Raw genomic sequence first — 71,503 nt, 5'->3', positions numbered from 1 at the left:
TAATTTTGCAGGGACAACCAGGATACAACATTCCTTTAATGTATTTGTTTCCACTTTCAAATAACTTGTTCTCAACAGTTTTGAATTTTTTTTCCTCAGCAAGATACATTCTGAGAGTTTATTCAATATCTCTGTACTTCTCTTTTGTTCCTTGGTGAAACTTCTTTTCGCTGATATTTTTAAGGATTCCTTCAAGCTACCTGAAGTGACCTGACATTCAGGTATTATGAAATCATTTATGCATAGCGGTCTATCTTTATGATTTTTGCAAGAGAATTTTTTTCAGTTCTCCTTCCATATATTATCTGCATTGCTGTCCCTTGCATATTTTTACTGTAATTATGATTTATCATTTAGCTACTTATTTCCCCTTCATTGAATTTAGTTTCTACATATTTTACTAGTAATTGAGATTTGTAAGATTTTAGTTGTACAACTAACATCTATCGTACCTATCTTTATCTTCAGTAGCTTAGTTCCAGATGATGGAGATACAATATCTAGATAGATACTACCCAGTTTTCTTCGTTGAAATTTGGAGGTATTTCTCATGCTCCGCTGTTTCAGTTGAGCTTTTACCTGCTTGGTTATATATCTGTTTGTCGCAGGGTAACCAGGGACCGAACATCTTCGGTATCACTTGTTGCTTCCATGTTGACTATTGTTTGTACTGGGATCGTGAAGCATTACTGAAAATCAAGGTATCATCTATCTCATTTATGAGAATCATCAATTTATCATTGTGACATCACTAGGATTAAAATTGTACGTTCTGAGGAGCAGTCACATTACTTTGACAAGCCTCATTCAATAACTATTCCTGACGTGATGAACCTTCTTCCTCGCATTTTATATCTCCTTTGATACTTGCTTATTTTCATTAGTTCATGGCTGCATTAAAATGATTTTTATTTAACCATCATTGTGTGGTTAATGGTTTCTTGTAATACTGCTAGTTGTTGTTGATCAAGTTGATATAAAGGACTAAATCTTGACGTGCGCAATTGGCCATGTTCTTGACATGCGCTATTGCACTGTTCCTTTCATTTTCCGTTCCTTCCATACGTGTCTCTCTTCTTTGTCATGCATGCCACATTGTCCATGTTCCTGTGGGTGCTGGTTGCAACCCGCTGCATTGTTGGTTTTTTGTTAAGTAGGGACTTTCTAGAAGCATAAAAGGCAAAGAAACGTCATTTGTTTTATTCAGATTTGAGTACTTGTGATATAAATCTGTTGGCTGCTTGTGACGCCCGGACCCTTCTTTCATCATTCTTTTCCCCTTTCGTGCTGGTTCGGTCCTGTGATTGTATCAAAGTTTTAAATCTTTCGGTGGGTCTTCATCATTATTAACCTTATCTATACTTTTCCAGATTCTCATATCTCAGTGAAATAACAGAAATACTAAATTATTAAATAGTCCATGCTTGGTGAAGTAATGATCCATCTTTACCTCTCTACCACGTTTTCTATTATTTGATTTGTTGGGAGGTCGGCTGGTTCGATTTCGAACTGGTTACAAATTGAACCAATATTCTACGCCAAACTCATCTGTTCTCAGCAGTTCCCTTTCCTTTTCTTGTTTACCTACTAAATTATTAATTCTTATCTTAGTTCTTAGTTATTCAGATGGGTATTATTTGTGCTTGATTGTATTTGTAATTTAAAAAGTTTATTTTATTTTCTTCCGTTTTGGCATTATTAGTCATGAAAAAGGAATTTAAAAATGGATTGACAGGTTTCACCCAGGGAATAAATTAATTCCATTTATAATAGAAAGAAAGAAAGGTGGAGCAAGAAATCCCAGAATTAAAAAAAAAAGGAAAAAAAAAAGAAAAAAAGAAAAGAAATGAAAAAAACCGAAACTCGCTTAGTCAATTGTTGAATACCATCAAGTAGCTCTACCAGTTTAACACGTGGTTGATTTCAGGGGAAATCAAAAACTGCCATAAAATAAATTCCAATATATTTTTTGGGTAAACTACTCAAATAGTCCCAGTATATCTATATTTTTATATTGGTCACTCATTTAAAAAAAATTGTTATTTTAGTCACTCTTGTTAGTTAAATTTCCTGTTTTGTTCATTTTTGTTAGTTAAATTTCTTGTTTTAGCTACTCCCCGGCGACATGATTTTATCTTGATTGATATAATAATAGTGTTAGCATTATAAAATTTTACACAATATGTAAATTTGATTTTAATCCTAAAATCCAAAAATATATTTATAAAATTTTCAAAATAAAAAGTAAATAAAATTTTAAAAAATGATTAATTTTCATCAATTTTTTTGGTTTTAGATTTTTGTCTGAAAAATATATTTTATATAATATTTTAAATATCAAATATTTATTTTATATTATAAAATTTAAAATTCATTTCAATTCACACCATTGTACTTTTTATTGTGAGATTAAAATTAAACCAAACAAATTTAAGTACAAACTAAATTATAACTGAATCAAATTTAATAAATCTCAAATTCTTAATCGGAATCAAATCAAACAAATTTAAGTAGGAACTGAACTATAATGAAATCAAATTTGATTTATGTTAACTTTTCAATCGGGATCAAATAAAAAATTATTATTTGAATTGGATTTTTTTTTTTTTGTTCAACCTTAGGAGTGAGTTGGTCTTGCGATTTAGAGTTGAAATCAACCTACCTATCTATCTATCTATCTATCTATCTATCTATCTATCTATCTATATATATATATATATATATATATTAATTTTGGATTTTTAACCAAAAAAAAGGACTTTGGTTTTATTAATGTCGGATTAAGTGTTGAAAACACATACAGAGAACATGATTTAGCTATAAGTAACAAAATACTAGATAAGTATAGGGGGTCTAGTTGAAGTAATCTCATGCCATTAAATTTGCTTAGGATTGAATCTCCCTGTTACTCTTGTCATTCCCTTGATTACATACTTAAAATTCACAACTTGGCAGAAGAGCACTTTTTATTTTTTTTAATTTTGAATTTTATGTACTTTTTATTTGAAATCTTTATAATTACAATTTTTTTTTTGATTTTTTAGGCTTAGGACCAAATTGATACAAAATGTAAACATTGAGAGAGAAATTGTTAATTTTTTTAGAATAAGAATCGAATTGACATAGTATATTAATATCAAGGGTTAAAATTATTATTATACCAATCAAAATAAAGCCACATCAACATTCTATTTGTATTTTAACGGAAAGTGACTAAAATAACAAATTTTTAAAATAAGTAACCAAAATAAGAACACGAGTAAACTCGAGTGACTATTTATTATAGTTTACTTTTTTTACTTTATTATTATTATTATTATTGATGAACCCTATGTGATTTTTTTAGTATACATTCAGTGCACGTTATGTAGTAAAACATCTCCATCCATCCCTTTTAGTTTCCCACTCTTTCATTGAACGCTCCGTTTCCCTATATTATAAAATCATAATCCTCTTCATTTGGGTTAACCTCTTCTCTAAGTTTATTCGTCTATAATTTTTTTAATGGTATTTAAGCTTGTTAAAGTTTGATTTTTATTATTGTTTTTTTTTTCCTAAAAAGGACAAGTGTTTTGACAAAAAGGGAAGAAAATTGTTGGATGAGTGTTTGGGTAATGGGAAAAACACTTCCTTGTTTGCAGAGGGTCAAATATAGCAGTAACCAGTAGTTTGCTCTTTTTTATTTTTTTTTATTTTTCTTTTGTGATCAAAATAGACCCCAAACATTGGTCATTCTTGGATTGATTTTTTTTTGTTTGAATTAAAAATTAAAATTTGCTTTTTATATTTGGAATTTAGTTTTTTATTTCGGATTTAAAATTTTAAGTTCAGTTGTTACCACCAATAAATTTCTTTTATTAAATTTTCTAGGGTGATGTTTTGAAATTAAAAAAAAATTATACTTGAAAGTCATATAATAATAAAATAACGTTGAAAATATTAATAAAAACTTTTTTCTTAAAATGCCTATTCAAACTCATGATAAAATAAAGTTGTTCTCTTGAATAGTATTCTTAAAAAAATTGCTGTCAACATTTTAATTGAAATAGTTAGAATTATTAACTATTTAGACTAACTAATGTCATTATAAAAGTAGGAGATCAAATCATGTTAAAAATTAAAAAATAGATTTAATCTTACATTTTAGCATCGCCTAGGGACCAAATTAAAATTTGACCATTGTCTTATAATATCAATTAAAGCAACGAAAACCTAATAGAAATGAGAAGCTACATACATGCCAACTTCTAAGACTCGAAGAACTAAATAATAACATTATAAAAATATATGAGACTAAATTATATTAAAATTAAAGTAGAAAGATTGAATCTTATCTTTAAGCGTAATAGAGGAACCAAAGCTAAAGATTAATCATTCTTCTAAAATGTGGGGGGCCCTCGTGTCAATTAAGGAAGGACCTTTCAATTAATTTTTCAAAAAGGAGAGAAAATCTCTCCCATTGTATTTTTTTTTTCCATAAAATTCAAAATTTAAACTTTTCACATGAGAGGTGGTAAAATAATTCAGGCTCGATCCTCATAATTTTTTTTTATCACACAAGGGATGATAAACTTTTCACAAATATAAAATCTGAGTTTGTGTCAGGGCTAGATTTTGATCAAATCCTCATCACTTTGCCCTAAAAATTATCAAAAATACCCTTATATTGATTTTGTAACTAATTATATATATTAGAACATTTACAATATTTTAATTATTTTTATGTCTTTAATTAAATATTTTATAATTTTATAATATGTATTTTATTTAATTTTTCGAAATTAATATAATATAAAAATTAATTAATATTTCAAAATGGCTAAGCATGAGAAGGAATTTTATTTTTTAGGGGTTGGAATTGGATATTTAAATTTTAAATAAAATCGATTTAAAGGCAACATTGAGTTGGATTTGGAAGGAGTAAAAAATCACCTTACCTAATTTCACTCTGATACCATCTCTAAGACTTTACTTGGTAGAATAAAAAAATTAAAAAAATAAAAAATTAAAAAATTAAAAGAGTAGAAAAGTAGAAGGATAGAAAATATCATTTTTTCAGTGGTGTACTTGATAGGATAGTTTAGAAAATAGCTTGTTAGTTGAAATAAAAAAATTGAGTTATCAAAATCGATAATATTTTAAGTTTGAATCTCATCATGTACAAATATATATTTTTTAGATTTTATATATAGACACAAAATTGCCAGGATAATATCTATTACTTTGTAGAAGTAAGTGATTTTTAGTAAATTTTCCACTAAGTTGGGACCCAATTAAAACGTGACATTAACTCCGTAAAAATTTTAAATATTAATATAGATACATCTCTCTCTCATATTTTTTCTTCTCATGATTTGTTTTTATACAATAAGAGAAAAAAAAAATTTAAGGGTACAACTGGTCACCTAACTATGCTCGCATCACTAATGTTTGAATTCATTTCTGTTTTAGTCACTCACCGTTAAATTGATAACAGAAAGACTTTTTGTAATTGGTATAATAACACATTAGTCCTCAATACTTACATATCTATCAATTTGATCATAATTCTAAATAATTCAATAAATTTAACCTTTCACATTTACAAATTCTTTCAATTACAACTTTTAAAACAAAGGCGTTGTAACAAATTTATAGATGTGAAATGCCTCTGTTTTAAAAGCTGAAAGTTTCAGTTAAGAAGTTTGAGGATCAAATTGATAGAATTTGTAAATGTGCATGGTTGAATTTATTAAATTATTTAGAATTAGAATCAAAGTGATAGAATTTGTAAGTATTGAGGACTAAATATGTTATTATACAAGTCTTAAAAAAAACTTTATGTTATTAATTTAACGGCTAGTGACTAAAATAAGAATGAATTGAAACGTTAGTGTCTAAATTGAAAATTTTTAAAATTGAATGACTAAAACAGGAATGCGAGCAAAATTAGATGACCATTAGTACAATTTACCCAAAAATAAATCATCCCTCCTATACCATTTTCTGTCATTTTCCTTCTATACAAAGCTTTCCATTTTTTTATTCAACCAAACACAAACTGTTTCTATAGGCTAATTGTATTTCATATTACCTTGTTTTACCTTAAAAACAGGTACAAGTAAAATGTGGGGCGTCGCCACTTTGCTTCTGGAAGATTTGGTTTACTTTTTTTTTTATTTAACACATTTTCTTCCTTCTAGAAAAGTAAAAGGCAGGCAGATTGGTTCTGAATTTAATAAGGGTTCAAATTCAGCATGCCAACAATGCCCACAGCCACACTCTCTTTTTCTTCTTTAATTTAATATTTTATTTTAATCTATCTATCCATCAGCTATAGTATACAAAAGTCCTTTCATGTTATAAAAAGAGAGACTTGAAAACAAAACAAAAGTCAGTCTTGTGCTTTTTTGTTCATGTTTGTTCTTTAGTGCTGTTATTATATTATATAATGAGTAAAGTTATTGATATCTCTTCTTACTTGCTGTTTGAAGCTACTGGTGATTCGGAATCTGGGTGTTGTTTCGATCCTGCCATGTCTGTTATTAACCGTGATGATGATGATGATGGTGGTGGTGGTGGTGGTGGTGGTGATGATGATGATGATGCAGAGTCATGTAGCTGTGATACTACTACATCTGATGTTGTTCATGGTGTTAGAGAGGTTAATAGGTTTGAACAGAAAGCAAATGATGATGACGACGACGACGACGACGACGATGATGATGATGGGGAGGTGGTGGAGATGCGAAAGGAGGTTCGTTTGCATAAAAAATGCAGGGATGATAGGCGGTTCAATGGAGGAGCGGCCAAAGACAAGAAATCATCTACTGTTGATTCAACCAAAACCCCGAAAGAAAGGAACAGGTTATTTTGGGAAGCTTGCCTAGCATCTTAAGCTGTTAAATATTTATTATATCTGCAATTACCATTAAGTGTGATATAATTGAAAATACATAAATAACTATTCTTTAACTCACTCTCTACTTCCAACTATACAAATTATCTGGGTATCTGGGTTTGAGTGTACTTAAATAGGTTTTTATTGATTAATATTTTAGATAAATTTTTTGATTTATGAATAATTTAAGTAAGTCATCCGATAATAAGATTTGTGTTTACATATCTCTAACTTGTTTGATAATCATTGTAATTAATACGTCAGTATAAAATCTGGTGTAATTGGACTCCAATTCTTAGAGAAAATTGAGAAGAATAATTGCATTGGTAATTACAAATAATTATACTCAAATTCAATTACCCAATTTTTTTATATTAATAATAATAGATTTTAATTTTAATATATATATCTATTATATTTTTAAAATATAATTATATGTTATTTTATTAATTTCATTTAAATAATTTAAAATTTTATTGATGATAAATAATTGACTAAATTAAATTGTATTTATTATTAATTATTTATATTGTGTCAATGATCAATCGATGATAACAATGTGTATATGTTTAATGTTACGAGAGATTAACTTAATAAATATGGTAAGCTAAAGTAATTAGATAACATTGTTTGGGATGTTTATTTTCTTATTAATTTTATCAAGAATCGTATTTTTAAATATTTTTAGATTGACGTATTATATATGATAGACTGATTTTAAGTTTTGTTACTTGTTTAAAGAATTTTTCTAAAACGCTATCAATAATTTTTATAATAATTATTATCTTTTCAGAATTTAAATTTATATAGCATAATTATAATATATTATTAAATATGATATAAGAAATTACAATATAATTACGTTCTATTAATTAAAATGTCTAGAAAACTAGAAATTTTCATAATTATAAGAGAGTGTGTATTTATTACCTTATCTATGATGTTTAAACACCGTTAATAATCTTTGAGTGCTGGTTTTTTAAGTATATGGACGATTTTTCATATTTGTCCCTAAAACTTTTTAGAGACAGTTTTAAAAGATAATTGTTGGAGATGACTTAAGTTGTCTTTGAATCTATTGAGGACGATTCTTAAATTTTTAGGGATAGTTTAAATTTTCCGAAAGCCACTAAATTTTGTAGTGATATTTAAACTTTTGGTATGTAATCTAAACTTTATATTATGAGTACCGGTAAAAGTACTATAGAGATTTCTGCACTAAGAGTTAGATTACAATTTGCACCTTTTACTAAAAAATGGGTAAATTAGTCTATATACATTAGTTCAAACAACAAGTTGATCCTTTTGTCAAAATTTTCATTTATTTCTACTGTTAAGTGGTTACATATTACTGTCTGGTTGCTTAAATTAGTCCATCCACGTAAAATTTCATTCATTTTGCTTGAATTAATCCCTCCATATTAGCATGAGGTATACGTGGCACATTAAGTGTTATTGTTTGGTTTCTCCATCAAACATGTTAGCACTTAACAGTAAAAATGAATGAAATTTTTAACAGAAAAACTAATTTGATCAGTAAAAATGGATGAAATTTTTAACAGAAAAACTAATTTGATTTTTAATTTAATGTAGAAGGGCTAATTTGTCCATTTTTTTTTTGCGTAGAATGACAAAATGAAATCTAATTTCTAGCACAAAAACTTCCATGGTACTTTACCAAATTTTAAATAAAACAAAAATGTTCTAACCATTTATGTGATTGTAGCTTGTTAGCAATCATATTCATCGTCGTATCATTAGCCGATTCAAGTATAATATTGATATTGATATAATTATTTAGGTTTGATTCGATAAGAAATAAAGTCTTAAATTTCAAATTTTAAATAGTTAAATGAACTCGTTTAGATCTTACTCATATTATTATTATTAAATAATATTTTTATTTAATATTACTATCTTTATATACTTTTTAATTAAAATTTGAAATATAAACAACTTAAATATTTTTAATATTTACATTATATTAGTTTTATAATTATATAAAAATAAATAAATGACGTACATAATATAAAATTAAGAAATGAATTAGGCTGAACTCAAGTTTTGAATATTAAAACTAATTGATTCGTATTTTAAATAAATTTAATTTTTATTTAAATTTATTTTTCATATTTAATGTTTTTATCTAAAACCCTTTTAAATACCAAACTATTCTTCAAACTTAAATGCTTAACCTAACTTTAGAATAAAAATCTTTTCAAGCTGAGCCAAAGTTTAATCAAATTATTTCATATTATTAATTTTTAAGAAGAGATACCCAATAAATTTAATGCTTAAATATCAAATCAACCTCTTTTAATGATTATTACCCAGCAAGAAGAATGCACCAAACTACAGTTTGATGAACCCAAGGATCAGATAGTTGAGCTATGTTATGTTCATCCCTCAAATTCGACTGCGTTGGATTAAGTTTAAGTATGATATTACTATCATATATAATTGTTTAAGTTCAGTTTGATTTGAAATATAAACTTTAAATTTTATTTAACCACGTTTATATTTGTAAATGATTAACTTAAATTTATTTAAGTATGTTTATATTAAAATTTTTAAATCAAATTATTTTTATTTAATATTTCATAATTATATATATAGTGGTGGATCTTGGAACAAAATTTTGAAGGCTTAGAAAATTTTCAAAATTTTAAGAGTTTACCGAGATTTTTAAAAAAATTGAGGTCTAATTAAATTTTTTAATTTTTGTGAGATTAATGATAATTTTAAAAACTTTTAGGAGAGATTAAATAAAATTTTCAAAAAAAAAGTTGTATTGAGAATTTTTGAGAGTCTAATTAAAATTTCCAAAATTTTAAAGGAAAAATCAAAATTTTTCAAAATTTAGGGAGAAGAACCACTGTAATGGTCTGTCTTTATATATATATATATATATATTAATATCATTTTATATTTTTCTTTTATTAAATTTTTAATAAAATAATTTATTATATTTTTAACGTTTAGATTATAGTAATCTATTTAATTTATCTTACGAATTATATAACACATGAAATAAATGAAAATTTATGTGTGTAACAAAATATTTTATTTTCCTAAAATAACCTCAGCTCATTATTAACTCTTGCACATAATTATCTAAATACTAAGAGTAAGTTTAAGGGTTTGACATTTACATTATACTTATCTTTTATCTTTGCTTAGAAAAAAACAAATATTTGATTTTTTAAAAATAAATGGTGTCACATCTTAAAAATAGGGTTAGAAGAATTGAATTTGTAAAAACCGAGAGTAGTCACGCTTCGATTTATAAGGTTATTTTTGTGCGTTTGTAAATAAGTCGAGGGTTTGAAGCGAATACCAAAATTAGGGGCATAAATAATTAATTAAACTATTAAAATGATATAATCATGTTTTATTTTATTAATTAATCTAAAACGAAACTTGATTACGGTGTTTAATTTGAAAATAGTGTGTTTTAATTGAGTTAGGACCTAATTAGAAAAGGGGAGAAACAAGGAGTGACCAAAAAGGCAAATTGTCCAATTTTTAGGAAATTAGTCTTCCACTAGGAATTTCCAATATCTTATTCTTCCCTCTCCTAACCTATACCCCCATCCTAAGTTCTGAGATTAAGTACTTTAAGAATTTAATTATGTTTAAGTTATGTTAATTAAAAATTATGTCAATTAAGTAGCTTATTTACTACTTTAATAATGCTATGTATAGTATTATAAGAGGAAACTAGTGTTAATGATACAAATTTTAGTTTATGAAATTATCGTAATTTTCAATAATAATGGAAAAAAGACTAAATTGTAAAGTTAAAAAAGTATGTCATGACATTGTATAAAGTGGAAAGAAGGCTTAAGTGAAGAACTGTTAAAAGTTATGGTGTTATATTTGTAACCTAGTAAAGAATATGTAAGTTGAATCCTTTCCTCCTATTTTATTATTTTCAACAAGCTAGAGAAAAGTCACACCTTGAAATAAATAGATACAATTAAGAAATAAGATTAAGTAAGAAATAGACTTCAAACTTAATGGTTTAAAGTTAGCTTCCCTTGTTTGCGATCCCAAGTTTGAACCCCTTCTTCTCATTTTATTTTGGAAATTCGGCAAGACTCCAAAAAGAAAGTAATATATACAATTAAGTGTCTAAATTAGGTAAGAAATGAGTTGTAGGCTCCATGCTTAAAATGCTAAAATCTCTCTAGATCCAAGGTCAAGCCCCCTCATTCCCTTTTTATTTCATAATTTTGCCAAAAACACCCTAAGACACAACTATATGATTAAGCGTAAAAAATAAATAAGGATTGAGCAATAGGCTCAATGGTTAGGGTGTTACGCTTCTTTGAAGCCAAGGTTTGAGATGTTGCCTCCTCCTTTTCATTTTAAATTCAATTTTGGCAAATCTTGAGAAAATTGCAGGTGACGCCTTTAGGGTTTACAAACTCTAAGAATTTAACCAATTATTTCCTAATTAGAATTCACAACTTACTTATTCCTAAAATTTCTAATAGAACTAGAATTCTACCATCTTTTTATATTATTTTCCTAATTAGATTTTCATATTTCCCATTTTCAAATCCTAATAGAATTTGCTCTCCATCTTTCTATTCATTCTCTTTTTATTTTCTTCCATTTTCTTTACACCATATTTTCATCCTAAATGCTGTTGATTATTTTGCTATCTTGAATCAAATCATCCCCTATTCAATCCTTTTCTATCGGAGTTTAGATTTGTCATTAATAAACATCCATTATCCTGGCCAATAATCGGTAAGTACCTTTCGTTTTTTATGTTTAGATCTCAAATTTTTGTAGAATTTCTATCCGACTTTAATCTTTCAATTCAACTACTCAATCTTTTTTGGTTCTTGTCGAATCTTTCGATAATCTTGAAACCAATTATTAATTCGTGTATAAATGTCGTTTGAAGGACCTGTTTTAGGTGCATCGGATCAGATTTAATCATGAGGAACATCGATACTGCTTCCAAAGAAAAGTGTGTGTTCTTTTACAAGTGAATCGAGGCAAACTGACTCTATGATTAGGGCCACATGGTCTACCACACAGGCGTGTGGCCTACACGGGTAGACCACATGGCCCCCACACAACCGTGTGCCTTGCAAACCTTAGGTTAGTTCGTGAACCATTTGACTAAGACCTTGCCACATAGCCGTATCTCCCTTGTAGATTAGTTTTTGCATTTGCCACAAGGACACAACCTATTACACAGTTTGGCCACATGGCCGTGTAACCCTTCTACACAGTCGTGTGTCCTCTATTTTACAGTTTTGTCCAAAATTTTATGAATTGTTCAGTTTAGTCCATGAATAGACCCCAAACTATTTTTAATGCTTTATTTCATTCAATTAAGTCATTGATAATATGAATAATGTTGGAATCCATGATCTAATTGACAAAATTATTACTGTATATGTATGGTATGAAAATATTACATGTTTACTATCACTGTAATTCTGATGATATAATAATATTTTCTATACCATTGTGTTACTGATTGCATGATACACATTATTTATCCATAACGTATTTTAGTCGACAGTTTATCTGCTGGACCAATGGTTCATCCAAAATGTATTTTAGTCGGGAGTTTATCTGCACGACTAGTTGTTCATCCAAAACGTATCTTAGTCGATAGTTAATCTGCACGACCAATGGTTCGTCCAAAACATATCTTAGTTGGAATTTTATCTACACGACCAGTGGTTCATCCACAACGTACTAGCAGCTTTTATTTGCACTTATGGATAGTTTATCCATCAATATTCTTATCGTTAGCAGTTAATTTACAACGATCAATGGTTAATCCACAACGTGGTGTAAAAGTAGATGAGTTCTGGGGGATTCCTACTATGGTATGTAGTGGTAGGGTAGGACCTTTTTTTATAAGTTGAAATTGCATTGCATTCATAAACATTTGCATAGATGTGAATATTAAGATATTATATTGACGAGTGGATCTGAAATACCGATATTTTGAATTGCTATCCAGTTGTGATACCACTAAATGTAACACCTCTAACCCATCTTCAATGCCATGTTAGGGTTACAGAGGGTTATCTACAAATCAGAACATTCAACATCAAAACAGAAATAATTATGCAATTCATGAACTATCATTAAAAACTCAATTTAATTTAAGCAATAATACACTTACGAGCCTTAATCTGAGCATACGGGGCCCTAAAAATAGTTTAGGAACATTCCGGGATCAATTTGAAACAAAATAGAAAATTTTGGAAAAAAATTAAAAACAAGGGTCAAATGTTCGTGTGGCCATAATGTGTGACATAGCCCAGACTGTGTGAACATTCGAAGTCTGGACACATGGCCGTGTCCCAGCCCATGTATCCATTCGCATGAGTATTTGAAATAAGGCCACACGGCCGTGTCGTAGGTCGTGTGTCCACCTGTGTGAGTATTCGAAATAGGGCCACACTGCCGCGTCATAGGTCATGTGTCAAACCGTGTGTGCATTCAATGTTGGGTTACATGGTCGTGTCGTAAGTCATGTGCTAGACCGTGTTACAAATAGACTTGTGGCACAAGGCTGTGTCTCAGACTGTGTGAAACTTGCACCTAACACAGTAATAACACAAAGACCGTGTGACAGCTCGCGTCCCAGGCCGTGTGCTACATAAGTTACCCCAAAACAAGCCATATCATGAACCAAATCTTGCACGCCAAGACATACCGATCCCATATGCATTCATATGTCTAAAACACTATTAACAAAACTTCAATTCATACCAAATCAACTTAACCAATATGCCATCAAAAGACACCACAATTCATACATTAAAATCAACCCAACAATATCTCAAGTTCATTAATTAATCACATATCTAACATACCAAAACCATTTCAAACATATATGTCATTCAACCATGGTTTACCTATTATCACAAGGCATGCATAAATATTCAACAACCTATCAATGTACACCATTAACTATAATCATTGATGCATACATAAGCTTGGTACCACTCAAACATACCAAATTGTCAAACCAAAATCAAGCCCTATTATATTTAAACCTTATACATGTCATTTATAACCATTAGCCAAAATAACTAGAACTACCAAAATGATGATGGGATAGTGTGATCGTATTTCGACGCGATTCCAACTGATCGAGCTTCTGATGATCTACAAAACAGATAAAAACAACTATGTAAGCAATTAATGCTTAGTAAGTTCATATAAAGGAAACTTAACCTACTGAACATTTAAGTTAAACAACTTTATTATGCCATAAACTAATTTTCCTTTTCTATGCACACCACCTCACTAGGTTAGTTGGTGTAACATTGCATATACAATTCCAATCAAAACATGACATAAAACATATATAACATTTCACTTTTATAATTCACCACTCATACATATACACTAAACCATCTTTTCCTTTCAATTACACATTTTGTCATAATCCATATCATTACTCAAAAATCGTAGTTCATTTCACATAATCACATACTCTTTAAGGCTTTATTTACCCGTTGAACCAAATGAAACATCATCAAATACTCGAAAAATACTCATATAACCATTTAATTCTCTAAACACACCACAAACATAACTAAATAACATATTTATAGACATATATTTACACCAAGGAATTAATATTCATTATCAAACTATAATAATCAAAACATTCATTTCATATTCATACTTATGTTACATATCTCACTTGAAACATGTTACTTGAATAGTGAACGGTTGAAGGATGAGATACCAACCTTTTCATTGTTATCCTTTTCAACCTTTTCATTTGATATCCTTTTTCAGATAACATCCTTTTCAATGTCTTCATTTGTTATTCTTTTCAGATAACATCCTTTTCAACCTTTTCATTGATTCAAAAATACTGAATGTAGTGCCATGGTATCTTTCAACCAGGTCTTTTCCTTTTCGAGTATAATACCATGATATATTTCAATCACGGTCCTTTCCTTTTCTCAAATCAAGACAATATTAAACATCAATACATAGATACATATATAAAGATATCAACTAATCTTATAAATTCAAATGTAAATACGATCTGACCTTGATTACTATGGTTGTTTCAGCAAAGTCAAGAACTAATCCAAAACTTTTGTTTTCCCTTGATTCAAGTCCTATTGATTCTTTTATTGATCTAAATAATAATTTCATTCAATTTCAAATAGTTTAATATCATTAATTCAGCTCAAAACAGATAAAAACAACTATGTAAGCAATTAATGCTTAATAAGTTCATATAAATGAAACTTAACTTACTGAACATTTAAGTTAAACAACTTCATTATGCCATAAACTAATTTTCCTTTCCTATGCACACCACCTCACTAGGTTAGTTGGTGTAACATTGCATATACAATTCCAATCAAAACATGAAATAAAACATATCTAACATTTCACTTTTATAATTCACCACTCATACATATACACTAAACCATCTTTTCCTTTCAATTACACATTTCGTCATAATCCATATCATTACTCAAAAATCGTAGTTCATTTCACATAATCACATACCCTTTAAGGCTTTATTTACTCGTTGAACCAAATGAAACATCATCAAATACTTGAAAAATACTCATATAACCATTTAATTCTCTAAACACACCACAAACATAACTAAATAACATATTTATAGACATATATTTACACCAAGGAATTAATATTCATTATCAAACTATAATAATCAAAACATTCATTTCATATTTATACTCATGTTTCATATCTCGCCTGAAACATGTTACCTGAATAGTGAACGGTTAAAGGATGAGAAACCAACCTTTTCATTGCTATACTTTTTAACCTTTTCATTGATATCCTTTTCGACCTTTTCATTTGATACCCTTTTCAGATAACATCATTTTCAACCTTTTCATTTGTTATTCTTTTCGGATAACATCCTTTCAACCTTTTCATTGATTCGAAAATACCAAATGTAGTGCCATGATATCTTTCAACCATGGTCTTTTCCTTTTCGAGTATAATACCATGATATATTTCAATCACGGTCCTTTCCTTTTCTCAAATCAAGACAATCTTAAACATAGATACATATATAAAGATATCAATTAATCTTATAAATTCAAATGTAATATTCTAAAATGAAATACGAACTGACCTTGATTACAACGGTTGTTTCAGCAAAGTCGAGAACTAATTCAAAACTTTGTTTTCCCTTGATTCAAGTCCGGTTGATTGTTTTATTGATCTAAATAATAATTTCTTTCAATGAAATATTGATCTAAATAATAATTTCTTTCAATGGAATAATTCAAATACCTTAATATCATTAATTCTAACTTATAACCCACTTTAATGTAAAATTACAAAGTTACCCCTAACATTTTTTCTTTTGTACAATTTAGTCCATAAACCTAAAACTTGCAATTTAACCATTTTAATTAGTATTCATGCTAACTGTTTCTTAATAAATTCACAAACAACCTATATTTTCCACCATTTCCCATTATTAACATTGAATTTTACTATCTTCCCAAATAAGTCTTTAAACACAAAATCAACAAAAATCACTTAACAAAATACTTATATCTAACTACTAACTTTAATATTATATCAACTACTTCAAAAATACTTCAAACTCATTCATAATAAATCCCTAAACCTTTAACAGTTTTACAAATTGCCCCTCGAGCTAGCTAGATTAAGCTAATACAAGCTCAAAAACATAAAAATTACTTAAAACGGGACAAAATATCATGCATACCAAGATAGCTTGGCCGAAACTTGCTTCCCCCTTGGCAATGGCTATTCGACTTTAAGGTGAAGAAAAAAAATAAAGAAGATGTTATTCTTTCATCTTTTATTTACTTAATTTTTATATTACCTTTAATAACTTAATTAATCATCAACAATTTAATGTCCATGGCTGTCCACTACTTTTTTATATGGTATATTTGTCATTTAAGTCCATTAGTTTAAGATTTCATATCCGTTTCACCTTTTAGTTAATAGAATTCAGCTTTTACATATTTTACAATTTAATCTTTTTACCAAATTAATTATTTAAACATTAAAATTTCTTAACCAAATTTTAGTATGACCCTAATAACACTTCATAAATATTTAATAGAATATTTACGGGCTCAGTTTATAGAAACGAGGTCCCAATATCTTCTTTTCTAAAACCACTTGACTTTAGAGATATACCACTTGAACCTAATTATTTGTTCAAATAATATAAAATATCAAATCAAAATTTATTATAACACTATATTTGACTCGTAAATATTAAATAATATTTACGTACACACTCGTCAGATTTGTGGTCTCGAAATCACTGTTTCCGACACTACTAAAAAATAGACTGTTACACTAGGAATTAATATTCTGTATGATTTGTCTATTGTTTGCACTGGTTTTCTTGTGATTGGACTCACACTAAACTTCATAGCTCACTCTCTCTCTTATTTCCATCTTTACAAACAATTCACCATGTTAGGACACAAACTTGACATACGGAGAGCTTAGTTCGAATTGATCTTTTTATTAAAAAGTATTTTAAATTTATTATTTTAAATTTTGGTTATTTTGGGAACTTTATTATTTTATTCAAATTGTGGCATAAGAATTTGGTTTTGGGTTTGCTTAGCATGCATGCATGGTAGTTATTTTGAATTTAGAATATTGAAACCTAAATTTAGAATTTATTATGCATAAAATTATCCTGATTTTATTTAATTAAAATTAAGTTGAATTTCACCTTTTGCTACTAGATTATAAGCAAATTTTGAATAATAAATAATTTGGAAATTAACTAAGTTTTGAAAGTTGTCACCAGTACAAGGAAAAATTAAACTAAATTAATTTTGTTAATTCATTAGTTTTTTCGTAAATGGGCTAAGTTTTCTTTCAAGATAAACAAATATTTTAATATAACTATTTTTAAAAAGAAAATTCGATGACTTACTAGACCATTTCAATGACCAATACAATCTTCTGAATTCGAGTCTAATGTTTAAACTGAGTTAAAGAAGTTACAAATGGATATTATTGATTAAAAAAAAAAAAAGTCTCCAAAGGGCTTTTAAAATATTTATTAATGAAAGCATTTTCTCAACTTACATTTAATGCAAGTGTATTTATTTTGACTTAAAAAGTAAGAAGTTTAATATTTTTATTTAATTTGTAAACAGTGTATTTTCTCTTTTAAATTGCTGCATTAAAGAAATCTTTTAATTTTTTAAAAAAGTTAATTAATTAGAGAAAAAAGTGTAAATTTTTTTTGGAGCTTCTACCTTCTGATCTGTCTAAGTTAATAAGATGTATAGTGGGCAACTGGACTTAATTTTATCTGAGGAGATGGTGTACCATACAACCTTTTTGCACCCGTCCTTATAACGAAGAGGGTGTATATTATCGATTTAGTTTCGATTAAATTTGTTCATAGGATAGATTTCCGACTTAAGTTTGAAGATTTATTCAACATTTGAAAGGGTTTGGGCAGAAATATTAAATTTGAAAACTGAGCTTAGGCAAAAAAAAAAAAAGGTACGTTTAAGATATAAGTTGAGTTCAGACTCGAACATTCAAGGTTCAAGCTCAACTTGTTTTCAATGTTTATAATATAATGTATTATGCTGAGTGAGTATTTGGTACATTGATGGTGTACTTTTTTTTATTTGATAAACAATCTTCAAATTTTGATATGTATTTTTTTTTAAATATTTTATTATATTCCTATAGTATAATTGTCAACTATCTTACCATGTGAGATTGTATTTTTGGACAAAGTCTATTATTTGCAATGTCATTAGATTACCATATAAGCTCATACGAACTGCGTCTTTCTCCGGTAAAAGAAAGCTCCCCATACCAACCACAATACAATTGAAATCAAAGCTTTTGCTCTTAACTTCAGTGCCCTCCATTGTACTATTCAAGGAATTTTTATTATGAGCAAAGACTTAACACCTCTTTCCAAACAGTGTTGGAATAATTGCATTAAAAAAGAAAAAACAAATGGTTTCTAGTCTTCATCTCCATCTCAGTTTGACAAAATTAACAGCTAACATTTTAAAATCTTTCATAAGTTGTTGGGTTGCTGAAAATATTTAAACTGGATTGGCGAAGGAGAAAAACCTAACAAACAAATAAGAAATGATCAATGTCCAGTTTGAAGCCCTACATTTTCGGGTCAACTGCAAGTATAATATGTGGGATTATTCAAGTATCCGAGTTCAAAATGGCCTTTCTTGGGAGGATAAACTACCCATTAACTTTACTTTGATTTGTTTATAAGCTTATGTAGTTATGTTCATCCAAGGAAACAGCAAGACAAAGCTTATAAATCGTTTGTTTATAAATTAAATGTTTGACTTTGGAAAAAAATAATTGTACCAGAACATAAATAATATGATAATGATTTGACATTAAACATTGCCTAACTGGATTACAAAGATTCCAAATGAACAAGTATAAAATGGCAGAGCTGGTTTTGCCAATGTCATTCCACACTTTCAATTAGCAAGATATCAAAGATGAGAAACCAGGCTCTCATTTTGCTTTGCATTGTAGTTTTTGGTGTTATTGGGACCTGCCATGGAGGAAGCCTTAGGAAGAAATACTACAAGAAAACATGTCCTAATGCAGAAGAGATAATCAAGAAAGCTACTGAGAAACATGTTGCCAATGATCCCACATTGCCTGCAAGGTTCCTCAGAATGCATTTTCATGACTGTTTTGTTAGGGTAAGGCTTTCTAAATATTGTACACCACATTTATAATGTGTTGAATCATGTATGCTTATTGGGAAATCATTTCAGGGTTGTGATGGTTCGGTCCTATTGAACTCGACAACTAATAACTCAGCCGAGAAAGATGCGATTCCGAACCTAACCCTTGCTGGTTTCGATGTCATTGACGATATAAAAGCAGAAGTCGAGAAGAAATGTCCCAATGTGGTATCGTGTGCTGATGTTCTAGCCTTGGCTGCTAGGGATGCTGTTTCTTTCAAAGTAAGCTAAACCAAAACTCTTTACAAGATTTTAATTTTGGTATTGAAAGCATTTGATTTAACTATGTAATTATTTGCAGTTCCAAAGACCCTTGTGGGAAGTTCTTACCGGACGAAGAGACGGCAGGGTGTCACGAGTTTCCGAGGCATTGGCTAATCTTCCTTCCCCTTTCTCTAACTTCACCACCCTTGTTCGGAATTTCGCTAACCAAGGCCTCAATGTACATGACCTGGTGGTCTTATCAGGTACAATATCAATGCAGAACATAACTAAAGAGAGTTTGATCATTCGATGTCGATAAAGATTTCCGAAAAAGTGCTAACATAAAAGTTGAATGCAGGCGGGCATACGATCGGAGTAGGCCATTGCAATGCCTTCAGCAACAGACTATACAACTTTACTGGAAGAGGTGATCAAGATCCTTCCTTGAACCCAACCTACGCGGCTTTCTTGAAGACGCAATGCCGAAACCTTACTGACAACACGACATTCGTGCCGATGGATCCTGGTAGTGGGTTCACATTCGATAATAACTATTACGTCACCGTTAAGCAAAACAAGGGCCTGTTTCAGTCGGATGCAGCCCTCTTAACAAACAAAGGCTCCCGCAACATCGTCAACGAGTTGGTCGACCCGAAGAAATTCTTGACAGAGTTTGCACAGTCAATGAAAAGGATGGGAGCCATTGGAGTTCTCACAGGGAATGACGGAGAGATTAGGAAGAAATGTTTCGTGGTTAACTAATTCTCGAAAGAAATTGCTCATTCATTTCATTTTTAAATTGTTTATTAAAATTTGGGGAAGAGAGCACTTGTTGAGCTACCATTTATGTTTGATTTCGAAATGCTCTGCTTATGCATTAATGTTTGTAAGCTACTCTGTATAATAAAGTCGTTTTTATTTTTTTGGGTGTTATAAGGGTAATTACGTCATTTTGTCAAAATGGATGATATATTAATTTTTGTGGATAAACTAAGTTGTGGATAATCCACTAGTAATAAAAAAGGTGGATGAATCACCAAGTTTTTTTTTATAAAAAGTTTTTGCAAATAAGCTGTCAGTAAGTTGTGGATGCACAACATATTTACAGATTAAAGTTGCTAGTATGGTGTGGATAGACCACTCATTGTTGCAAATAAAAGTTGCTAATACGGTGTGGATAAACCACTTATTATTGCAAATAAAAGTTGCTAACACAGTGTGGATAAACCACTCAGTGGTTTAGATAAACTGCTCACACTTTCTCCGTTCATAGTGCCAGATAGAAAAATTACAGAAATTCTGGATCTAAACTCTAAAACGAGATGCTTTTACCATTTCTTGGCAAGTATTGTAATGCGATTGTCGTCAAATACAAAATCAGTAGAAGAATAATTAAACGAGAATGATTTAATTCAAGAAAGTAAAAATGTTCAGTAGCAAAAAGATGTAAAAATTGATGCAAAAAAGAAGGAAAGGAAAGAAAGATGAGAAAAACTAGGGAGAGAGAAGAAAAAATTCTTATTGGGGTTAGAAGAGAAAACAAAACCCATGTTTAAATGGGAAAAATTGGAGTAAATAGTTACGATTCGAGTGGCTCAAACTCATGACATTATTTGTTTTAGTGTGCTTTTCATCCTAGTGCTTTTCATCCTAGTTAGCTGAAAATAAAAGGAAAAGAAATGAAAAAAGAGTAATTTAAACCTAAGACCACTAGGAAATGCATTAACTATTTAACCATCAAGCATAATTCATTTCTTAGTTAATTATTTCAATTATTCCCCTATATTTTGGGGCGTGACAAATGTACCGATGGATCACATCACCTAATCCGAGCTGGCCATACTTTTTCCATCTTCAGCAGAATACTTTCCCATCCTTTGCAATAAGGAAAAATAATATAATTGACAACAGAAACATGCGACAATTAAAATGAGTTGAGTTATAGAAATATAAATCGAAAGCTCGCGTCACTCGTTGTCAGCTTTTACATTTCCTTTCTCTTTCGATGATTATGCGTTGTTTTTAGCTACAAATAATAATTCAGTAATGGTATAACATAAAATTCCATACAAATCAAATTAAATTATAGGGTCCTACATATTTTACGAATTATTCGATTTAATCCTATATCTTGATAATCAAACAAATTCATACCAATACTATTTGATCAGTCATAATTAATTATCAATTCATTAAATATCTCAAATTTTAATTCATCATATTCAATTTATTATATCATCTCTTTACGTTTTGGTCTCTAACACACCTTATTGTACCAAATTGTTGTAAAACAATTCAAATTACAATCACACAAAAACGAATTCAAAATTCAAGAATATATTGCAAGTAAATATAACCATACCTTATAAACATACCTGGTTAAATCAACAGACAAATTGAAACTTTAAGGACTATCCAACAATTTTGGCTTTTCCCCAATTATTTCCGATCTGGTCCAATTTCTGATTTGTACAAGTATTCAATTCAATTTATCAATTTCAACTCTCTTATTTCATCCAATTATAAACATGTATCAACTCAATTTCATTATTTAGATACCCCTAAAGTTTTATATTTTATTCAATTTAGTCTCTAAAACCGAAATAGTTATAACTTTCAAATTTGAGCCTTGATTTTGAAACGATCTCTATTTCATTAATATTCAATTTCAATTTAGTCCCAATGCATATAAATTCCTCACCAATTATGGATATAAGCAACATGAGGTTGTGAAATTGGTACATGATCAGATGAATTAGCCACGTAAGGAAACTCTGGATAGTTTTATCAAGATTCATCAAGACTGCTAAAAGAAACTAGATCACATCAGAACTTCTAAAGCAGAAATTGAATTTTTTTATGAGTAAATATTTGTTACATATTTCAGGCCTTAATTCGCTCACATTTATATTGTTCATGAATGATTTTTAGTTAGTTTTGAGCCATTATATCCATTTTACAACTAGTTTTAAAATGAGTTTTAGATTTACTTTAAGATTTTGTGTAGCCATTAGATTAAGTTCAAGGAAGGACAAATGGATTCGAAAGAAAGAAGTGGAATGAGAAAATGCTAGAAAAAAAAATGAAGAAACTCGAATTTGTCTTCCAAGGCCACGGTGTGGATCTTGGATACCGTGAACTTGGCTCAATAAGTTCCATTTTAGTTTTATTTCATTTTATTAAGTTTTTTGGTTTCTTTTCACCGGTTCTCGATTCAATCGATTAAACCGTCAAATCAATAATGATAATTTTTTAAATAATTCAAAAAAAAAGAAATTCATAAAATAAAAAAATAAATATATATATATATTAAAAATGCAAATAAATAATAAAAGCTACAAAATTAAATATTTAAATCAGGTTATATACAATTAAAATGATACAAAGGTCAAGGGTGTTCACCGCTCCAGATGTGGCTTGGATTCGAGTTGCGCTAGTTGTGTTTGTTGTTTGTGCTTTGAACTAATTGTTAATGATGCTGTAAAACTTCATGAGCTGTGTTGTTGGGGAAAAGATAAAATGACAATGACTGGTAAACGAGAAACCCCCGAACATGAAAGAAATGATTACATTTGGTTGTAAGATGACGCCCTCACCAGTCAATTTCCAGTTTCAAGCCTTGCATCTTCGGGTCAATTTATGAAATAAATTAATATAAACACATAGTTATTTGTTGATGATAGTTACATATGTAAGAACATTAGGAACTTTGAAGTAACATCTTTCCACGTCCTAGCCAGCTGAAACAAATTAAGAAAAAACCTAATCAGGTTGATGAACTAGTGGAGAGCCAATTATTGGCTGAAAGACTAGTCAATTATCATTAGGAACTTTGAAGTAACATCTTTCCACGTCCTAGCAGCTGAAACAAATTAAGAAAAACACTAATCAGGTTGATGAACTCGTGGAGAGCCAATCATTGGCTGAAAGACTAGTCAATTATGCTTTACTCTCAATTCTAGCTTCCTATTTTTGTTTATACAGCTGAATTCTGCTCTAATATTAATTAAAAGAACATATTGTTTACATACGACATTGTAATCACTTTTAATCTCACCACTGGCATAGTATTTCATCGTGCTCGCAAACATACTATTGTTTGACTTGGAAAATTCAAAAACAAAAAACATTTGGATTATTGTACCGGAAACATAAAAACATGGTACTTGAAAGAATCTATTAAATATATACACTGCTTAACTGGGTCTTAGGAAATACACCGAGCTACAAGTATAAAAAGGTAGACCTGGTTTTGCCTATGGCATTGCCACATTCAACTAGATTTACATTGACTTGCTTATAGCAGAGGAAACAGTTCAAAGATGAGGAAGCAGGCTCTCATTTTGGTTTGCATAGTAGTATTTGGAGTCGCTGGGAGCTGCCATGGAGGTAGCCTTAAGAAGGGTTACTACGATAATACGTGTCCTGATGCGGAAGCAATAATCAAGAATGCTACGGAGAAACGTGTTGCCAATGATCCCACGTTGCCTGCAAGGTTCCTTAGAATGCATTTTCATGACTGTTTTGTCAGGGTAAGGCTTTCTAAATATTGTAGCCTATTTACAAAAACCTGCAAAATGTCCCTAATCATAAATGCTTAAATTACATGTTATTGGAAAATTTTCAGGGTTGTGATGGTTCGGTCCTATTGAACTCGACAACTAACAACACAGCCGAGAAAGATGCGATTCCGAACCTAACCCTTGCTGGTTTCGATGTCATTGATGATATAAAAGCGGAAGTCGAGAAAGAATGTCCGAATGTAGTATCATGTGCTGATGTTCTGGCCTTGGCTGCTAGGGATGCTGTTTCTTTCAAAGTAGGCTAAACCAAAACCCTTACAAGATGGCGTTGATAACTAAATGCATTTAACTATTTAATTACTTGCAGTTCCAAAAAGCATTGTGGAATGTTCTTACCGGTAGAAGAGACGGTACGGTTTCACAAGCTTCCGAGGCATTGGCTAATCTTCCTTCCCCTTTCTCTAACTTCTCCACCCTCGTCCAGAAATTCGCTAACAAAGGCCTTAATGTGCAAGACTTGGTGGTCTTATCAGGTACAATATCAATACACAACATTTAGATGATAAAAGATGAAACTTTTCAACTTAATTCATAATAAGAAAACATAACTAGAAGAAGTTGATCATGCAATTTTCCAAAAGTTCTTACAGAAAGTTGAATGCAGGGGGGCATACCATCGGAGTAGGCCACTGCAATACCTTCAGCAACAGGCTATACAACTTTACTGGAAATGGAGATCAGGACCCTTCCTTGAATGCAACCTATGCAACTTTCTTGAAGACACAATGCAAAAGCCTCAGTGACAACACGACCTTTGTGGCGATGGATCCTAGTAGTGGGCTAACATTTGATAATAACTACTATGTCACACTTAAGCAAAACAAGGGTCTGTTTCAGTCTGATGCCGCCCTTATAACGAATGAAATCTCGCGCATCATTGTTGATGAGTTGCTTGTCTCAGAAGTATTCTTCAGAGAGTTTGCACTGTCAATGGTGAAGATGGGAGCCATTGGAGTTCTCACAGGGAATGAAGGAGAGATTAGGAAGAAATGTTCCGTTGTTAACTAATTCCTGAAAGATTTTGCTCATGTACCTCAGTGGACCACATATGGTTTATTTCGTTGCAATAATGTGTTAAATTGTTACTAAAATTTGGAGAGAAAGAAATGGAATCTACTCGTTGAGCAACTATCATCGTTGATTTTACTTTTCAAATCCACGTTAAGTTGCAACTAGACTTACCAACTACTCCTTCAAATTTTCACTGGTAGTTTCACCTTTTGTTGTAACGTCAAGTTCTATATTCTTCTCACTCTTTCTTATCAACATTTATCTCAAAGGTCTGCAATCAACCAATGAGCTCATCAATCTTCATATTATAAATGTCGTCTTCTTTATGAAAATTACTCTGATAGCAAAATATTCAAGTAAAAATCTCGGGATCCTTTTTATTAGCTTAGAATTGGAACTCTTCACCAGAAGCAAATACCTAATTTGTCATATCACACAGCTTTACATATAATTCAGACAAGGTCTCATTGTCAAAATCTGAAGCTTGGACTGCTTGAGTATTGGTTCTTCTATCAGCATTCTTGAAGATGGTCTAAGCTTCTATGGCAATAGTACACTTTGAGATATGTTTGAACCCTTGAGTGTAAACTCTATTGAAATTACATTAAGGACTTTGGAGTTCGAATTCGTTGACGTTTAATTGTAACTGAACTTATTAAATAATAGTATAACAATATGAGATGGACATAGAAGTTTAGTTACGGAATTCGAAAACTTCTCACATCTATAAGGCTTTAACTCTTTATACAAGACATTATTTAAGTTTAACCCACTCATAAAATTGTAACTTCACTCCTATATATAATCTCTTATATAATGGTATGATCGCTAAAACAATACAAAAAAAATGTAAATTTTTAACTCCTTGAATTCAGCTCAATAAAGTCTTTAATATAGAATGAATCAACAAAAATCTTTTCGGTGTAATTAATTGGTAGCAAACAACATATAAAAATTCAATTAAAAAATGATAATAGTTAAAGCCCGGAAAATATTTCCTATTGCTCGCCCAATAACAGCAAGTACATAGTATCGTTCTCAAGTAATAATTACAATGAAATAAATCCATTAGCAAATATTACAAGAATTGAACCCAAAAAAATATATAAATGACTTCAATCAATTTACTCAACTCTCTCAACTAACTAATATAAGTCAAACGTTAATAAAGTAAATAAATATAAAGAGTACACGAAATTAATTATTCAACCTAAATTCATAAATAGTGGTTAGCAATCAATAAATTGTGTCGAATTAACCTAAATTTAGAATCAATGACATAGATGCATCTCTAGAGCTAAGTTAAGTGTTTGGAAAGCACAAGTGTCATTGTTGCACCTTTTCCAACACCTTCAAATGATATACTAAAATTACTAGCTTTGCCCTTGGCTATCGGAATCTTCAACTAGAAGTTGTTACCAGTAATCATACTTAAGCAAAGGGTTCTTGACTTAATTCTCATTAGAATTCACGTTTGCTGGATTATATAAATTTGAATATGCAAATTTGGGTAAAAATCTAAATTCTTTTATTATTTACAAATTATTCGGGTATTACTATCCAAATATGAATCTGAGTTAAATACTATTATCTGTCTGGTATGTGAATCCACAAGAAAATCAATTTCAACTTTTCAATCATTTTTCGAATATTCAAATTTATAAAAATTTGAATTTGAATCCACTAAAATTCTTTTATTTATGTATAACCAAAATTACAAGGATTCTATAACCAATGGATTCGGTTATCCAAATTCGCATATGTTATTTGAATAAGCAATTCAGATTTGAATAATGGATATTCGAGTATCTGTTTACATGATTTCAATCTAGATAGCAGTTTTAAAATTTAAATTTGAATATTATCTGAATTCGCAATATCCAAATCCACAAAAAGTAAATCAAATATCTATGAATATCCAAATTCACAATCTAAATTGTCATCTCTAATTAACATATACAGTCAACTCTCTCTATAATAGTCACTTGCAACAATGTTTCGCTATTACAACCAAATTTATAGAAGAATTGATTTTTTTAATGTTTTATTTTAACCCTTTATAACAGCTTTTTTGCTTATAACAACAACATCCATAGTTATGAAGTATGTTCTTTATTAAATTAGTTCTCTATAGCAAAATCTAAAATTTTAAGTAAATTTGTAGCTATTTCATATAAGCAAGCCTATTAATTATAATTTATTAAATAAAATGATATTATTTAAAATATTATTTCATTAAAACGATTATATTTCACGTAAAAAATCTATTAATCATATTTTATTAAATAATCTTCAATGAGTAGAATTAAAGATAGGCATAATGACTTATTTGGCCATCCAACTTTACAAAAAAAAATCATTATAGCCCTCCATTTAGTTTTTTGCCTCTTTTAACTCTTGAACTTGCGTTGTTTGTCTAATCTAGGGATGAGCAAAATCCGATTCAATTAAAAAATTCGATTAAAAAATTCAAATTTTGAATTAAATAATTCAAGTTAATCGAGTTATTCGGGTCAACTCGAATAAAAAATCAAAATTTTCGGTTTAACTCGAATATGAATTGCACAATTTGAGTTATCTGAAAATCCAAATAAAAAAAGGCAAAACTATGTCATTTTGATAAATGTTACATTTTCTAAAGCTAAAAGTCAACCATTAAGTTAAAAAGTAAACTACGTCATTTTGATGAATATTTAGCCATTAAGTTAAAAGGCAAAATCAATATATTGTTTATGTAATTAAATAATATTGTACTTCATCTATTAGTTAAATAATCGGTCCATGTAAACGCAACATTGAGTATAAATAATAGGATTCGTTAACTCGACTTAACTTGACTCAAAATTTTTTGACTCGATTTGATTTGATTTGGAAAAAAATTCAAATTAAGTTCGGTTGCTAAAATAGGATTCATCAACTCAACTAACTCGGAATTTTTTGACTCAATTCGACTTAACTCAATTGAATACTCACCCCTAGTTTAATCACCTTAAAATGGAGAGAAGTTAATGTTTGTTAACTTTACTGATGTGACATATACGTGCATGTCATGTCAGCAATTAATTAATTTTTTAAAACTTTAAAAATCTTAAAAAATTGATAAAAAATAATTTTAAAAAATTAAAATCATTAAAAGTTATAAAAAAATATTTTTTTTAATTTTAAAAAAATTAATTATTTATTTATGTGGCATATATGTGGACTACCACATGGATACCACATAAGCAAAGTTAACAATCATTAACTTTTTCATCAATTTTGAGGTGATTTGACAAATAACACAAGTTTAAAGGCTAAAAGAGGCAAAAAAATAAAATGAATGTCTAAAATGACAATCTTGTAAAGTTGGAGGACCAAATAAATCATTATGCCTTAAAGATATCAATTCAATAAACTTTCAAATTGATTACTCGAATTTACTAACTTATGATAAATTAAATAATTTAATTTGACAACTCATTAATCAATTGAACTTGTTAGATTTATAAACTTTATAATTAATCATGTGAAAGAATGTAAAATAAAATATACATAAAAGGAATAATATATGCACATATTATACATCTTTTAATTTTGTTGATTCGATTCTCATTTTCTTTCATTTTGAACATAATTCTCACTTTTTTATTTATTAGAAATTTACGATATAAATTATATGGTGAATTTACAACGATTCTCTCTCTATAACATGTTATTATAGATGTATAATACTCACCTCTCTATAACAGGCAAAACTTGACCAAACAAATAGGACTATTATAGAGATAGTTGTCTATATATCGAAAGGATCCACTTACCTTACAGTACTAATATAAAATTTAGTTTTACACATTTTCATATCTTTACATACAATTTATCAAGATATTTGTATTTTTATGCATGTAAATTTTAATCAAATTGATAGCTTTATCATATTGATCTAAATACTATCTATATCAATATATATTTAATATTCAATTTTTTTATATAAAATGAATAGTTAAAAATTTTAATTTATGTCAAACTTGATTTGCATGAACTATATGAATGGAGCATGAAATATGGCTGATATATTGTTAAAATATTAATGGTATAAAATATTATCGAATGGTGTAAAACCACTTTAAATTTACACTAGTGTTAGTGGATATATCCTTATTAATTTATTGAGTTAATTACATCAAACATCTTAAACTATGACCCTCATTTTAAATTGGTCCCTAAATTTTAAATCATTCTATTAGATCCTTAAACTATCAAGTTTATATAAATTAGAACATTTGTTACTAAAATCATTAATTTAACTGTTAAATAAAACATTAGATCTTATGTGATATAACTTAAAATGAAAATTTTATATGAATATTGTAAAATAGATGTTTTAAATATCTTTGTTTTGAGGTTTTGAAACTTTTATAAAGTTTTATCGATCACTCTTTTTTTTAATTTTTTTATAAAAGTTATGCTAAATTATTCAATTGGACGCATTTTCCATTCTCTCTCCAAAATAGTTTATTTCTCTAAATTTAAAAAAAACATAAGCCTAATTAAAAAAATGGCATAATTGGCTAATTTAACTAAGTTATGCGATAACATTATATTTCCTTTAAATTTAGCTATAAAAATTTTGACGTGTAATTTAACAATTAAATTAATTATTTTAATAACGAAAAAATTAATTAATATAACATCAATATTTAAAAATATAAGAAAACGTTTTGAAGTTGGAACCAATTTATTACGAGGGCTCTGCGGCAACTAAGACTAGTTTATTTATTTGTTAGAACATCTTCCCACCTCCTACCACCCGAAGAGAATGAAAAAACTAATCAGGTTGATGAGCATGTGAAGTGTCGGTCATTGGCTGAAAAGAGGAGTCAATTATGTTTTTTACTCCCATATCTAACTTCTCATATATGTTTATAAAGCTAACTTCTTCTATATATACATATTTTTAAGTTCGTGCTTGTCATGAAAAACATATTATTTGTTTATATACGTAATTGTCATTAATCAGGTTGATGGCTTAGTCTTTCACTTTTGTCTTAGTTTTGAACATCAACGCTAACGATGTTATGTTTTTGGATTATTGTACCAGAAATATTAAAACGTAGTATTTTGAAGGAATCTCTTTAAATTATACATTGCTTAAATGCAACTTGTTTAGGAATATATTCCCCAACCACAAGTATAAAATGGCACACCTGGTTTTGCCAATGCCATTCCCACATTCAACTAGCAAGATATCAAGATGAGGAGCCAAGCTTTCATTTTGGTTTGCATGGTAGTATTTGGAGTTGTTGGGACCTGCCATGGAGGTAGCCTTAAGAAGGGTTTCTACAATAATACATGTCCTAATGCAGAAGCCATAATCAAGAATGCTACTGAGAAACGTGTTGCCAGTGATCCCACATTGCCTGCAAGGTTCCTTAGAATGCATTTTCATGATTGTTTTGTCAGGGTAAGGCTTCTAAATATTTGTACCACATTTACAAGAACCTGCAAGTTGTCTCAAATCGTTACGTGATATTGGAATGTTTTCACTTTTCAGGGTTGTGATGCTTCGGTCCTATTGAACTCGACAACTAACAAGACTGCCGAGAAAGATGCGATTCCGAACCTAACCCTTGCTGGTTTCGATGTCATAGACGATATAAAAGCAGAAGTCGAGAAGAAATGTCCGAACGTAGTATCGTGTGCTGATGTTCTGGCCTTGGCTGCTAGGGATGCTGTTTCTTTCAAAGTAAGTCAAACCCCATTGTGGGAAGTTCTTACCGGTAGAAGAGACAGTAGGGTGTCGCGAATTTCCGAGGCATTGGCTAATCTTCCTTCCCCTTTCTCTAACTTCACCACCCTTGTCCAAAACTTTGCTAACAAAGGCCTTAATGTGCAAGACTTGGTGGTCTTATCAGGTACAGTATCAATGCACTTATGCACAACCATTTTAGATGATAAAAGATGAAACTTTTCAACTTAAATCATTCAAACGCAGGGGGGCATACCATCGGAGTAGGCCACTGCAATGCCTTCAGCAATAGGCTATACAACTTTACTGGGAATGGAGATCAGGATCCTTCCTTGAATGCAACGTATGCCACTTTCTTGAAGACACAATGTCAAAGCCTCAGTGACAATACGACCTTCGTGGTGATGGATCCTGGTAGCGGGATAACATTCGATAATAACTATTATGTCACGCTTAAGCAAAATAAGGGTCTGTTTCAGTCCGATGCCGCCCTCCTGACGAACAAAAGCTCGCGCGATGTTGTTGACAAGTTGCTTGACTCGAAGGAATTCTTCAAAGAGTTTGCAAAGTCAATGGAGAAGATGGGAGCCATTGGAGTTCTCACGGGGAATGCAGGAGAGATTAGGAAGAAATGTTACGTTGTTAACTAATTCTTGAAAGACTTTGCTTATGTACCTCAATGGGTACACCATTAATGTTTGATTTCCAAATGCTTTGCTACGTTTTTCAAATTAATTATATTTGATTTGATTTTTATCATTTCTAAAGTTAGTTTGGATTTACTTGCTATTTTCTTCTCTATATTGTAGGTCTCTGATGAAGAATGGAAGATTTGGAGCATAAAGTAAAAAGTAGTTAAAAGAAGTCATTTGCTCCACTGGATTTCAATGTGGTGGAGCACAATCTTCAATTCAAAATTTTAAACAACAATCAATCTTATCCACCTCAATTCTATGTTTAATAGAATAAAACGATTAAAACCTTAAAAATAATAGGTGACATGATTTAAGGAAAAAAAATGGTAAAAGAGTGAAAAAAATCAACTTAGAGGTTAAGAAACAAGTCTCTCGCACCAAGGGAAACTTTGAGCTTGCAAAGACGAGAAGAAAAAAGGTAACAGAGTGAAAAAAAATGGTAAAAGAGTGAAAAAAATCAACTTGGAGGCTAAGAAACAAGTCTCTCGCGGCAAGGGGAACTTTAAGCTTGCAAAGATGAGAAGAAAAAAGGATTTGGAGAGCTCAACATCAATTTGATAATTATTATTATCTCTAGATTATTTCTTTTTACTTTTTCTCAATGTAAGTTTGTTTTGAATTTCTTCTTATGATGTTTTCTCAAATCAACATGAACTAAACTCTATTTTCTTAGAACGATAATGGATCTTATTTTTAGTTAATTAAATTATTCTCTCTTCAATTGTTTTGATATTTGTTAATTATTTATTCAATCTCGCGCTTATTTAATATTCTTGTTTGGCCACCAAGTTTTGCTAATCTGATAATCTTGGAAGAGAAAATTAATATTTAGATCTCGACTGAATAGATAAGGATTAACTTTAGTAGCATCGGCGAACGAGTTACTTTGTGACTAGGATAAAAATATACCTAATGCCCTAATCAGCTCAATAGGTTTGTTCATAATGACTTCGCGCAACTTGTCTAGCATAGGAATATAGCTAGTGGTGAAGAGAGATTAACTTAGTGAGATACTAGAAAGGTCTAGTTAATGCCATTGAATCATGGGTTAGTAATTATATAGGTTGAACAATTGAACTAGAGATAATTGATTAATTGGATTAGGTGAAGTTAGAGTTATAAGATCTTAAAATTGATTGAGAAACTTATAGATTTCCATTATTTTAGTTTAATAGAATTTTCATAATTTTCTTAGTTTAATTTTAGTAGTAATTAAGATTGATTTTCTTGATCTAGAGTAGATAAAATTGAATAGTTGGTAATTAGTAGTTTCAAATTTGGTGCTAGTGGGAACGATATCTTCTTATCATTGTATTCCTTAATTCGACACTTGCACTTGCAAATGAGTGTTCACACATCAAGTTTTTGGCGCTGTTGTCAATGACCAAAATTTTAAGTTATATTCTTCTAATATGAATTTTATTCATTAGTAATTTAAAATCGGATCTTTTTTATTTTGTTTTGTTTTGTTTTGTTTTTCAGGTACTCTAGAATTGCATGCGCAAATTTGGGTCAGATTCTTTAATATTGTTTAATCCAGAAATTGAAAGGACTTGTCGTCAAAATCAAAGCGCAACTAGACAAGTTAGAGTACAACCAATTGAGATGGATTCTGTTAATCTCAAGAATCTTTGTGAAACTGATCCACCTAGGGTTGATGATCAACCATTGATGATTTGAGCACCTCAACAATAGTGGAGAAGGTGTATTGATTAAAGTATGCCTTTACATGAAGGATATCACTAGAGTATCACTAGGCCTATTATTGAGGTGAATAATTTTAAGATCGATGTTAAGGCTATGCAACTGATTTAGAACAACAAGTTCTTTGGATTACTCAGTGAAGACCTCAATTCTCATCTAAGAACCTTTTTAGAGATATGTGACACTATAAAGCATAATAGGGTATCCGACGAGGCAATTAGACTCTGATTGTTTAACTTTTCTTTAGATGGGAGAGCTAAGGGTTGGCTCGACTCTCTTCCCTATGCCTCTATCACCTCATGGGACCAATTGGTGGAGAAATTTTTGGCTAGGTATTTCCCTCTTACTAAGACAATTAGACTTCTGAAGCATATTCACACTTTCACTCAGTACGATGGGAAAACCTTGTACGATGCATGAGAAAGGTACAAAGGAACTTCTTAGAAAGTGCCCACACCATAGTTTGGAAAGTGCTTAACAAATTTTTATCTTTTATAATGGGCTTGACATTGCAATGAAAATTCAAGTTGATGGTGTATCTAAAGGTTCATTAGTAAGAAAGTTTTCGAAAGATGCCTACACAATTTTGGAATAATGAACCTTCCAAAATTATGAGATTTCTAAGTATACTGCACCTAAAAAACTAGTGGGAGTTAATGAATTGGGTCAAGCTTCTAACCTTTCAGCATAGTTCATGACACCGTTAAAAGCGATCAATAAAAGGTTAGATGCTTTATCTCTACAACAAAGTTGATTGAGTCAATCAGTGAATAGTGCATTATTAGGATGTGATTATTTTAGAGGTTCCCATTAGTGATATGGATATGTTGAAGAGGTAAATTACATGGATAATCAGAATCAACTGAACAATGCCTTTTATGAACTCCTATAATCCTGAGGAATCACCGAAACTTCTCATGGAAAATAATCAGCAATGAATTAAATTATCATTCAGACAAAATGCTCCATTGGGATTTCAGCAAATACAACCATAAAGTTAGCAAATTCCACCTAAAAAAACAATCGAGGAGTTATTGTTGGAATACATGCAAAAAGATGATGTAAGAACCTTAAGTCAAGAAGCAACCCTTCGATCATTAGAAGCACAAATAGGTCAACTGGAAATTGTTTTGAGTAGTCAACCATAAGGAGCTTTACCATCTAACACACAATTGAACCGTAAGATGGACAACCAGAATGAGAATTGTAAGTCAATCCTTCTTAAAAGTGGTAAAGAGATTCCTAGTGGTAGTGGGATGAACAAAGAGGTAATTTAGTTTGACAAAAGAAAATGTTTGTTAATCAATGAGAAAAAAGTGGAACATCATTTCAGTCAGAATTCTGAGAAGAGGAAAGAGGAAGTTGAAAACACTGAAGTTAGAACTTGTTGAAATTAACGCTCCGGTGTATCCACCCTCTCCATTCCCACAACGGTTGCAAAAGAGCAAATTGTACAAGTAATTATAAAATTTTTTAGATATGTTCAAGAAATTGATTGTGGATATTCCATTTGTCGAGGCCTTAGAACAAATGTCGAGCAAAGTCAAGTTCATGAAGGATATCCTGTTGAAGAAAAGACGTATTGGAGAATATAAAACCATGGCTTTAACTGAGGAGTTTAGTGTTATTTTACAGCATGAATTGCCTCCAAAGCTTAAGGATCCAGTAGTTTCAATATCCCTTACTCTATTAGAGTTAATTTTTCCACTAAGCTCAGACTAGGGGAGGTAATGCCTACATTAGTTACATTGCAGTTAGCTAATAGAACTCTAGCATGTCCTAAGGATGTCGTGGAGAATGTAATTGTGAAGGTTAAAAATTTCTATTATCCTGGCAATTTTATTATTTTAGACATGGAGGAAGATAGGGATGTTTCATTAATTCTTGAAAGACCTTTCTTAACAATAGGACGAGCACTTATTGATGTTAAGAAGGGCGAACTCGCTATGAGAGTATAAAATGAACATGTAACCTTTAAGGTTTTCTCTGTTTTAAACTTGATGCAAGTTCAAAAAGAGTGTTGTTCAGTTTAAGTTCCTAACAATATTAAAAAAAAAAAAAAAAGAAGAAGAAGAAGATAATTTTAAAACATCTCCTTGATAACGTGAAAAGGGAGTAACTGATTCAAAGGTTTTTAAGCCCTCGGTTGTTAAGCCATCAATTTAGATATCAACTTGACACCTCATACTAGAGCACATGGTAGCTTATCACCATGACAATTTGTTGACCAAAAATTGTGCCATGTACCGATGAAGTGATGGAATGGTAAGAAGTTTGTAAAAGAACAATTCGAGCCTGAGCAATATGCGTTATTATTAAACTCATGATGCAAGATACTTTCAAGAAAACAAAAAATTTGGTTGGTCAAGCGCTGGATCTGGTGCCCTAAGTTTAGTATGTTCATGTTGTATTATTGTATTTTTCGAATAAATTGGTTTAATAAAATATTCATTAATTATATTAATACTTTTTGTATATTTTTTTCAATATGCAAAGTAAAATGTAAGCAAATATTGGCTCACTGGTTATCTAACATTTGACCAATACAAAGAAGTATTACGTGCTCGGATCGTAATACGGAAAAGTAGCTTGTCTTAGTAGACGAACCTAAACATGTCCTTAGTCTAATTAGAAATGAGTAAACCAATTGAAAGACTAATATGTCATCTATCAAGTCCAACTGGGGAGATGCTTTCTCTAGAGCATCGAAAATAGAGATAAAGATGTGACTGAATGGACTGACAATACATCGGATAGAACCCAAATAGAATAGATCCTAGATCCGTTTTTGGATTTATTCACTTGTGGCAGTCATAGTGTGTCATACCTTAATCCTGAGTGGATGATGGACTATGTATGTGTGACTCGTATACTTTTATGTAAGTAAAAGTCTGACTTCAAAAAGAAAAGGAACTGAAAGCTAGTGTGTTGGTTATACGACTTTTGCAATATGTAACATCATCCATAATAGTAGAACTCATAACCTAACTAATGGATAAATGATATCCTCTCATCGGTATTACATGATAGATGAAAAGTAAACGTGGTCACGGTTCGTTTGTCTTTGTGATAAATGACTTCAGTATTTTAATATTGAAATTAAGTTCTGAATGATTTGGATTTTATATTATTTTTCTATGATTAATTACCTTAAAAATTGAGCACTAATTTTGATCTTGTAGTTACTTTGGAGATTGATCCCATGTGTGTGTAAATTGAATTGAATTTTAGCCTAGAGTTTGTCTGATGTCTTCTCAAGGCAAATGATTTAGGCCATTTTTGGTTCGTTTGAGCCTATAAAGCCGACCCTATGAATAAATACCCATAATTTAAGCCTTTTTATACCTTTTCTCAGTCCATGTACTTAATTGTTTAATATACAACCTAAACTCTAACCCTAACCCCAACCATTAACCCTAACACTAGCCAAAATTAAGTCATAGCGTTTAACCTTTCTCAATCCACCTTTGTTTACTTTTAAGTATTTGGGTCTTAATGGATATATTTTTGTAGATTAAAGTTTCAATTGGGATAGGTAGAGACATTAAGATGGACATTTTCGGTAAGAGAATGGATAAAGCATGAAAGTTAGTCTTTGTCGACTTTCTTATTTTATTTTCTTTTGTTTATTTATTTTGGCTAAAAAAATAAAAAATGAATGAAATTGTGTAAAAAAAAAAAAAAAAGAGAGAGAGAAAGGAATTAAAAGTACCTATGTTCTTGTTGACGAATCAAAAGAAAAGTATTTTATTCTTTTACCGGATTGGTTCTTTTAATTGTTAAACTTTTGTTTCATTTTAGTTGTTGATTTGTAATCATGCTTTGTTTTTAGGGTGGAGAGATAAAGAGGTGACCGAAAATTGGTGGAGTCAAAAATGAGTTGAGCTCCTTATTTTGAGAAGTGGGGGATAATACTGTTTTGCTACTCATCGATCCATAAGAAACTAATGCTTAGGGTTTGAGCCAAAATCTTAATCCGAGCCTATATTACAAGTCGAATAAAGTTCTATTGACCTTTGACTAAGTTTTATTTTACATTATTGAAGATATAGATAGATAGAGAGATAAACTTACAAGACTTTTTCAATGATTTTTACCTCACTGTAATCTTATTTGTTTTAACTGCTAGATTCGAAATATTCACACACACAACATTGAGTGTAGGGAATGACTTAGAATTTAGAGATTGTTTTAACTGGATTTTGATCTAATTTACTGAGGCAATTTTTGACAACATTCAGAATTAGTGGATTTAAATTTTGAGTTGGTTGGACTTTTATTTTATTTTTTCTTTGTTTTTTTTAGGGACTAGCAAAAATTTAAGTTTCGAGATGTGATAACTCTCATATTTAGAATTATGCTAGTATAGTTTTTTATAGTATTTTAGAAGCTAAACTTAGCATTTAGGTTAGATTTTACTATATTTTATTGTTTTTAGATTAATTATATTTATTTGAATTTTATTAATTTTAGAGTTAATTCGGATTTACTTGCTATTTTCTTCTTTATATTGTAGGTCTCGGATAAAGAATGGAAGGCTTGGAGCATAAAGTAAAAAATAGTAAAAAGAATTTTTTGTTCCATCGGCTTTTAGTGAGATGGTAAGAAACAATTCTCTCACACAAGAGAAACTTCAAGCTTGCAAAGACGAAAAGAAAAAAAATTTTGAAGCATTCGACATCAATTTGAATTATTTTTATCTCTAGAATATTATTTCTTTTTAACTTTTTCTTAAAGCAAGTTTGTTCTAAATTTCTTCCTGTGATGTTTTCTTAAGTCAACATAAACTAAATTTTATTTTCTTAGAATAATGATAGATCCTATTTTTAGTTAATTAATTTATTCGTCTCTCTTCAATTGTTTCAATTTTTGTTAATTATTTATTCAATCTGGTGTTTATTTAATCTGCTTGTTTGGCCACCAAGTTGTATTAATTTGATAATCTTGATTTGTATTGGAAGAGAAAATTAAGATTTAGACCTCGACTGAATAGATTACGATTAACTTTAGTAACATCAACGAACGAGTTAATTTGCAACTAGGATAAGAATATACCTGATGTTGTAATTAACTTAAAGGTTTGTTGATAGTGACTTCACCCAACTTGTATAGCTAATAGGGAACGAGGATTAGCTTAGCTAAATACTGGAAGGTTTTAGTTAATGCCATTTAATCTTAGGTTAGTAATTGCGTATGTTGAACAATTGAATTAGAGATAATTGATTAACTGAATTAGATGAAGTTAGAATTCCAAGAACTTAAAATTGATTGAAAAACTTATAGATTTTTATTATTTTAATTTAATAGCATTTTCATAATTTTCTTAGTTTAATTTTAGTAGTAATTAAAATTGATTTTCTTATTCGGGATTAGATAAAATTGAATAATTGATATTAGCATCTTAGAATTTACTAATTGTGAGAACAATATCTTCTAATCATTGTATTACTTGATTCGACACATGCACTTGCATAATGAATTTTCACACATCATATTTTTATTAAAAATTTATATTTAATTAATTTATATTTATTTTAATTATATTAAATAATTTTTATACAAACGCACTTCAACTTACTCGAACTCACATTCTCTTGTCAATAATGTTGATTCTAAGACTAACTTATATTAAATAATTTTTCTAAAACTTCTATTTGATTTTTTGAAATTTTTATTTTTATTTTTAAAAAAAAAATTGCAATGTATAAAATATAGACAACGCGTATTAATTTATTTATTTGTTGATAATAGTATAGTAAGTAAGAACAACTCGTAACATTAGCATCTTTCCTCCTCCTACCAGACTAAACCAAGAAAAAACTATTCTGGTTGATACTTGATAGGCATGTGGAGAGCCAATCATTGGCTGAAACACTAGTCAAATATGCTCTACTCTCAAATCTATCTTCCTATATATGTTTATAGAGCTGACTTCTGCTGTATTCTTTTTTAAGTTTGCAATGTTAATCATTCCCACCAAATCTGCTATAAAGTATAGTAATGGAAGATACAGGGAAGAAGTCTCTTTAAAACTATACATTGCTTAACTGGATCTTAGAAATATATTCCCAATGACTACTATAAAATGGCAGAGCTGGTTTTGCCATTTGCCACATTCAACTAGCAAGATATCAAGATGACAAACCAGGCTTTCATTTTGCTTTGCATGGTAGTATTTGGAGTTGTTGGGACCTGCCATGGAGGTAGCCTTAGGAAGGGTTACTACAAGGATACATGTCCTGATGCAGAGGAGATAATCAAGAAAGCTACTGAAAAACATGTTGCCAATGATCCCACATTGCCTGCAAGGTTCTTGAGAATGCATTTTCATGACTGTTTTGTTAGGGCAAGGCTTTCTAACTATTGTTCCACATTTATGATGTCTTGAATCATATATGCTTATTGGAAAATCTTTTCAGGGGTGTGATGGTTCAGTCCTATTGAACTCGACAACTAACAATATTGCCGAGAAAGATGCGATTCCGAACCTAACCCTTGCTGGCTTCGATGTCATCGACGATATAAAAGCAGAAGTCGAGAAGAAATGTCCGAATGTAGTATCGTGTGCTGATGTTCTGGCCTTGGCTGCTAGGGATGCTGTTTCTTTCAAAGTAAGCTAAACCAAAATCCTTGCAAGATATTTAACTTCGGTAACTAAAAGCATTTTAACTATGCAATATTACTTTGTAGTTCCAAACACCATTGTGGGAAGTTCTTACCGGTAGAAGAGACGGCCGGATATCACGAATTTCCGAGGCGTTGGCTAATATTCCTTCCCCTCTCTCCAACTTCACCGCCCTCGTACGAAATTTCACTAGCAAAGGCCTCAATGTCCATGACCTAGTGGTCTTATCAGGTAAGATCTCAATGCAGAGCATAGCCAAAAAGAGCTGATCATTCAATGTCGACAAAGATTTCCGAAAGAGTGCTAACATAAAAGTTGAATGCAGGCGGGCATACGATCGGAGTAGGCCATTGCAATACCTTCAGCAACAGGCTATACAACTTTACTGGAAGAAGTGATCAAGATCCTTCCTTGAACCCAACCTATGCGTCTTTCTTGAAGACGCAATGCAAAAACCTTAGTGACAACACGACATTCGTGCCGATGGATCCTGGTAGTGCGTTGACGTTCGATAATAACTACTACGTCACTGTTAAGCAAAACAAGGGTCTGTTTCAGTCTGATGCAGCCTTACTGACGAACAAAGGCTCACGCAAAATCGTGGACGAGTTGCTTGACTCGAAGAAATTCTTCACGGAGTTTGCGCAGGCAATGAAGAGGATGGGAGCCATTGGAGTTGTCACAGGGAATGAAGGAGAGATTAGGAAGAAATGTTTTGTCGTTAACTAATTCCTGAAAGACTCTGCTTATGTACCTCAATGGACCATTCCATGGTAATAACATGCTAAATTGTTATTAAAAATTGATGAAAAGAAGATTGGAATTTACTCCAGCAACCACTAAATGCTCTGCTCATGTATTCATGTTTTTAACCTAAGTCTATTTGTTTCTATTTGACCTTTTTTTCTTAATGTAAAACTATTTGGCTTCTTGTTTAGCATTGCTATTTTCTTAAACTTAGGTTTAGGGACTGAACCATGATAAAAATTAACCTCAATTTCCAATTTGATTTCTACAATAATACCTTTATTAATATTAACTTATTTACTGATGCTTTTCACATTTTTTTTTAAATTTAATCTTTCATCAAACACTATAATTAGAGGGTTTGACTACCCAATCTTTTATTTGTGCTCAAATCAGCTAAAAAGGACTTAAAACTCTGTTTACCAAACACTCCCTTTATATTTTTTTTTCATTTTTAAACTGATAATTTAACCAATTTGACTAGTTCGATCACCGGTTCGATTCCAAAAACATTATTACTACTTGTTCAATTGATAATATTTTTAATGAATTTTCATTAAATTTAACTATCTTACATTTTAATATTCAAAGAATGATTTTAAAATAAAATTCCAATTGATATTACATATTCATATTAAATCAACTTTTACTTTTTTAATCAAACAAATAGAAGAACTAATTTTTTTTAGAATTAAAAGTAAAGAGATTAAATTTAAAAATGGAAGAGTATAGGGGCTGAAGGAAAAATTAGACCTCTAACTTATTATGAAAATTCGAGCTCTCAGATCACCCGATAGATTCTGAATAGTTCCGTTTCGCAATGGAGTGGATGCAAGGTGAGGCGAGAAGAGGTGGGGCGGGGTAGGATGGATTTTTTCTTTTGAAATGGTTATTGTAATTGTTTGCCCCACCCGACCCGTTCTATCCTTGTATATATAAACTATTAAAAGGGTAAAAATGTAATAATGTAATATAAAAAAAAAGGAATTCATATATTTTATATTTAAATATTAAATTGAAACAGAGCGGGACGAAGATGAATGTATCATGAAGTTGTTAATAATTTTCAAAATTATGCCGGTGATGAAGTTTTTTACAAGTGAAATACGGTATCGTTTTGCAGTTCAGAAGCAATAAATATCTCGGTATTATTCTCTTTCGTGTTGCATTCGTCTTCTTCCACGGCAAGCGAAGCACAGTAAAAGAGCTTTCTTTCAACTCAAAACGCTTCTAATCACTCAAAACGTTACCGTTTTTGTTCAAAGATGATGCTCAGAATCCGCAGCCGAGATGGCCTGGAACGGATCCAAGTCGACGGACCTCAAATTACAATTTTTCAATTAAAAACCTTAATTGAGTCCCAACTCCAAATCCCCATCCAAAACCAAACCCTTTCCACCGATCAAAATCTACTTTTAGCTAAAACCCCCGCCGACCTCCTCCGCTTTTCCGACATGACCGACCGTTCCATCCCACTCTCCGCCCTTAACCTCTCTCACGGTTCCATTATATTCCTCTACTACCACGGCGAACGCACCGTCCGCGGTGGCCCCACCGTTTCACCCGCCGGATCATTCGGCCGTAAGATGACCATGGACGACCTCATCGCTAAACAAACACGGATCACCCGCCAGGAATCCCCTCACTGTGACTCTGTTTCCTTTGACCGCGATTCGGCCAACGCTTTCCAACGTTTCGTCAACGAAACGCTGGCGTTTGCTTCGAAACGCGGCGGGTTCATGTACGGCACCATTACGGATGAAGGTAGAGTGGAAGTTGATTTTATTTACGAGCCGCCTCAGCAAGGCTTGGAAGATGATTTGGTCCTTTTAAGGGATCCTGAAGAAGAGAAATTGGTTGACGCCATTGCAGCAGGGTTAGGGAGGAAAAGGGTAGGGTTTATTTTTACTCAGACGATAATGCAAGAAAAAAAAGACTATAATTTTTCGAACAAGGAGATTATACAGGCGGCTGAGCTTCACGCTGAGAGTGAGCTTAAGGAGTGGGTGACTGTCGTGGTGAAGCTGGAAGCCAATGAAGATGGGGCTGCGGATGTTCATTTTGAGGCATTTCAAATGAGTGATATGTGTGTTAAGCTATTTAAGGACGGGTGGTTTGTTACAGAGTTTGGAGAGAATGATGATCCAAAGCTTTCGAAAATGAAAAAAGATGTCGTCGTCGGTGGGAAAGATGTTAAGGAGGTTGATAATGATTTCTTCTTAGTGGTTGTTAAGATTTTCGACCATCAGGTGCGTAATTTTCTTGCGCATTTTCTGATTTAATCAATGTGTGTTATGAAAATGGGTGCTTTTTAATCAAATTGCTTTCTCAAATTGTCATATCAATGATGCTTTCAATTGGTTTGTATTGAGGGTTTTTATTGATTCAGCAAAGGCAAAGAATTGTGGGTGTGGGTAGTTTACATTGTAGAAGAAAGCCATATGTGTGTTTTTGGAGAAGAAACCTTTAAGGTAATAAGTGCTAGCAAGAGAGTTGATTGTTAAGTGATCCCGGAATGATGGGGGGAGTTACAAATGTGCACTCATCTCATCGGTGAGAAGTTTCAGCATATTTAGAAGTTGTTTGTTGTGTCTTTCTTTCATTTTTCGAATTTCTTAGATCCAAATTATATGGAGATTATAGCTTACTGGTTGGTTTTGTCAAACCAAGAAAGAAGCAAAGAGATAATGCAAAACAGGGGTCACTTCCCATAAGATTATAATTGTTTACTGAACTGTCACAAATGAAAATCCTTGTAACTCCTACTGCTAGTAAACCTTGATATTTTTGGGTTGGTTTATATTTAGGTGATGAAAGTAATAGAGGAAGCATGAATATGGTTAATCGGTTATTGCAAACAGCATTTTCACTTATCTTGTCAAGTTGCGTTTATAAACTTATGCTGTCAGTGTAAGGTTGTGTAATATTGAAAGTAGCCCTTGGCTTTGGGAGTAAGGTTGTATTTATGTAATTACACATCTTCTAGTTTAGCTTGTGATATATGCTACAGATAGTGTCTACAGTTCTAGAGTCTATATCCGAATAATTGAACTCCTAGATGCTATTCGGTTTTTTGGTCTAATGTTAACATTGGTTTGATACCCCCATCAATTACTAGCTCATGATAACTTTATGGATTGCATTGTGTTGATTATGGATATAATTCTTGAGAAAAGACGAAGACTTCAAGTTTTTTAACATTTCTTAAGATATCTCCATTCAAGTTTTCCATGTAAAGATCACAAAGCTTGTCCCTTTGTAGCCACATCAAACATTATCTCTCATGCCATGCGTCCTATAATTGGTTTTAATATGTCATCAGTAACTTTTTTTTTTCTGTTTCACTTCAACTTGCTTTGGAATCATGTGAACTCTCATTTTAATGCAGGGACCTCTTTCTACAAGCTTTCCAATTGAGAATCGGAAAAACCTTGTGGCGCTGAGGGCACTGAAGAGTCATCTAGATAGAACAAAGAGTCTTCCTTTTGTGAAGAGAATATCGGATTTTCATTTGCTGTTGTTTCTGGCCAAGTCTCAAGGCCTTGGTTCCGACGTCCCTGCACTCGCAGAGTGTGTTAACACACAGACAGCGGTGCCAGAAGGTTATCAACTCCTAATTGAGTCCATGGCCAATGCAGCTTGATGTTATTTACATGTATATTTATGATTTTACAGTTACATTTACCTCATAATTTACCATGCTCATTAGCAATCTGAGTTGATTTCCAATTTCTCCACAGGTATAATGGCCACAGGGTCTCCTGATAGTTTTATAAGTAACAAAGAATTTTACTGTTTCCCAGCAGACCCAACATTGTGGTTTTAGATTCAAAGATGGTTAGAAATTTTCTTTTATTCCAAAAAGCGAGTAAAGATTCGATGACCTCCCCCCCCCCCCCCTTTCATCATCTTAGGCTTAAGTTCGTGTTTTTGCTGAGGCAAAAGTTAGGACTTGATTTTATGGTTAAAGACCCCTTTCACAATTATGCTCTTTTTGACATCAAATTGTGATAAAAAAAAATACAAAATATATTATAAAAATGGCAAAATTGTCAATAATCTTTTAACTCTTGCAAGTTATGTTAATTGGACTTGGGTGTGAGTGTCCAATGTATCTGGTTAGATGTTATATATTTGGATGATCTTTGGATGTTATATTTTCATATCAATCAGTGGAACACGATTATGGATACTTCGAAGTAATGGTATTGACACCCCGAAGATCGGGTTTAAACTCTATTGTTGTCATCTTTCTCCCTTAATATATGCTAAAATAAAGAAATCTTGGCAATGCCATGACTGACCTACCCACGAATGACATAAATGTTTGGAAATTCATAGAGTCAAATGATAACATAGGGATATAAAGACAACCCAAAAAGAAATTCAAGGCATGAAAAAAGCTAGGGAATTGGGGGGAAGATACGTGAATAAGGAGAAATAACTGAGTGTTTAACATACTTGTTGGAATTATTAGGATCAGGAACCCATTTAATCTCGCTCAAATTAGGTGTCTCCACAAACTCCATAGTGAAGTCTCCCACTTTCTCCACCTTCCCTCTCCTGCCTGCTCTCAACACCAAATTGTTCTTGTTGTAAGAGAAAATCCCATTCTCCATCCTAATAATATCACCTGCCTCAAATGCCTCACACTCCTCACCCCAAAGTTGTAAGTGAACCGCCGCTGTCTTGTCCGCCACAAGCCCCAAACACATCTTGTTTTGACCATCCCATATTATCTTCCCTTTCTCCAATAAAATGAATTGCGTGTTTATATTGTTTTGAGCTGCCGGCACAATCGCTTCTAAGGGCACCATCCTTTCGTTTAGACCTGTAAGCAACCCAAGTCCAAAATAATAATAATAAAGCCCAAGTGCATATATGTATAAACTCTCTTAATCATTTTTTCAAACATTTGGTGCGCATTTCTCACCTCTCTTCGGACGATAGACTTTTCCAACTCGAACAAGTAGCCAAAAAGTTTATGGATAAATCTTCCTATCAGTGTATAGTAGCCAGTAACACCTGTCTTCTGCTAAAATAATTATAGTATAAAATTAAAGCGAAAAAGAAAGAAACAATAAAGCCATGGATTCGTTCTTATCATTTTGATTTAAGCAATTGCATCAGCAAAGGTTGTGTAAGGTTGTAAACAATAGCATTTTGAAAATTTGTGAATTCTAACATAGGTCCCCAAACTATGACCATCATTTTAAATTAGTCTCTAAACTTTAAAATGTTCTAATGATACCCCAACTGTCGATATTATATCAATTAGGTCCTTCCATTTTTAAAAAATCCATTTAGCCATTAAATCCACATGCAAAATCTTATATGAAATAATTTTGAAGAAAATTAAAATTCTGTAGCTTAACTTTTAAAATTAAAACCTAAAAACAGAAAGAGTGAATTATAATTTCTACAGACTTCGAAAACCTTTAAATCAAGATTTTTAATTTTTTTTTAATTTTTCATTTTAAATTATGTCACATAAAGATCTAACGTTTCATTCAACGATCAAATTAACAATTTTAGTAATGAAAAAATCGATAGTTTGAGAATAAATTTATTATCAAATTCACATTATTGAATTTACTATTTTTGGATGATGAATTTATTATTTGTACAAATAAAATAAATAGTATAATATAAAAGAAAAGGGTAAACTACAAAAATAGTCACTTTTGTTTGCTTCAGATTACATTTTAGTCACTTATGTTTGAAATATTACGTTTTAGTCACTTACGTTATCGCTTTGTTACGAAGTGGTCACTCTATCGTTAAGCTTCGTTACGTTCTTAACAACATTCCTATATGGCAATCCAACTAGGTTTTAAATGCCAACTTGGATATCTTATGTACCAGTCTAAATTAAAGTTATTGAATTAAAAACTTATTTTCATCCCAACAACTAGACATTTAAGTTAGCATTTAAAACTCATTTTAACAACAGAGTTACTATTTTGTAACGAAACAATAACATAAATGACTAAAATATAATTTAGATCAAACAAAAGTGATTATTTTTATGATTTATTAAAAAAAATATTAAATTTAATATTAATATTTAGCATTGCTATCGAAACACGTAAGCTAAGCATGGGATTTGAATTTTCTCGCCCACCATTTTGAAAAAAAAATAAATAAATAAAAATAAAAATTTTGACTTTATGGGAAATGATAAAAACATAATTGCATGACTTGGCCTCATCCATTGGTTAGCTTCATTTATTTAACGACAAAAAACATCAAAGGTTTCCGGACTGTCCTTTCACACACCTAACTTTAAAAAGAACCCCTCTTATAAACTAACCTATCGTAAGTTTTAGGGTAAATTACATCCTCATTCACTAAATTTTGAATAAGTTTTCGTTTTGGTCACTTAACTAAAAAGTTACAATTTAGTCATTCAATTATTTAAAAATTTTCAATTAAGTCACTGGGTTGTTAAAATCGTTATTATACATCTTTTTTTGTTCACACTACCTACACCAATTGAAAACTTTCTTTCTCCCCTTCTCTTTTATAGTTTTAATTTTTTCTCATGAAACAACTTTAGACGTTATAAATCTGCGATTGCAAACAAAAATTCAAATACTTTTTTTCTCCATGATCTTCGACGTTGATGACCGTCAGATAAAAACTTAATAACCCAATATCTTAAACAAAAACTTCTTAGTAATTTCTAATTTAAATAAACACTTTCAAGTATTTCATTAACCAAAATAAAAACTTATGAATAATGTAGTGATTAATGTTGTAGTTTACCCTAAAAGAGATATAAGTATGTGGTTGACTCCTTCCACCCAACAATTGATCACTTCATTCCCCAACCCGCCCACATTACAATCCCATCCCATTTTCAAAACATGTTCACTTTATTCACCAATGTCGAGAATAATATTTTATTTATTTAAAATTATTCTTATGGGTAAATATATCTTATCAACTAAATGCCATTTCAAACCTTGACCTATGAAAATTTTATTCCATAAATTTATAAATTAAGTTCATTATTGGTATGACTTTGATTTCTTGTAAAGATAACAAAAAGAAAGAAAGAATGTCTCACATTGAAATAAAATAAATAAGAAAAATTCATGCATCCGATTCACATTTGGTTTATCTTCATTTGAAAGCATAAATTCTCAGTTAAATTGGGTAATCTCTAATTTGTGCCTTAGGATTAAAGATTTCTTAAATGGGTATATTCGTTCCATTACAATTTCATCTTTTGAGATTTGGGTGTTGAGTATTCGAGTATATGCATGGGTTTTCAACTTTCATTATGTGTGATTATCATATGCGTGTTTAATCCTGTTCATTTGCTTTAGTCTAGGTTATATTAGTTCTTAGTCTGTTTGCATTATAATAGTTTGATTCTATTTTGTAATTACTCGGATAGTTCATTTGTGTCATACAGTTATTTACTAGAATAGTATGAAATGAACAGAAACTCAAATCTCAAATCACCACCATTTTCTCGAGGTGATAAGTCACACATCAATTTGACAAGACATAAAATCTTTGTCACCTCGAGATCTCAAATTAACGTCAATAGATATATAAAAATTCAAGGTACTATTGAAATATATAAAAATTTAAATAAAACACACACACACAATTGTAACGATGTTACGATTACATACACGATATTTACAACCACAAGTACAGATACAAATATTCTATTCAAATAACTATAATCAAAATCAACATTATAAAAATACGAGTATATTCAAACTTAAAATAAAATAAAATAACTTAGCACATAAAAATTAATAAAAGCCCAAACATAAAATACTATTTTATATAAATTTAAAATTTCAATTCAAACATTCATAATTCCTTTTATATTGTATTTATTCTTTTATTCCAAGTTACGTCCTTTTAATTAAAGGAAGAAAAAAAAAAAGGCACGAGGCATGTGATTTGTTAAGCTTTTCTTTGTTTTTATTCATAAAAGGAGAATAACCTAATCACTCTAAAGACCAAACACATACAATGTACACATACTAAGAAAATAATAATAGAAGAGTGTGTTAGGTCATGATTTTTTCAGTTTATTTCTTAAACATAATCATCCATCCAAATAAATTCATGGTACATTGTTTTTCCTTTTAATTTTGATGCCCTCCTACTTATTTTCCACATGGAAGTTGCTTAGCCCTTAGTGAAGGTAATATATGATGTCAAAACAACATTATTAATATTGGTCGATTGAGTCTTAATTCAATTAGTATGGATATTATTGTCAATGCAGAAAAATGTGAATTCGAATGCAATGAGTTGAAGAGGGAATATAAATAGTTCTGAGTATCTTTATTGTAATAAAATTATTTTTTAATTCACCACTATGTGAAAAAAAGATTTTTTTTTTAGAAAAGTTGGCATGCGATTAGTGTGACAATTGGAAGTCTCTACAATTTTGGTCATAATACTACCAAAAGTTTGAAGAGGAGGAGGAGAAAAGACAAATTTGTATTGAGAAGAAAATATTAGTAGGTTTAGTAAGTGCCGATTGCACATGATTGTTCTTTCTCCTTACCTTCCTAATAATTTCGGGACACTCTTTCTTGGATTTCAATGGGCGTAAGATGGTTTCCATTTTCATATCTATGGGTTTTATCTAATATTTATTGTAGTCTCAGTTCGATTAATATGATTATTATTATCCATATAGGAAGATATAAGTTCGAGTGCACTGAACTGTATTATCTTTTTTATTTAAGGGTTGAAGAAAAGTTATAAATAGTTCTAAATATTTCGATTTTTAAATACCAAAATATTAATCTCGAATTAATATTTAACATGGATAATTTTTTAGTATTTATTTTAAAGTTAAAAAAAATGAGTGGTACTAAAAATAATAGTGATGTGTACAAATAATTACCAAATGTTTTTAGATGTGTAGCAAAGCTAGTTGGTTTGTGTTCGGTCGGTCCATAGACCAACATAATTATTCTTATTTATTTGACATTAATGATTTAATAAATATTATAGGAGCTAAGTTAACAAACATATACTTGTAAGATTTTTACATTAAACAAAAAAGGACAATTAAATTTAAATAAATGAATAATAAATAAGCAAAGAAAGATAGGAAGCGGTTACAGCGGTACACGACCATAACAACATGTTTGGTAATAGGGTGTGCGTGGCACATGCTTAGCCACCTTCCGTTACGACCACCGCATTTTTTTTTATAAAAGTTATTATATATGTAAATTAAATTAAATTTAACTATTTTGTTATTTATGTATACGGGCATAATCATTTATTTACCCTCTAATTTTATAAAAAATTATTTTAGTCCTTCATTTAATTTTTCATCTTTTTAATTTTAAAATTTAATTTTTTATCAATTATCCAAAAATAAATGGAACATTTATTATGACATCTAGTAATAGTATTTTTATTTTATTTTTAATTAAAATTTAAGTAAATTAATTATTAATTATGTTATGATTCCAGCTTAATCAATAACGTACAGGTAAGAGTAATTTATAAAGGGAGGAGTGAATAAATAAAATTAGTGTTTTTATAGAAAGGAAAAAAAAGTATCTCGAGTTTAATATAAGATAACTAACAATCCAAAAGCAATGAATTTGAAGAAGACATTTGGATTTTAGTGTTTGGATTATTCTTTACTTATTTGTCAAGTTTGGTCAAGAACCAATTTGAACAAGATAAAACTACATGAAACATGTGTCTATAAAAGCAATGAAATTGAACAAGACATTTGGCTTTTAGTGGTTCAATTATTCATTTCTTTCCAATTTTTTTTATTTCCACGCGAATTTAAATAATAAAAAAAACGAAATTAAAAGTGAAAAGATTTATAGGGACTAAAAACATAATAAGATTAAAGATAAACTAAGGATAGATTTGAATGGACGGTGGGAGTTAATTTTTGTCTTAGGCAAACTCACCCCAAATAGAACATATGTCTATATGTCCATCAATGTTTGGATTATTTGGTATGCATTATCTAATTTCTGTTTTAATTCTCATTATTTAAAAGAATATTACATAGTTGGGAATTTTTGAATATTTTTTAGTCATTGTTTTTGTCATCCCATCATCACTAACAATATTTTAAATAAAAATATTGGATGTTTTTGGCTAGACAAGGTCAATGCAAGAAAGGAAAGAATAATAATAATAATAAAAGGATGAAAGAATAAAATAGAAAAAATTCTATGGGCAATTATGCAAAGAATCTTTGGAATATATTATATTTGTTAGACTTTTCCCATCAATGGAAAAACAAAATGATCAAGTGTTGGCACTAAGAGAGTAGGTGGGGGTTTTGGGTTTCTTTTAATTTGGTAAAATTTTCTTTTAAACCCTTATAAAATTATTAAGTTGTAACTAGTAAAAATGTGTTTTAATCACAATTTAATTTCAAACCCAATATAAAGTTTATCATTTCACCCTATACGTTGCTATAAAAAAGCATGTCTAATGTCTTGTCTGCGTTTGAGGATTGATGGGTGTCATATGTTCATGGTTTTGTCATTTTGTGTCATAATTGGGTACTTAATAATATTAACATTGTTAATTAAGACAAATTTCCATTTATAGTTTCGTCTAATCGAATTCCTATACGTGGCAAATAGTCAAAATTTATATCCTATTAAAATTTGATAAATCCGATGTGGAAATTGTCTCTGTATTAAATAATTAATATTTTTTATAAAATTATAATTTTATAAGTTTTTTAAAATTAAAGGTGAAAAAATTATTTTATAAAAATTAATTAACAATAAAATATTTTTATTTGAAAAAGAAAATAGTTCCCTCTCTCCGATCTAACTATTTTAAGCTGAATCCGGTCATCAGGTGCCTATGGCTTGCTTGGATCTTTCCATTAAAGAAAACCAACGGCAGAGATTCAATTTTAGTTGGGACCCACATAGGTATGTTCACAGGAAAAAATCTATCAATCAACCGCAAAAGAGGAAGCTGAGACGAGATCACGTGGCGATCCCACAGGGCTTATAGGTTCTGGAACCGCAGGGGGTCCCAATACATTTTTAAAGCTTTTACTTTTAAAAAAAAATAATAATTTTTTAATAATTTCCATATTGAAAACATTGTATTCCTATGAGTGAGATCTTCAAAGGGAGTGTGTTCACATGGGGCCCGTCCAATAATAGGAGTTTCCAGAGAATGCCACGTGTCCAAATCCCACGATTGATAGATATTCATGCTTCCATAGAATACGACAAAATCCAAAGCCCACATTAGATGACCCTAGAAAAAATTATATTAGATAATTAAAAATAAAAAAGAGAAGAAAAAAAAAAGAAAAAGGCAAAAGCCTTGTTAGTCTCTCAGGCTCTGACAAAAAACATGCCGTCACGCGCTTTACACTAACGGACAAAAAACATGTCGTTCTCAGTGGCTGTTTCGTGGTTTCCGTGGGGGAAACGAGGGTAACTTAGGCATTTCCGACGGTGGTTTTCGGACAAAAGACTAAAAGAGTCGAGACGGAACCCTTTGTCGCCACGTGCCTTGGCGTCGGCCGCACGCAGGAAACTCTTGTCTCCTTTCTTTGCTTTTTCATCTTCTTTTATTATTTTGTTTTTTAGCGAAAAAAATTGCTGTTTAGTACAGCTATTGCCACGGCTAGGTTTTGGCTATTTCCAGAAACTGTCTTTTATTTTAAAAAACAAATTTTCAGAACCTGTCTGAAGTGATCTTTGAAGTAGTACTTTCCCTTTTGCATTTTTTTCCCTGGAAAAAGAATTATTATCGACTCTGTTCAAATACGTATTCTATCGTCCAAACCTCAAGTACAGATTTTTGTGGAATAAAGAATATAAGAAGGGTTGTGCAATTATCCTTCACTTTTCCATCTCAAATGTAATATATAATGTTATATTAATTTGGACTTGTTTCTAAAAAAATTACAAAATATAATTTAAAAAAATCTAAATATGTTCACGTATATAAACTTTAGCTTAAAATATATAAATAAAATAAACATACGTAAGTTTTGTGGCTAAATTTATTATTATATTAAATAAATTTATATACAATTGACGAAAAATAATAACAATATAATTAATTAATTGTAGCTGCTAATTTTAAAATTAATAAAAATTAAATTAGTCTGATTTTCAAAATTCTAGTTCGTTAATCTAATTAATTTATATAGTTTAATTAAATAAATTATTTAAAATTTTAAAAAAAATTGAAAATAATAAATTTAGTTGAATTGCTTGATTCAACTGATTTAAACTAATTTTGAGATAAAAAAAGGGAAAAGAAAGGGGTAGAGAAGAATGTAGGACCCACTATGAACAGTATAATTCCGCCGCCCCGCTATGTCGTCTCTATCGTTTCTGTTCTCCTCCGTCATTTCTCTTCCCTCTCCTTTGACAATTTTTTTTTCTAAAAAAAAAAAAAACTTCCTTTCCCTCTCTCTCTATCTCTTTTGTATATTTTATATACTTCCTTTCTTTAAACATTATATAGGTAGACACACATACACTCAGATCTTTGCGTCCTCTCTCTGTTATTTTCCTCTCTTTCTCTCTTCCATTTCTCTCTCTCTATTTAGTGGTGTTGGGTTCTTCTGTTCTTCAGAAAGGAAGCGTCTCTTCTTGTTCAGAACAAAAAAGAAAAGCCAAAGAAAAGAGGGAGAGTATAGAGACTCTAGTACAAAAGAGCAAAAAAAAAAAACCCAAGAAACCAAATAAATAAAAGGAAGGGTGGGGGCAAATAGACAACGTACAAACACTCTTACTTTTTAGTGTTTTTTTTCTTTCTCTCTTGTTGTTATGAGGCTTCCTTTGGGAAGATAAGTTTCATTTCCTTTCTTGGGGGTTTTCTTTAAAACCTTTTGTTTTTGCTTTTCCTTCTTGGAGTTCTTTTCCAGTCTGGTTTGTTCGGCCATGGCCGGTAGCAATGAAGTCAACCTCAATGAATCCAAGGTATATATTTTTTTGGAAGATTGAATTGATCTGATGACTTTTTTTTATTATTAATTTCTAGCGAAGTTGGTGTCATGGGGTATTTGACTTTCGTTTCAACTTGGGTTTCCAAAGATTTGACCTTTTTTTTTTACTTCTGGGAGGGGTGGGGGGTTTGATTGTTGGGTTTAACCGAATTTTTGTCTAATTATGAGCTTTTCTTGACTGAATAATTTGTGGGATTGTGTTAAATTATATCCTAGTCTGATATGTTGAACAAAAAGGTTTGAAATTTGAAATTTAAGTTTGATTTGGAGATTTTTGAATTTCATTGGTTGCTTGTTTTTTTTTTTTTTTTGGTGGGGGGGGGAGGTTGATGTTATTATTGGTGATCAAAGCTCCTAATTGTTTGGATTTGATTTTTTTTAGAGGGTTGTTCCATTGAATACATGGGTCCTCATTTCCAATTTCAAGCTAGCTTACAATCTACAACGCCGTCCTGATGGAACCTTCAACCGAGATTTATCTGAGTTCCTCGACCGTAGAGTCCCTGCCAATATAAACCCTGTCGATGGGGTTTTCTCCTTTGACCATGTCGACGGTGCCACCGGTCTTCTAAACCGGGTTTATCAGCCTTCTTCGTTGAATGAGGCTCAATGGGGCATGGTAGACCTTGAGAAACCTTTGAGCACAACTGAGATTGTTCCTGTCATAGTGTTCTTCCACGGTGGAAGCTTCACTCATTCCTCCGCTAATAGTGCTATCTATGACACCTTTTGTAGACGCCTCGTTAGCCTTTGTAAGGCCGTTGTGGTGTCTGTAAATTATCGCCGATCGCCTGAACATAGATACCCTTGCGCGTACGATGATGGTTGGGCGGCTCTTAAGTGGGTTAAATCAAGAACTTGGCTTCAAAGTGGGAAGGATTCTAATGTCCATGTCTACTTGGCTGGTGATAGTTCTGGTGGAAATATAGCTCACCATGTAGCCGTGAGAGCGGCCGAAGCTGATGTCGAGGTATTAGGTAACATTCTTCTTCATCCGATGTTTGGTGGGCAGAAAAGAACAGAATCCGAAAAACGATTGGATGGGAAGTATTTTGTCACGCTGCACGACCGCGACTGGTATTGGAGGGCATATCTACCGGAAGGGGAAGATAGAGACCATCCAGCTTGTAATCCATTTGGTCCCCGGGGTCGAAGCCTCGAAGGGCTTAAGTTCCCCAAAAGTCTTGTTGTCGTGGCCGGTTTGGACCTCATTCAAGATTGGCAATTGGCATATGTTGAAGGGCTTAAAAAATCCGGCCAAGAGGTGAACCTTCTCTTCCTAGAGAAAGCTACGATCGGGTTCTACTTCTTGCCGAACAACAATCACTTCTATTGCCTCATGGAGGAGATAAAGAACTTCGTCAACCCTAACTGTTAATAGTCTCCACTTAACCGTAACTACAGTCAGCGTATACATAAATCCTAAATATAAAGATTTTGCTCCATGTCCAAACATTGTTTCTGGGTTTCAGACAAGCAAATCCTTTTGTCTGTTAGGCATGGCAATGGTGAAGTACTTGGAACTATAGTGTTGTAAGGACAGTGATTCTTTAATGTTTCTTCATATTATAACCATAAATGACCTAATAAGTGGATACTTGTTTACCAAGTTAAAATGTTGAGTGGCCAACTCTGAAACCCTCCCTATTAGAAAATGAAATCAAACTTTGGCATCTCCATGAGAGAGGCATCTTAATTATGTGTGTGCCATGATCAAATAAAAAACAAATTTGGGATCAAAACATTTCAACTAATCATTTCTACTCTAATAAATTCTTGTCAGCTGAGTAGAAAATTCAACTACTTCATAATGAACATTAACTTCAAATATATAATATGATGATTAATGGTAGCAACTTGATTGAATGCCAATCTCCAATCTCTTAGCTGTTTCCCCTAAACAAATTAAAACCCTAAAAAAAAAAAAAAAAACTACATTCATCAAACAGTGATTGGGAATTTTGGAAGTACTCTATAACAAGGGACCACAAGAGATAAAAATGAAGGGGTATTGGATTTGGATGGTTTAATGGGCACTAAGTGGTAGGAGAAAGAGCAAGTAAGGATAAAGACAAGGAACCTTGTCTGTGTTTTAATTGACTTTCTAGGCTTTTGCTTAGAATATATGCTTTGTGTTAATTTAAAAAATTATTTAGTGTTTAGATTTCCAATGGCCAATTTGAATTTTTTTTTTTTTAATTTTAATTTGTCTTATTATGAAGCTGTGGGCAGTGGGCATTGTAAATTAGCTGTTTATGTCTTTTGAAAATTATTCCCTAATACGACAAAATAAAGAATCATTATCAACAAATTTGCCTTTTTGCTTAAATCATAATCTGGGGACAAAATCCTTAATTTACTTTGCCTCACAATATTCTACTTTATTTTCTTTTTTTAGTCTTTGCTTGCCGACTTCAAACTTTGCCCCTTTCACACCCACATATGTATCTAGGGACCATTCATTTTTTTTCTTTTACATTTATTACCATTGCTCAAAATTTTACATCAGTCCTTGTACTTTAGTAAACTTTGAGATTTAATCCTTTATATTTAAACCCAATCATCAATACAGTTAAAATTTATTAACATTTTAGTCAAATCATTATTACCGTCGGTAATTTTTGTTAAAATTTGTCAATTTAATTTATTTATAAGAATTAAACTTGAAATTTCTTCAAAATATAAGAATTAACTTAGAGTGAAAATGAAGTAAAAAGTAATTATAAGGTTAAAAGAAACGTTTTTTATATGAAAATTTAACCTTGAAATTGTAAAAGGATATTTGGAAATGTGATGAAAATTGATATGTCAATCACTTTACAAGGTTTTTAAATTTTAAACACATTTTAATTGTTTTTTTTATTTTTTAATTTTTATTCTAATGGGTAACCTATCAAACACATCAAGTGATAGATAAAATGAAAATAAAAGCATGAGAAAATACAAGAAAAAGGTTTGATGTTATAGATATAACTCCAGAAAAGGAAATGGAAAAGATTGATTGCTCAGAATTTTCTTTTTCCTTTTTGTTATAGTTAAATTTTGTATTATAATACTTTTATTGAATTTACTCTATTTCTCTCTCTATATATATTTTTAAATATATATTTTAATCCTGAGTTTTACTTCTTCTTTTTTAAAGATCGCTCATATTTGTAAATAGCTAATCCAAACTTATTTTAGGTCATCGATATTATTTTAAAACAATAAAGATATATTTATATTATTTATATATATATATATTTTATTTATTAAAATTTTATATATGTTCATCTTAATATTTTTAATGTTCACATTATAGTAGCATTATATATTATAAAAAAACCTTTTCAAATTTCAGGTGGGCCTTGGGTTTAAGTGAATAATTCAATTCATAAACAAGTTTAAAAACTTTTCAAGAAATTTAATTGGTTGGAATGTGATTCAAACATTTGGTAAAAAAAAAAATAGTTTACTTTCCTTGAAACGTAATATTTCTTTGGGAATTATTTTTCCACAAGTAATAGAAAGTGATTCCCTTAATAATTGGTGGGAAAATTTTTCATACGTATTGGTTTCTTGTTTTGTGGTTCTTTTAAAGTAAATTTTTTAATTTTATTCTCAACCTCTAAATTTTAATATGTATATTTTTTGTGAATTAATACGTATATTTTAAATGTGTATTTTAAATTATATCGTTTCATTCAGAATTAATAAATTTCTCTTTAAAAAAATAAAATATATAATATATAATATTTATTCATTCGTATAAAAATTGCTAAGGTATATATTTCATATCATTATATTGAAAAAATTAATATATATTTTTGAAAGTGAGAGGTTAGCAGCCACTTGGTAATAAAAAGAAAAGCAGAGAAAATCTTAAACTTCAAGTTTTCACTAGGCCAAAAGTCTATTTTTATTTTTATTTTATTATTATTATTATTATTATTTTTACATTCTAAATTTATAAGATAAAGAATATCCCACTAAAAAGCTCCCCCCCAAAAAAAAAAAATGGAGAGACTTAAAAGGATTTCTCTTTTTGCTCCTTTTTCATGAACTGGAATAGTTGGGTTCACATGAGAACAATGAAAATTTCCACACAAAAGTTTATTTACTTATTTATTCATTTAATTTTCATGAAAACAAAGAGACAATAATAAAGGATGGGAAAACACTGCATCTATCCAACAAACATCAACATTTAACTATGATGTTTGTTTTTATGTATTTGGTTAAGTGAAACAAATCTGGGTTTTCATTTTTCTCTCACTTTTTTGTATTTGAGTTTAGTTTTAATGCATAATTTAGTATTTGAGTTTTTTTTATCTTAATTTAATACTGGAGTTTGATTTTCGTGTTTATTTTGGTAACTAAGTTATTTTTTCTTTTATCGATTTGATACTTGAATTTTTTTTTTGTCTTAGTTAAATACATACATTTAACTTTAATGTTCAGTATGATACTTGAATTTTTTTTAATACAATTAAGTATCATACGTTTTTTTACTAGAACACATGCGTCAAATATTCATTCGGCTACGTGATGCTATTTGGTCTAAATATCAAATTAAACATTGAAACCAAATTTAATGTACTAAATTGAGAAAAAAAATTTGATTAGGTAATATTAATAAAGGCAAAAATTAAGAAACAGGTTAAAAGAGAAGCCATGTTGTTCCTAGTCAAACATGTTTCCGCATGTTTCCTGCAATATTTAGAGTACAAATATTAGAGATAGCTCCGACATAGACATAGTTCAATCTTCAACCGAATTTCGAGGGTGTCAAAATCTGGGAAGCAAAATGGTAATGGGGTTATTACCAATGGCTTCCTTGCAGTGTTGTAGGATAACATGTTAATTGTTAAATAATATTACTTTTTTTTATTTATTTATTTACAGCTGCTGCAACACAGCCAGCTCTCGTCTGAATGTGTTTTTAAGTTTTGAGCTGCTCTTTTTTTTTTTTTTTGCCACGAGTAGACAGTCATTGGACATTGACAGCAACACTTGATCCCATTTTACTGACAATCTTTCTCCATCTCAAGAAGAAGAACCAGTGAAGAGCCATTTTTTTTTTCTTTTTCTTTTTGCTGCTAAATTGAAATTATTGATGCATGGAATTTACATACATACAAAAGCCAAGGGAAAAACCCTAGCTTTTCTTTTTCAGCTTGAATTATGGTTCAACATATTTAAAATACATGAATTAAATTGTAAATGCACGTATATTTATTGTATGGATAACTTAGACTCAACATTAAAGAAATATTCTTCTAATTTTATTAACATTATCTTTTTTTTTAAAGATGATAGATTTAAGTTGTTCATGCAATATACGCACACTTGCTTACAATTTGATCAACGCTAGATCCGGACTAGTATTTAACAACAAAATTGACTTCCTTAGGATAAGTCAAGGACTTAATTGATACAATGATAACACTTTAAGGACTCAATTAATGCTTTGAAATTTAGGGACTAATTTAAAATATTGATAATAGTTTAAGGGTGTTGTGTAGAATTAACCTATATATATTATTTAGTTTAAATAAATAAAAATATGTGATAATAATAATGTTTGTAATTTCTAAAAGGAACCATGTCCTGTCTTTGGTCAATTCGCAATCTAACACTGTGTAATAGTTTTAGTAGTGTGAGTTGTATTTAAATGATATAAAATTGCATAAATATATTTTTATGTATAAAAATATTAAATATAATATTTAAATATAATAATTATGACAATAAAAATAATACAACTATGAGGTGGGAATGATATTTGTAATAACAACTAGGAAAATAGAAAACACAAAATCCCTTCAAAACATGGGCAGGCCTTAAACGAGTTGCATCAAGCCTTGTCCATAAAGGCTGAACAGGCAAAAACTTGGACCCATAGCCAAAAATAATAGGCATAATTGTAAATTTAGCCTTCAATATTTATATTTTTTATCAATTTAGACATTATTCTTTTTTTTAGCTAAATTTAATTATTAATCTTTCAAAAAATATCAAATTGACGTGATAACCCGCTTGGTAATCATCATCAACTTCATACTAACCTAACATCCTTCACTATAAGACTAAAGGATTAACTTAAAGCATAAATATCAAATGAATTTCAACAAATACTGGACTTGTAGCCCAAAAATCAGCTCTTTTGCTGTTATAATGAATGACACTTTTTTTTTTTAATACATGGTCAAAAGAAAATAGAAACTGTATCAAGATGCAGTAAAGCTTGGCGTAGGAACAACTTGCATTGCAATCTGGAACCTGCTGAAGTTCTTTGTCTGATGATATTGGGGTTGATCGTTTGCCTGACCTGTTGCTGTTTGCGGCAACGGTAACACTAAGAGGTGACTCACAGGTGTATTTGAGCGGAGCAGTGATTGGTTTGGAGATATAAAGGATTCCTGGTTGACTCTGGTGTTAGCGTTGGTTTCCTCGGTTTGATATACTGAACAAAGGTACTTGCAATATCCTGAAATTGCATAAACAGTCTGTAAAGGGTTAGCGGTGTTGCTCGAAAAGCAGATGGATTTGCTTTGGATCCAGATTTGCCAAAGAGTAATAATGAATTTTCTGTATTTAAAATGGCGGTCATACTCATACCTATCAAATTTTAAATCCCCCACCCAACTTACAATCCATCCCTGTATATCAGAAGCCTGTAGCTTTTGGGTATGAACTAGACCGCTCATGCAAAAGATGGTCTAGTGTTTTATCTTCCGTGAAACACGGTGGGCAACGAGAATCGATACCAGGTATATCTTTATCAAGTTCTGCTCGAATTGGCAAGCAGTTGTTGCAGATAGTTTTATACGCCATTTGTTAGCCTCTTTGACCGTAAGATTACCTGAGTAGTTGAACTTTCAAACAAATCTGTCACCCTGTTGGAACAAGGGGAATGATCTGGACCATAATTCCGTCTTCCAATGATGGTCCCATGAGCGTAGATTCGATGTTGGTATTCCTAGATTAAGGATAATCCATTGTCCACAATCGATACGTTTCCACCATCCCAAATTTGAATGTCAATTCCCTGGAAACAAATGTCGCCTCCTTTTAAGTTACTTTTCCAAATGTCGGGGACAATATTTCGCCAGTAGTATTCTTGAAATAAAAGATTGAAGTTCCGCCATAATAGATATGCTTCCCAAAAAAAATCCATCCCTATAGCAATATTTGCACATCAATCCCACTACTTACTCGACCTTATATATGTCTCTAACAAGATACTCATATATGTTTTGTATATATAACAATCCGATTTTAGACCGAATTTAATAACACGAACTGTTTGGAAAGTTATAACGAAAAAGTTACGAGACAAATACGGGTTAAGAAATAGAAATAATTAGTAGTTAAACTGATTAAGTCATTAAAGTAAATAGTACAAAGACTAAATTACAAAGTGACTAAAATAAATTGAAATTTAGAACAAGTATATAGTGTTAAATTGATCCATGGTTTAGTAAATAATTTTACCATTAATAATATGAGTTAGAGGAGATCGCATAGCCATTGAGTTTTATTTTTTTAATTCGATTGAGTAAATAATGAGGTACGAGCGTTTCAAGCATTAGGAATTCAAAGGATTAAATTGTAATAAATGTATTCATGTTTAAATTATTGTAGATTATGTTTGAATTATGTGATTAATGAATTTTTGTATTCAAGTTTAATTTCATAGTTAAAGACAATGTACGACCGGCTCGAGACAAAGGGAAAGCCAAAGTTGTTGACAAATAGTCATTTCTAGTTTGTGCTTCTATAATTCTCTTTCAATAACTAGTTCATAGTCTAATAAGACGTTATAAACGAATATGAAATAAATGTCCAGGTAATTGTATCTTTCCCCAAAAAATAAGAGATGATGAATTTGATGTTATGATTGTCAAAATTGAACTATGAATGATTACATTGTGATTTATATATATGCATGCACGCATGTACATATATGTTTGATATAGATGTATATATGTTATTGAGATCTTGATATCATGTTGAATTATGTTATAATTGTGATAATATTGATCATGCCCCTTAAACAATGTTAGACGTAATTTGAGTATATTTGGCATGCCATAGGGTCACCAGTATCAGTGATTTATTAGCCCCAATTCCCAGATGGTCGTGAGCAGTCCCAATTTCCGGAGATTCGCGGACATATATTGACATTCAGATTGAGTAGTCTCAATTCCAAGAGGGTCGTGAACTTACTCGTTATATAGATACAAATATTCGCCCTAAAGTCTATCGTCGATTTATAAGGGTCGAAACGAGTAAGTGTTGCAAATGATAATGTATGACATGTTGAAATATTGAACATATCACGATATGAAATTACGAGATATTGAAATAAGTATCGGACAAGAAAGTTTGGGAATGATATGATTATTGATATTGTGATAAAGTAAAGTAATATAGTTGATGTCATATTCATATATTTGCTTTAATTTAATATTAATATATTGGTTTTGAATTATATTAGCACTACTGAGTATTCAATATTCAATGTACTGTATTGTTTGTTTCCGTGTACATGTTTCGGATGAGAGTTGACGTATATTAGAAGTAGTCAAGCATCCAACTCAATAACTCAGCTTGGGAAACATCTTGTTACCTCTTTTGTATGTATTTATGTGTTTTGGTTATATGACATGTACCTAAGTTATTTGAGATTCTTGCTTAAGTTAATATTTTGGCATATTTGGTACTTGACCTATAAGGTCTTTGAAGTTGAATTTCATCCTTTAATTAGTAGTCATTCGTGTTTGTTTATATAGGTGTGAATTATGCAAATTAGTTGGTTATGCTTTGATGCATGAAATTGTTATGGTTTGATGATGTTTAAATGTATTTTGCATGTGCCAATTGGTTTATTTGAGTTTGTGTAATGTTTAGGTATGTTTGAAGAAGTTTTGGATATGATTTAGTCACTTTGAAACATTCAACCTAGGCTAATTTATCATAAAGTCTCGAGACAGGAAGAACATATCTCGAGGCTTTAAGAATAAATTTTACTATATGGGATGTTACATTAGACTTGGTCTAGAGATCAACCTTATAGGTCTCGAGACAACTTGAATTATGCCTCAAAACAAAGTGGCCTCTGTCTCGAGACAAGGGCACATCAAAGCTAAATTAGTTTTGTCCTAGTCAAGTCTCGAGACAAGAACCCATTGTCTCGAGACATTCAAACATTGAAGCTAAAATAAGAAAATAAGGGAGGTTTAGGTTGAGGTTGAAGTTCAAGTGCAGAGGGAACAGGAGGTGGAAGAGGAATAATGAAACTGATTTAATGTTTGGAAAAAAAAAAGGCCTTTTGTGTTGGCCTTCCTTCCCTAGCAAACACTTGCTTCAGTTCAACTCTTTATTCTCTTTCAGGTTCTTGTCTTTGTTCATGTCCACCTTCTTTAGAAGGCCTTAGATTTGCAGGTCCTTTCGACTCGCTATGGGCCAAAAGTGGGAATTGTAACACCCCAAACTCAACCCAACCACCAGATTCAAATGTGTGATGTCACATTACATCGCTGAAGCAACTTAAATTACTAAAACAAAAATACATTCAACTTCAATCATCAAATAACTCATATGCTTGTATTTATGCACCCATTGAATTCATTTCATGAATTTACAAGGTTATACGAGTTGATTTTAGATTTAAGACTTGAATTCAAACTCAAATGTTCAAATTTAAAGTTATGTCTTAAGATAGGTCATAAATTATTTTAGAATTTTGGCTTCAAAGTCAACATGTCTCGAGACATTACATGTTATGTATCGAGGCAAGGTCTTTTATGTCTCGAGACTAGGTCTCAAGACCAACCTTCATGTTGTCCTATTTTTGCTTTGATGTTTGAATGTCTCGAGACAAGTGCTTCATGTCTCAAGACCTAGAGCAGGGTAAATTTTGTTTAGTTTCAATATTCTTTTGTCTCGAGACAAAGGTCATTTGTCTCAAGACTATACAAGTCTGTTTCAAGACCTCAAACTATAGAATAAAAAGTTTAAGTGAAATTTGTTCTTCCTATCTTGAGACTTACTGACCAAATGGTCAAAATCTTGCATTTTTAAGTGTTCAAAACCTTAAACAATTGAACTCAAACACACCTAAAATGTACCACAAATCATATTCATCCAATTGACCTATCTAAACACATTCAAACAATACCAAATTTTAACCTTCAATACATCATAACTAAATCAACCAATTAACACATTCAAACTCACATAATTGAACCTAAGTAACTATTGATCAAAAGATGAAATTCAACTAAACTAATATTATAGGTCGACTACCAAAAGTGCCATAACTAAGTTAAGTTATAAGTCAACCAACCTAGGTACATGTCATATGATTTTAAAACATATAAATAAATGCAAAATAAGATTGCAATAACTTCCAAGTTGAGCTTGAGGCTTGGATGCTTGACCACAAGACTTCTTAAGCTTTATCCAAGATCTGCACATGAAACAAACAAATTCGTATGCTGAGTAAAGTATACTTAGTGATGCTAACATAGCACGAATTCAATTATAAACATAACTAAATTTAAATAACATAAATAGCATATTAACCCAAGCTAACCAACTAGCCATTTCACCCTAATATCAAAGATATGTATATATTAATAATTCATTTATCATTTCAACTAGTTCTCATCTATGCTTTACTCGACAATTCGATATAATTTCCAATGCACCCCAGGGTATTTGCATCTGATTTAACATAACAAGATCATGCTCATTAAAATCAATGTCTAGTATCAATTCAATACATATTCAAGATATCAATTTTACATTTTAACCCCTATTAATCAAATCAGATATAATAATGAATACTTGGATTAATCCACTATTATACCAAATATGCACTAAAGTGCTAATCGGGCATAAATACACTGATCCCACCAACCACACTAGAATATGTTCATACCCTAGGGTATTTGAGCTGGTGATACATTCTCGACCTCTAGGGTATTAGAAAACTATCACAATATATATATATATATATGCGCATAGCGTTAAATCTCCCACCTATCAATATGGATCTTATGACATACCAACTATACTCGTTACTCTATCAACAACGTTAATGGGGAAAATATCATCATTATTAATCGTATCGTATCATCAAACATACATACATATATATATCAAGTATATACGTTAATATCGAACACATTTATTTTGATAATTAGCCATTCTCGAACATATATCGGATCAAATATATATATTTAATTAATTATTGAGCTCTAGTTATGGAAGCACAAACCAGAATGTTTATTTGTTGACGGCTTTGGATTTCCCTTTATCCTAGGATGGTCTTGTGTCGTCTTTAACTACGAAATTGAATCCGAATACAAAAAATTCATTAATCATACAACTCTATTACAATTCAATACATTATACATATGGATGCATTTTATTCGATTTAGTCCTTAAATTTAATATCTAGAACATTTTTTTTCTCACAATATACCCTATAACACCTCTTGCCTGACCCGATCGCTGAGTTCGAGCTACAAAATGCTATAGTCGTTTCCAGAGCAACTACCATCAAATAGAAAGTACATAATTCATTCAATCATGTCGTAAACATATTTACATTACGATAAACATTGTTCCGAGTCTCAGTCGAGCTTACGTAAGCTCTTTTGTTGACTTGAATACAAAATATTACCAAATTATAAAGTTTCAAAATTTCTGGTCGACGTAGTGACGTCACATCCTCCATGCCGTGACATCGTAAAATAGTTTATCACGTCATGATCTCAGGTCACTCGACATCGTGACGTGACTCATTGTCTGCCGACGTTGCGATGAGGAAGATTGCTCATCGGGATATGAACTCTGTTTTTAGTAAAATTTGAGTTATTTGATACCCATTTCAAGACTGCCATATAACCTTCACATATTGAGCACAATTAACTAGTTTTCTTGAATTAAAACATTCCATACACATAACTAAACAAGTACAGACAACCATATTCATCCTCACATCAACTAATAACATCTAAACAACCTTTAGACATATCATTCATTTATCAAGGTATATATGTCAAACCATTAACTGAATAGCATATGCATATTTATCATTATCAATTAACATCCAAAAAATACCATTTCAAATGCAATATATACAACTCATACCATTTACCAAAAGCATACCATCTCAACAAGCATTAGCATTATGCAAAGTTATGCAAGCTATGTCATCATTCAATGTTAACAAATACATACCACCTATATACATGCCACAAAACCGAACTTTTAAATGATTGAAAAACTACTAAATTAGAAACGAGATAGTGTGAGCTTCTTGTTGATCTGCTTGACACGTTCAGCAAGTTGACAATCTATAAAAAAAGGGAGGTAACAGAGTAAGCATATTAAATGCTTACTTAACTTAACTTGACATTTCAACAAACTAACATTTAAAACACATTGGTATTTAACATGACATCATTTGACATATTTTGTAACATCATATGCAAACCATCATATACAACTAATGGTTTTCAATTTACATATTAAGAACTTATAACATAAATCATATAAAATAATTCAATTTGGTACCAATTAATAATCTATTAAAAAGCATATATAGTTTAATTCATATTCAATCCATTTCAATAATTCTATTTCCACTAAGTTACATTTTCATCCGAAAGAACCTTAGTAAATCAAACTCGAATACACGGGACAATAGCGCTCACAGAAGCTGACAATGATCAGGGTTGCTCACACAAGCTGACATTTATGGATTTGCTTACACAAGCTGACATTGTATCGAGGTTACCAATCTAGACTAAATCAATGATACATATAAACTGAGAATCTAGAACAATTGTTGGGTCTCATATAACCATGTAAATTCCTAATCGATTCCATATTAGACTCTAATGTCATGTCATATGTATCCTAATCTTTTACTAAGTTCACACGAGCATTATTACTGTAATCATATCATTTCAATCCCTGTAACAACATATACATGTCATACCAATTTTGTAAAAATTCAATTTCCATTTTTGTACCTTGTACCTATTCATAAATATCACATTTTTCATACTTTATAATTTAGTCTAATTGATGCCAAAATCACCAAATTTACATTTATATAAACTAATAAGCAAAATAATTAAAATTCAATTATAACATGAACCAAAAAAATAAGTTTCATATGATCTTACCTGGCAAAACAACAACAAACAAGTCTTTAAGGGCTAATCAACAATTTTATTTTTTCCCTGATTATCTTCGGTTTTGGTTTAATGCCCGATCTATACAATAATTTGGTTCAATTTATCAATTCCAAACCTTTTATAACACCGTATTATAAATCAATCCAATTTTATTTTTTGAAGGCCCCTAAAATTTTGTATTTTATTCAATTTAGTCCCAAACTGAAATAACAATAATTTTCAATTTTAAGCTTCGATTTTGAAAGCAATCTCAATCACATCTTCCTATGGCCCTCCATTATCAATAGTTACAGAAATTTCACATCAATTTCAAAATTTATAGGTGCTCATGGGTTGGGTCAGGCCAGGCCCAACCAAAAGTTTATACCTGTTCGCTAGGCCCAGCCAAAAAATGAGCCTAAAATTTTTTCCAAGTCTGACTAGGATAAAAACGCTAAAACTCGAGCCCAAGCTGGCTCGCTCGTATTAATTTTTTATATAATTTTTAAAATATATATAATTCATCAAAAATAGTAAAACTATAAAATAAATGTCTCCCAAATTTAATATTAATATATTGGTTTTGAATTATATTAGCACTACCGAGTATTCAATATTCAATGTACTGTATTGTTTGTTTCCGTGTACATGTTTTGGATGAGAGTTGACGTATATTAGAAGTAGTCAAGCATCCAACTCAATAACTCAGCTTGGGAAACATCTTGTTACCTCTTTTGTATGTATTTATGTGTTTTGGTTATATGACATGTACCTAGGTTATTTGAGATTGTTGCTTAAGTTAATATTTTGGCATATTTGGTACTTGACCTATAAGGTCTTTGAAGTTGAATTTCATCCTTTAATTAGTAGTCATTCATGTTTGTTTATATAGGTGTGAATTATGCAAATTAGTTGGTTATGCTTTGATGCATGAAATTGTTATGGTTTGATGATGTTTAAATGTATTTTGCATGTGCCAATTGGTTTATTTGAGTTTGTGTAATGTTTAGGTATGTTTGAAGAAGTTTTGGATATGATTTAGTCACTTTGAAACATTCAACCTAGGCTAATTTATCATAAAGTCTCGAGACAGGAAGAACATGTCTCGAGGCTTTAAGAATAAATTTTACTATATGGGATGTTACATTAGACTTGGTCCAGAGATCAACCTTATAGGTCTTGAGACAACTTGACTTATGCCTCAAAACAAAGTGGCCTCTGTCTCGAGACAAGGGCACATCAAAGCTAAATTAGTTTTGTCCTAGTCCATGTAATGACTCAAAATCCACGGGCACCGGAAAAGTGAGTTATAGGGCCTCTGTCTTAGTGAAATAAGTTCGAAAATAATTATTAAAAATATTTATGAGCCTAGTGGTGTGTCTAATTAGGATTTAATTAGGTGAAATTAGCTTAATTTAGAATAATTAGAAAAAGAACTAAATTGAAAAAGGGTAAAAGTTTAATTCTAAAGTAATAGAAAATAAAAAGGACCAAAATGGCAATTAAGCCATTTACATAAATTGAGGACAAATGGAAGAAAAATCAAGATATTTCTTGAATGTGTATATTATATATATTAAAATTATTATTATTATGGTTTTATAATTATCATGATTATTTAATGAATATTATATTTAAAATAAATTAAATAGTTGATAAATATATGGTAATAAAATATACATGTGTAAAAATTATATTGGTACATTTGTAATTTAAATACTAAATTACTTATAATTTAAGTAAAAGATATTTGTTAATTAAATAATTAAATTATTAAATTATGAGATTTTTGTTTGAGAAATAAATTAAATAATGACAAATGTAATAAAATTATTGGTACAAATGTAGAATTAAATATGTGTACAATTGTAAAATATGTAAATGATGTTAAAATAGATATTTAAAATAAATATATTATAATATAGGCTAATTAAATAAGTAAAGCAAATAAATATAAAAGAGAAATAAAGAAACAAAAGGGAATAGAAACAGAATTGAAAACGGGAAGCAGGGGAGAAAAAGAGAAAGAAAAAGGGAAAGAAAAATGAAAGAGAAAACTAAGAATTTGAAGCTTGGAGTTAATTTGGTAAGTCAATTAAGTCCTTTTTAGTTAATCTTGATGTTTTAGAAGCTTTGAAACAAGATTTTGATGAAATTAAGTTGATAGTTCAAGAGTTCATATGTTTCCAAATATGGTTCATGTTGGACAAATTATGGAATTAGGGATTTAATTGAATGGATTCTAAGTTAGAATTGATTAAGGGATTAAATTGTAAACTAGCTATAAGTTTTATGTTGTAGGGACTAAATTGAAGAAATTTCGAAATTAGGGAAATATGTAGGAAATTTTATAGTTAAATATAAGTTTAGACAAAATTTGAATAGAAAAAGAGAGTGAATTGGATTAAGAAAATAATTAAGTTTAGTTAGGATTAAATTGGGAATAAGGTAGGAATTGTTTAGAAATTTAATTATTTATTATAATTAATGCTGTAAATAATAATGTAAATTACTATTATTTTCGTAGCCAACAAAGAACCTGAAGCATCAGCATCGAAAGGAAATGAGAAAGTCATCGAGGACTAAAACGGGAGAATTAAGGTGTGTATTACTATAATTCGAATTTTAATTATTATTGATTGCTGAATTTTTAATTGTTATGTATGGTAAGTAAGACTTGAGGTAAGTATGTGAAATTGATATGAATATTGAGTGAAAATGAAAGTGATGCCAATTGAATTAAATTGAATAGAATAAGTGAATTATGGAATATGTGATTATTTGAAAAGTGTATTGATTGAAAAATGAATGGTGATTTGAATTGTGAATTGAAAGTGATATGGAATTGAGAAAGTGAATTGAATACCCTATTAACTAGTCGGGCTGAGTCGGATATAGTTGGCATGCCATAGGATTAGAAGTGTTCAGGGATGCTTCGACCTCGAGTCGATGGGACACTGGGTGTCAACTATTACTTCGAACTATCCGATAAGGCACTGGGTGCCATATTGGTGTGTTTGGTTGGATCCGTGTATCTGCCAAAGTCCGAGTTACGTTAATAGGGTGAAAAATTGAAATGTGAATTTAAGGCATTGAAATAAAAAATAATAAAAAAAAGAAATTGAATTATGAATAGAAATTGGAATTGTGATAGAAAAAGAAAAGTATGAGCTAAATGTTCACAAGTGGTTTAAATTCAAGTTTGTGAAAAATACATTGATTGACGAATAATTAAATTAAATTGTTATTATGAAATGATGAAAATAAAAATAAAAATAAAGTATGAATTAGTATTTAAGAAATTAATTGTTATGTAATTTAATATTTATATTTTTATTATTGATGATATATTTTGAATTATGGTAATACCACTGAGTATATCCATACTCAGCGTACGGTTGTTTCCGTGCGCAGGTCAGTAGAAGTCAAGTGTCCCGGCTCAGCATCCAAAACAATCTCGACTCCAACACAAATTTGGTGATGTATATTTTTCTTTTAGGTAAAGGTGACATGTACATAGGTGTTGTTTAGTCACTTGAATATGTATATTACTTTGGGTAGTGAAGGATGAATTATAAGATTTAGATGGTTAAATGAATGAAGTTTTTAATCAATTTAGAATGATGCTACGATAGTTATTAAGTTAAAATTATGTTAATGATATAAATATTAGTTATATGAATGTGAAACATTGGTGTTGGTTGTTTTGGTTTGAATTTGCGGGGTTTTAGGTAAAATAAGCAGAATCTTTGCAAATTTTTTTAGATAAAAAAATTCCCGGAATACTCGAACAAGTCCCGTTCTACTTTTAATACGTCGAGAGTCCAATATAGGGACTTAATTATTATATTATACTATGTAAGTTATATTAATTGTAAATTATTCGTAAGTTGTCTAATATGTCCGGTAATGCCTCATAACCTCGTTCCAGCGACGGTTTGGGGTTAGGGGGTGTTACAGTCCAAGTCTCGAGACAAGAACCCATTGTCTCGAGACATTCAAACATTGAAGCTAAAATAAGAAAATAAGGGAGGTTTAGGTTGAGGTTGAAGTTCAGGTGCAAAGGGAACAGGAGGTGGAGGAGGAATAACGAAACTGATTTAATGTTTGGAAAAAAAAAGGCTTTTTGTGTTGGCCTTCCTTCCCTAGCAAACACTTGCTTTGGTTAAACTCTTTATTCTCTTTCAGGTTCTTGTCTTTGTTCATGTCCACATTCTTTAGAAGGCTTTAGACTTGCAGGTCTTTTCGACTCGCTATGGGCCAAAGTGGGAATTGTAACACCCCACACTCAACCCAACCACCAGATTCAAATGTGTGATGTCACTTTACATCGCTGAAGCAACTTAAATTACTAAAACAAAAATACATTCAACTTTAATCATCAAATAACTCATATGCTTGTATTTATGCACCCATT

The 71,503-nt window shown here is 30.7% G+C and overlaps 9 protein-coding genes, 1 long non-coding RNA gene and 1 other non-coding gene across 13 annotated transcripts in view; 8 read left to right on the top strand and 3 right to left on the bottom strand.

Annotated features, from left to right (window-relative positions):
• Positions 1–64, top strand: part of LOC108476497 (RNA-binding protein BRN1-like) — a 5,539-nt gene extending 5,475 nt beyond the window's left edge. For both annotated transcript variants that reach the window (XM_017778704.2, XM_017778705.2), the window contains exon 9: positions 1–64. This exon is cut by the window's left edge and continues 405 nt beyond it. The gene's annotated coding sequence lies outside the window, so the exon portion shown is untranslated.
• A 6,129-nt stretch (positions 65–6,193) lies between these two features.
• On the top strand, positions 6,194–6,958 carry LOC108479043 (nuclear polyadenylated RNA-binding protein 3-like). The gene is made up of 2 exons (XM_017781473.2): positions 6,194–6,372; positions 6,474–6,958. The coding sequence occupies exon 2, from the start codon at positions 6,515–6,517 to the stop codon at positions 6,875–6,877; it is 363 nt and encodes a 120-aa protein (XP_017636962.1). The 5' UTR covers positions 6,194–6,372; positions 6,474–6,514; the 3' UTR covers positions 6,878–6,958.
• A 12,409-nt stretch (positions 6,959–19,367) lies between these two features.
• Positions 19,368–20,784, top strand: LOC108479457 (peroxidase 3-like). Its single transcript, XM_017782073.2, has 4 exons — positions 19,368–19,599; positions 19,675–19,866; positions 19,946–20,111; positions 20,207–20,784. The coding sequence occupies exons 1-4, from the start codon at positions 19,390–19,392 to the stop codon at positions 20,608–20,610; spliced, it is 972 nt and encodes a 323-aa protein (XP_017637562.1). The 5' UTR covers positions 19,368–19,389; the 3' UTR covers positions 20,611–20,784.
• A 3,386-nt stretch (positions 20,785–24,170) lies between these two features.
• Positions 24,171–25,439, top strand: LOC108479458 (peroxidase 56-like). Its single transcript, XM_017782074.2, has 4 exons — positions 24,171–24,380; positions 24,476–24,667; positions 24,739–24,904; positions 25,036–25,439. Exons 1-4 carry the CDS (start codon positions 24,171–24,173, stop codon positions 25,437–25,439), a joined length of 972 nt encoding a protein of 323 aa, XP_017637563.1.
• Positions 25,440–30,672: 5,233 nt separating this feature from the next.
• On the top strand, positions 30,673–31,817 carry LOC108479456 (peroxidase 3-like). Its single transcript, XM_017782072.1, has 3 exons — positions 30,673–30,882; positions 30,973–31,333; positions 31,414–31,817. Exons 1-3 carry the CDS (start codon positions 30,673–30,675, stop codon positions 31,815–31,817), a joined length of 975 nt encoding a protein of 324 aa, XP_017637561.1.
• A 2,106-nt stretch (positions 31,818–33,923) lies between these two features.
• LOC128285809 (small nucleolar RNA R71) lies at positions 33,924–34,031 on the bottom strand. Its single transcript, XR_008276357.1, has one exon. It is a non-coding gene; the product is annotated as a small nucleolar RNA R71 (small nucleolar RNA).
• Positions 34,032–39,584: 5,553 nt separating this feature from the next.
• LOC108477651 (peroxidase 3-like) lies at positions 39,585–41,006 on the top strand. 2 transcript variants are annotated; one of them, XM_017780170.2, is made up of 4 exons: positions 39,585–39,912; positions 39,986–40,177; positions 40,257–40,422; positions 40,517–41,006. In XM_017780170.2, exons 1-4 carry the CDS (start codon positions 39,703–39,705, stop codon positions 40,918–40,920), a joined length of 972 nt encoding a protein of 323 aa, XP_017635659.1. In that variant the 5' UTR covers positions 39,585–39,702; the 3' UTR covers positions 40,921–41,006. The 2 variants fall into 2 exon arrangements, 1 of the variants encoding a protein (XP_017635659.1); XR_008275861.1 differs by lacking the exons at positions 40,257–40,422; positions 40,517–41,006 and having other exon boundaries at positions 39,830–39,875; positions 39,986–40,115.
• Positions 41,007–41,965: 959 nt separating this feature from the next.
• On the top strand, positions 41,966–44,650 carry LOC108479454 (NPL4-like protein 1). Its single transcript, XM_017782070.2, has 2 exons — positions 41,966–43,187; positions 44,327–44,650. Exons 1-2 carry the CDS (start codon positions 42,204–42,206, stop codon positions 44,579–44,581), a joined length of 1,239 nt encoding a protein of 412 aa, XP_017637559.1. The 5' UTR covers positions 41,966–42,203; the 3' UTR covers positions 44,582–44,650.
• Positions 44,651–45,253: 603 nt separating this feature from the next.
• Positions 45,254–46,114, bottom strand: LOC108479455 (uncharacterized). Its single transcript, XM_017782071.2, has 2 exons — positions 45,872–46,114; positions 45,254–45,769 (listed from the first exon to the last, which is right to left on the bottom strand). Exon 2 carries the CDS (start codon positions 45,753–45,755, stop codon positions 45,342–45,344), a length of 414 nt encoding a protein of 137 aa, XP_017637560.1. The 5' UTR covers positions 45,756–45,769; positions 45,872–46,114; the 3' UTR covers positions 45,254–45,341.
• Positions 46,115–53,173: 7,059 nt separating this feature from the next.
• On the top strand, positions 53,174–55,521 carry LOC108476584 (gibberellin receptor GID1B-like). Its single transcript, XM_017778832.2, has 2 exons — positions 53,174–53,879; positions 54,288–55,521. Exons 1-2 carry the CDS (start codon positions 53,841–53,843, stop codon positions 55,281–55,283), a joined length of 1,035 nt encoding a protein of 344 aa, XP_017634321.1. The 5' UTR covers positions 53,174–53,840; the 3' UTR covers positions 55,284–55,521.
• Positions 55,522–60,048: 4,527 nt separating this feature from the next.
• Positions 60,049–60,887, bottom strand: LOC128285178 (uncharacterized). The gene is made up of 2 exons (XR_008275617.1): positions 60,506–60,887; positions 60,049–60,374 (listed from the first exon to the last, which is right to left on the bottom strand). It is a non-coding gene; the product is annotated as an uncharacterized LOC128285178 (long non-coding RNA).
• Positions 60,888–71,503: the final 10,616 nt, after the last annotated feature.

This window comes from Gossypium arboreum, chromosome 12 (genome assembly GCF_025698485.1).
Source record: "Gossypium arboreum isolate Shixiya-1 chromosome 12, ASM2569848v2, whole genome shotgun sequence".
Taxonomy (NCBI): domain Eukaryota; kingdom Viridiplantae; phylum Streptophyta; class Magnoliopsida; order Malvales; family Malvaceae; genus Gossypium; species Gossypium arboreum.
The sequence above is the reverse complement of the archived record's forward strand: the minus strand, read 5'-3'. Positions and strand labels throughout refer to the sequence as shown.

Bases quoted from the DNA above. Each gene is read 5' to 3' on its own strand.
- LOC108479455 (XM_017782071.2), bottom strand. From the start codon at position 45,755: ATGGTGCCCTTAGAAGCGATTGTGCCGGCAGCTCAAAACAATATAAAC.
- LOC108479454 (XM_017782070.2), top strand. From the start codon at position 42,204: ATGATGCTCAGAATCCGCAGCCGAGATGGCCTGGAACGGATCCAAGTC. The intron at 43,188-44,326 runs GTGCGTAATTTT...ATTTTAATGCAG, and splicing joins TTAAGATTTTCGACCATCAG to GGACCTCTTTCTACAAGCTT.
- LOC108477651 (XM_017780170.2), top strand. From the start codon at position 39,703: ATGACAAACCAGGCTTTCATTTTGCTTTGCATGGTAGTATTTGGAGTT. The intron at 40,178-40,256 runs GTAAGCTAAACC...ATTACTTTGTAG, and splicing joins GGGATGCTGTTTCTTTCAAA to TTCCAAACACCATTGTGGGA. The intron at 40,423-40,516 runs GTAAGATCTCAA...AGTTGAATGCAG, and splicing joins TGACCTAGTGGTCTTATCAG to GCGGGCATACGATCGGAGTA.
- LOC108476584 (XM_017778832.2), top strand. From the start codon at position 53,841: ATGGCCGGTAGCAATGAAGTCAACCTCAATGAATCCAAG. The intron at 53,880-54,287 runs GTATATATTTTT...GATTTTTTTTAG, and splicing joins TCAACCTCAATGAATCCAAG to AGGGTTGTTCCATTGAATAC.
- LOC108479456 (XM_017782072.1), top strand. From the start codon at position 30,673: ATGAGGAGCCAAGCTTTCATTTTGGTTTGCATGGTAGTATTTGGAGTT. The intron at 30,883-30,972 runs GTAAGGCTTCTA...TTCACTTTTCAG, and splicing joins TTCATGATTGTTTTGTCAGG to GGTTGTGATGCTTCGGTCCT. The intron at 31,334-31,413 runs GTACAGTATCAA...ATTCAAACGCAG, and splicing joins AGACTTGGTGGTCTTATCAG to GGGGGCATACCATCGGAGTA.
- LOC108479043 (XM_017781473.2), top strand. From the start codon at position 6,515: ATGTCTGTTATTAACCGTGATGATGATGATGATGGTGGTGGTGGTGGT.
- LOC108479457 (XM_017782073.2), top strand. From the start codon at position 19,390: ATGAGAAACCAGGCTCTCATTTTGCTTTGCATTGTAGTTTTTGGTGTT. The intron at 19,600-19,674 runs GTAAGGCTTTCT...AAATCATTTCAG, and splicing joins TTCATGACTGTTTTGTTAGG to GGTTGTGATGGTTCGGTCCT. The intron at 19,867-19,945 runs GTAAGCTAAACC...AATTATTTGCAG, and splicing joins GGGATGCTGTTTCTTTCAAA to TTCCAAAGACCCTTGTGGGA.
- LOC108479458 (XM_017782074.2), top strand. From the start codon at position 24,171: ATGAGGAAGCAGGCTCTCATTTTGGTTTGCATAGTAGTATTTGGAGTC. The intron at 24,668-24,738 runs GTAGGCTAAACC...AATTACTTGCAG, and splicing joins GGGATGCTGTTTCTTTCAAA to TTCCAAAAAGCATTGTGGAA. The intron at 24,905-25,035 runs GTACAATATCAA...AGTTGAATGCAG, and splicing joins AGACTTGGTGGTCTTATCAG to GGGGGCATACCATCGGAGTA.